This window comes from Chiloscyllium punctatum, chromosome 46 (assembly GCF_047496795.1).
Source record: "Chiloscyllium punctatum isolate Juve2018m chromosome 46, sChiPun1.3, whole genome shotgun sequence".
Classification (NCBI taxonomy): Eukaryota; Metazoa; Chordata; class Chondrichthyes; order Orectolobiformes; family Hemiscylliidae; genus Chiloscyllium; species Chiloscyllium punctatum.
Window position 1 is genome coordinate 12,770,997 of NC_092784.1, and position 72,089 is coordinate 12,843,085.

Sequence of the window (72,089 nt, forward strand, 5' to 3'; positions counted from 1 at the left end):
TTTACATTTATATGAGATTCCCCCTCAGTGTCATACACTCTAAAGTAAACAGTCCTAGCTTGCCCAACATCTCCCTTTCACTCAAACCATTGAACCCTTTGCAACAAACTTGTAAATTTCTTGTGCACTCTTTCCAGTTTAATAGCATCCTTCCTGCAGCAAAGCGAACAAAACTAAACATAATGCTACAAGTATGAGCTGAGCAGCGTCCTGTATAACTGCAACATGACTCCCCAACTTCGATATTCCATGCCCTGCCTGATGAAAGCCAGTGTGCCAAAAGCCTTCTTAACTACCCTTTATACCTCTGAATCAACTTGCAAAGACTCGTGCACCTGAATTCCAGGGTCACTCTTTTCTACTACACAACTTAAGGCCCAACCATTCACCATGACATTCCGACCTTGATTTGACTATCGAAAATGCAAGATCTCACATTTATCTATATTAAACTACATTTGCCATTTCTCGTCCCATGTGCCCAGCTGATCAAAAACCTGCTGCAATTTGTGATAACCTTCCTCACCATCCGCAATACCACATATTTTAGTGTCATCTACAATTTTACAAATCATGCCTTATACATTCTAATCGAGACCATTATGCATATAGCTAACAGTAATTGTCCCAACATCGACCCCTGAGGCACTCCACTAGTGACAGGCCTCCAGTCTGACAAGCATCCCAATATCAAGACAATTTTGAATCAAATTTGCAAGCTTCCCCTCATTTCCAGGCGATCTAACCTTCTCGAGCAGCATACCACATCGAACGTTACTGAGGGGGCCTTACTGAAATCCGCATAGACTACCTAAACCATCCTGCCTTCGTCAAAGCTGTGAGCCATGATCTCCCATGCACAAAGCCGTGCTGACTGCTCCGAATCAAAGCCTGTCTTTCTAAATGCATGTCTATCTTCTCTCTCAGAATCGTCTCAAGTGACTTACTTACCACTAGATTTTAGGTTTGTAGCACTTCTTAAGTAAGGGCACAGAATTTGCTACCCTCCTGTCCTCTGAGACCTCACCTGTGGCCAGCAATGATGCAAAAATATCAGCCAGGTCCCTTCCAATTTCTTCTCGGTCCTCCTGAAGTGTTCTTAGAGTTATCTGGTCAAGACCAGGAGATTTATAGAAACATTGAAAAATCCGTCTATTTCTTGAAGGTAAAAACACCAAGGAGTGAGAACGTGACTTAATGATGGTTAACATAATAAACTAAAGATTATATTAATCATAGGAAGTGACATCAGAAGAATTTCAGACATTGTGGAAACCAGAGAATTCTCAGAAATTGATGTTCCAGAATAGGAGGTCCATAAAAATGATGAGGAAATCAAAATGAGATCATGCATGCTAACAAACATGACCACGAAGACTGCACAAATCTACGATCTATATTTCAAAGGAAACAAAATAAAAGCAAGGTTAAATGTGGAAATTTGTCATGGGAAAGGAGAGTTTATTGTGGAGAATAGGGAAATGGCCAAGAGAAAAACCAGCGACATTGCATCTGTCTTCATGGAGGAAGATCCAGAAAATCTCTAAGAATACGAAGTGATAATATAGGGCTTGTGGCACTAAAGATAAAGTCAATTTATATCAGTAACAGGTAGATTTAAAGGTAGCTGGATTCAGCATTGCTAGGTCATCGAGTGATAGAGATGTACAGCATGGAAACAAACCCTTCAGTCCAACCCGTCCATGCCGAACAGATATCCCAACCTAATCTCGTCCCACCTTCCAGCACCAGGCCCGTATCCCTTCAAACCATTCCTATTCATATACCCATCAAAATGCCTCTTAAATGTTGCAATTGTAACAGCATCGAACTCTTACTCTGGCAATTCATTCCATATCCTTACCAGCCTCTGCGCGAAAATGTTGCCCCGTAGGTCTCTTTTATATCATTCCCCTCTGAACCTAAACCTATGCCCTCTAGTTCTGGACTCCCCCACACCAGGAAAAAGTCATTGCCCATTTACCCTATCCATGTTCCTCATAATTTTTTAAACGTCGACCTCCTACGCTCCAGGGAAAACAGCCCAAACCTGTTCATCCCCTCCCTATAACGCAAATCCTCCAAACATGGCAACATTCTTGTAAAACTTTTCTGAACGCTTTCAAGTTTCACAACATCCTTCCGATAGGAAGGAAACCAGAATTGCATGCAATATTCCAACAGTGGCATAACCAATGTCCTGTACAGCCGCAACATGACCTCCCAACTCCTGTCCTCAATACTCTGACCAATAAAGGAAAGCATACCAAATGCCGTCTTCACTATCCTATCTACCTGCGACTCAATTTTCAAGGAGCTATGAACCTGAACTCCAATGTCTCCTTGTTCAGCAACACTCACTTGGATCTTACCATTAAGTGGTATATGTCCAACTATGATTTGCTTTCTCAAAATGCAGCACCTCGCATTTATCTGAATTAAACTCGGTCTGCCACTTCTCAGCCCATTGGCCCATCTGGTCAAGATCCTGTTTTGATCTGATGTAACCCTCTTCGCTGTCCACTACAACACGAATTTTGATATCATCTGCAAACTTACTCACTGTACCTCTTATGCTCGCATCCAAATCATTTATGGAAATGACGAAAAGTAGCGGACCCAGCACCGATCCTTGTGTCACTCGACTGGTAACAGTCCTCCAGTCTGAAAAACAACCCTCCACCACCACCCTCTGTCCTCTACCTTTGAGCCAGTTCTGTATATCCAAATGGTAGGTTCTCCCTGTATTCCGTGAGATCTAACCTTGCAAGGCAATCTCCTTTTGGGAGGCTTGTCGAACGAAAACTGAAGTCCATAGAGATCACATCTACTGCTCTGCCCTCATCAATCCTCTTTGTTACTTCCTCAAAAAATTCAATCAAGCTTGTGAGACGCGATTTCCCACGCACAAAGCCATGTTGACTATCTCTAATCAGCCCTTGCCTTACGAAATATATGTGCATCCTGTCCCTCAGGATTTCCTCCAATAAAGTGCCCACCAACAACGTCAGGCTCACTGGTATATCGTTCCCTGGTTCTTCCTTGCCACACTTCTGAAACCGTGGCACCACATTAGGTAACCGCCAGTCTTTTGGCACCTCATCTGTGACTGTCAATGATACAGACATCTCAATAAGAGGCCCAGTAATCACTTCTCTAGTTTCCCACAGAGTTCTAGGGTACACCTGATCAGGTCCTGGGGATTTATCCACCTTTATGCGTTTCAAGACATACAGCACTTCCGCCTCTGTAATATGACATCCTGCAAGATGTCACCATCTATTTCCCGACAGTCTATATATTCCATATGCTTTTCCACGGTGTAAACTGATGCAAAATACTCATTAAGTATATCCACCATTTTCTGTGGCTCCACACAAAGGCTACTTTGCTGATATTTGAGGTGCTCTATTCTCTCTCTAGTTACCCTATTGTCCTTAATGTAATTGTAAAAACTCTTTGGATTCTTCTTAATTCTATTTGCCAAAGTTATCTCATGTCCCTATTTTCCCTCCAAATTTCCCTCTTAAGAATATTCCTACTTACTTTATACTCTTCCAATTATTCACTAGATATATCCTGTCTATACCTTATATATGCTTCCTTCTTTTTCGTAAGCAACCCTCAATTCCTTTAGTCATCCAGCATTCCCCATACCTACCAGACTTTCATTTCACGCTAACAGGAATATGCTTTCGCTCGATTCTTGTTATCTCATTTCTGAAGGTTCCAATTTTCTAGTCATCAGTTCACCTGCGAACATCTGCCCCCAATCAGCTTTCAAAAGTTTTTGCCTAATACTGTCAAAATTGGCCTTTCTCCAATTTAGAACTTAGCTTTTAGATCTGCTCTATCCTTTTCAATCATTATTTTAAATCGAGTAGAATTACGGTTGCTGGCCTCAGAGAGCTCTCTGACTGATACCTCAGTCATCTGCCCAGCCTTATTTCCCAAGTTGTTGTGGTTCTGTTCGCCGAGCTGGGAATTTGTGTTGCAGGCGTTTCATCCCCTGTCTAGGTGACATCCTCAGTGCTTGGGAGCCTCCTGTGAAGCGCTTCTGTGATCTTTTCTCCGGCATTTGTAGTGGTTTGAATCTGCTGCTTCCGGTTGTCAGTTCCACCTGTCCTTTGCAGCTGTCCACATCGATCTAGACCCAACATACCGACCACTGTAACGGACAGTTGGAACTGACAACCGGAAGTGCCAGATTCAAATCACTACAAATGCCGGAGGAAACATCACAGAAGCGTTTCATAGGAGTCTCCCAAGCACTGAGAATGTCACCGAGACAGGGGACGAAACGTCTGCAACACAAATTCCCAGCTCGGCGAACAGAACCACCACAACGAGCACCCGAGCTACAAATCTTCTCACAAACGTTTATTTCCCAAGTGTAGTTCAAGTTTTGCACTTTCTCAAGTAGGCCCATCCACATACTGAATCAGAAATTTGTCTTGCACACACTTAACAAATTCCTCTCCATCTAAACCCTTAACAGTATGGAAGTCCCAGTCTATGTTTGAAAAGTTAAAATCCCCTACCATAACCACCCTATTATTCTTACAGATAGCTGAGATCTATTTCCAAAAATGTTTCTCAATTTCCCTCTGACTATTAGGCGATTTATAATGCAATTCCATTAAGTTTATCATCCCTTTCTTATTTCTCAGTTCCACCCAAATAACTTCATTGGAATTATGACGAATGAAATGTAATTCATATCAAAATATCAGAAATAAACCAGCAGTAGAAGTATTAATTGCACTTAGTTTTATATTCCTGCACATTTTGTAGAGCCCGGAAGCCATTGCAGATAAAGGGAAGTTAGTAAACATGATTAAAGCATGGTTAATGAATGGCATAGATCCGTGCATCTACAAAGGGATGAAGAGATAGTGTGGAGAACTTCAGACCTATTAATTTGTCATCTGGAGGGAAACAATTGGAATCTACCACATAGGATGTGATACTGAATTTTTAGAAATTAACAGCCACATTGGAGAGACTCAGTCTTCACTTCTGAAAGCGAAATCATACTTGATAAACTTCAGAATTATTTGAAAGATATTTGGAGGAATATATGTAGGTGGAAACATAAAGTTTGTTTTGCCGGAGGATAGATGGAATGACATGTTGGAGCAATAGCACAGAATTTTGATGAGACTGTACCTGGAATATTGTGTACCGTTTTGGTGATCCAATCTGAGAAAGATTATACTGCCCACAGAAAAATTGCAATGGACATTCTCCAGATTCGTCCCTGAGATGGCGAGATTGCCTGCTTCAACCAATGAGAGGAGAACGCAATAAGGAGGAAATTATGCACGCGGAGGGGACTGACTAACGCAGGGGCATGGAAACCTCCTGGCAGGGCAAGATTAGAGAGAATCCTCAGATATTCTACACGTAAGTCAATTGCAACAGAATAACCAGGGAACAGGTAGGACCTGTTCGTGACTTGACAAGTTCCATCCGATTCAACTTAGTGTTAGGAGACAGAGGGCTGTGGTAGAAAGCTGACTGTGTGACTCGAGGCCAGTATTCAATGGTGAACTACAGAAATAAGTGCTGTGTCCCTTATTGTTTGTGATTCGGAGGTGCCGATATTGGACTGGGGTAGACAAAGTTAAAAATAACAGAACACTGCATTATGGTCGAACACATTTTGTCGGAGGCACGAGCTTTCAAAGAGCACAATCACCTGATGAAGAAGCAGCGCTTTGAAAGCTCGGGCCTCCGAATAAACCTGTTGGAGTATCATCTGGTGGTGCGTGATCTTTAACCTTATTATTTGTGGTTATCATAGATGATGCTATTGTGGATATGGAGGCGGGTGGAAAGAGAGTTATAAATTAGTTTGCGTTTGACAAAAAGATTGGCCGGTTGGTTGGCAGTGAGGAGGAAGGTCTTATGTTCCAGCAAGATACAGATGGAATGTTCAGATGGGTGGATCAATAGCAAATGGAATGTTACCCTGATTAATATGACGTGGTGCACTTTTGAAGAAGGAACCACATAGGAGTGGACTCAATGAATGACAGCACACTTGGCAGCTCAGAGAATGCTGCTCCACAGATCCTTGAATGTGACGAACCGGATTGATGCACTAGTTGAGAAAGCACAGGGGACCATTTACATAGCCTTTGTTCATTGAGGCACAGATTAAAATAGTTATGCAGAACTTTGGTTCGGCCAAGATGGAATACTGTGTACAGTTCTGGGAATCACATTGCATGAAGATTGTGATTGTACTGGAGGGGGTGCAGAGGAGATTCACAAGAACGTTCCCTGGGATAAGCACATGAGGTCGGGGTGTTTACTTTGGAGCAGAGAGGATGAAGGGGATTGGATTCAGAAGGATAAGATTATGAGGGGCATGGACAGGCTGGATAGACAGCAGCTGTTCCTTTTAGTCAATGAGGCACGAACAAGGGAGTACAATTTTAAAGTGAAGGGTTTCAGCTTTAGTGAGGATTTGAAGATTTGTTTTCCAAAGGGTGTTGGGTTCTCGAATGCACTTCCTGAAAAGGCTGTTGTCACGGGTAATCTCACAACCGTTAAGAAGTGCATTGCCGTGCACTTGAAGTGTCATAACATACATGGCTATGGCTCGTGTAGGGATGTGTGATTAATGTAGACTGTGCTGTTTTTAAGACAGTCCAGAGTCTATATCCCTGTGATTGTATGGCTGTGGAAGGTTAATCATTGAGCAGCTTAAGACAGGAATTGATGAGTTTCTGAAGAGTGTTTTAACAAAGGTTGCAACAGTGAAGTTGTAAAAGGTTCTAAAAGTATGTCAATGACAAAATTAAGGGGGAAAAGGTGCAGCATCCTTCCACTCTGAAACCAGAGAATGGAGAATGGAGAACAGGGAAATGGCAGAACTATGGAACAAATGCAAAAGTCATGTCTTCAGAGGAGAAAACAAAATGAAAAAGAAATCTTCCCATTGATATTAGGAAACTTTAGTCTGTTGAGAAAAATGGAATAAAATTAAAGTTGCAAATAAACAGTTTTAGAGAAAGTATTGGGATTTAATTTAATGGGCATAGAAAAAGTCAACATAGGTATATGAAATGGGAATCATATTTCAGAAAGTGACTTACAAAATTATGGAGAAGCAATCAATGAAATACGTTTGGGTATTCAGGAAGAGTACAGGTAAAGCTCCAAGGCTACTATACAAATTCTAATCTTATGGGACTGCGGCTAATATGTGGACATGGATTTTCTGAATGGGAGAGCTGACAAGAAGCAGTGAGAAGGAATACAACAATGTTTTTTTTCGATTGGAAGGCCTGGGTGATATAGCAGGAATGGGGTCTTGGCTCCCAGCTGGTCCCAATACTCACCACTCTTTTGGTTGAGGGAATCAATTTCCAAGTCTACTAATGGCACTAAGCCATGTCGGATCGTGAGTGGGTGCGGAGAATGTAAAAGTGCTCCAAGGTGATGGGACAAGTGGAATGAGTGGCCAAATATGTAACAGATGGAGAGCAATAGGGGTAGATGTGACATTGCGCACTATGGTAGGAAAAACAGAACAGTAGCTTACCATTTGAACAGTGGTTGGTTGAAAACATTTTCCTGTATTAAGGAATTTACACAGAAATTTTGTTTCCTTCTGTGCAGACCTCTGAGGTCCATGCAGGGCAGTAAGTTCTGAAACCAGAAGTCAATACTGGGAATGGCATTGGCACGCTGACCAGTGTGCACAAACTCAACAAGTGGGCAACTGTAACATTGAAAAGGATCTGGATCGCCCTGTACACCAGTCAAAGCAATACTTCAGGAACAGAAAAGAGTTTGGAAAGTAAAGGGTGTGTTGGCCTTCATTTCAAAGAGATTTACATCCAGCTGTTAGCGCGTCTTACTGCATGCGTACAGGGCCTTGGGGAGATCCCATCTCGAACATTGTGCAGTATTGCGTGCAGTTTTGGTCTCTGCACCTGATAAAGGACAAACCTAACATTGAGGCAGAGCAGTGAAGGATGACCAGACTGATCTCTTGGATTCAGGCTTGTTGTGGGAGCAGAGTTTGGATCGACTGGGTCTGTATTCCATGAGGTGTGGAGAAATGAGTGGAGATCTCAGTAAAATAAATGAAACACTGACAGGGTGAGAACATTTGGAAGCAGAAGGATAATTCCCCTGGCTGGGACGTCTAAAACAAAGAGCCACAGTATTAGCTACAGGCAGGCCACTCTGCATTCTGATCACAATAAATGCCTGCACACAGAGACTGGTGAACCTGGGGAATTCTCTTCCAGATCAGGCTGTGGATGTCGAGGCACTGAATGTAAATCAGGACTTCTACATACTGAAGGGATAGGGAGAGAGCAGGAGAATGGTGTGATGACAGAGGATCAGATGTTGTAGAACATTGTGCAACATTAATAATGGGGCCTATGGGAAAAAGAGCGTATGGGGCAAACCCCACGAAATATCAGTAAAAATCAAAAATTAAAGATAGTCTAACACGCACACCCATACAGTCTAATTAAATCTTTAAATTATATGATTTAATGAAATAGTATAGTAAACGTAACATTTTCAAACGACCGTCACTGACTACAGCAGTGTACCTTTCACCACGCTCTTTACCAGAAAGTGCGCGGGACTGACTGACCACGTGATGCCGACACGGGATTCCAGTTCTCCCCAAGATTCTTCCCCTGGTTTGAAATAAAGTTCCTTCTAAATTTAGACTACAGTTCAAAGGTTCAGGCTCAGGCTCATGACTTGCAGAACTGATTACATTCCCGTTTTAGCTGAACTTACTGAGGGTGCATTTTGGAGACAGAGGATCGTGAGGCTGAGTTTTGCTGTTCAGCTGGTGCCAGAGATGGAAGCACGTCACAGTGAACAGGAGCTGACGTTATGAAAAAAGCTGCATAATTCCCGAATTGCGTTGCAGTCAAATCGTGTTTAATAAATATGGATTTATCAGAGAACTGCCTGTATATTGAATGAAGGAGCAAAATTACTTGATTGAAGGTACGACAGCAGTTCTTATTTTATATGTCCCGGTGTTTAAACGGACTAAGGGACATGAAAACTGTGTGGGGAAACTGCATTGAGGATATTTTCTCTATGAACGAGAATGGGAAAGGCTCAATGTGTCTAATGGCCTACTCCTTTCCTGATCTTTCTGCGCAGTCTCTGGAAAAGCTCTGTAACTTGTTACAAGCACTCAAATATTAGGAAGGCAGCATCTGACTGACGACAAGACTGTGTTTCCGGTTCTCTTTCCCAAAATTAAGCTTGACGCCAGTTGTTCTATCTGGTTTTATCTTTTAAGACCTCGGAGCAGTTTGATATAATTGACTGCCTTGCTTGGCCATTTCAGAGAGCATTGAAGAGTTTATTACATGTCTGTGCTTCTGGAGACACTTTTAGGCCAGACGAGGAAAGCACGGGAGATTCACTTCCTGAAGGTACATTGGGGAAGGGAATTGATGTTTACAATCTACATTGCCTTCAAGGTCACTATTGTGACATCAGATTTTACATCTGGATGTGTTATTAACTGTTTTTAACTTCCACTAACTGCCAGAGTATTAGCCTGGTCTGGATTAGTAATAACATGATATTTCGACAACAGCATCATCTCCACATGGGGACCTATCGGAAACCACGCTAAGCTGGTTATTTCTGTGCTGCCTGCTAGCGCTGTCAAATAGAAATCCCGCTAATTTGACTATCGTGATGGCACTGAGGGCGTGGCAAATGGTCAGATTGTAATTATTCTCCTCGTTGGGAACTGCACAGATAAGAGTAATTTTCCACATTGCCAGGGAGATGTCAGAGTTGGAGCTGGAATGAAACTGCTTCCCCAGGAACACGGCTTTTTTTGCAGCACATGTCTTCAGTCCTATTGCAGGAATGGTATCAGGGCCCATTGCCTTTGTTGTATCTTCTGTGTTCAGCTGTTCCTCCATGTCAAGTTCAGGCAATCGAATTCGTTGAAGACTGCCCATCTGTGATTCTTTGGGCAACATGCCAAGGGTGAGGTGGATCATCGAATTAACACTTCTGGCTGAGGATGGTGCAGAGAATGCATACTTGTCTTTTACACTGATGTACAGGGCTATTCCGTTACTTAGGATGGGGATACTTTTGGAGTTCTCTCCTCCACTAAGTTGTTTACTGGTCCATCGACATTTATGTCTGAATGCGGCAGGACATCAGAGTTTAGATATGATCTGTTCGTTTTGCTATAAGATAGAACATAGAACATAGAAAAATACAGCGCAGTACAGGCCCTTTGGCCCTCGATGTTATAACGATCCAAGCCCACATAATCTACACTAGCCCACTATACTCCATATGCCTATCCAATGCCCGTTTAAATGCCCACAAAGAGGGAGAGTCCACCACTGCTACTGGCAGGCCATGAACTCACGACTCGCTGAGTAAAGAATCTACCCCTAACATCTGTCCTATACCTACCACCCCTTAATTTAAAGCTATGCCCCCTCGCAATAGCTGACTCCATACGTTGAAAAAGGTTCTCATGGTCAACCCTATCTAAAGCCCTAATCATCTTGTACACCTCTATCAAGTCACCCCAAACCTTCTTTTCTCCAATGAAAACAGCCCCAAGTGCCTCGGCCTTTCCTCATACGATCTCTCTCTTGATAAAATGTTAGTTCTGCTGTTTAGAAAGTAACTGGGCAAGTACCATAGCTTTAATGGGCTGTCATCAGGGATAGGTGCACATGGTTCTGACCCTGGCATGTTCACCCATACTCTTCACTGAACCATACATCAGCTTGATGGTAATGGTAGACTGATGGATTATTCCAGGGAAAAAAATTACAGGTTGTGTTTGAATACCACACAGCTTCTGTTGCTGCTGTGGTCTACAGCATCAGATTTTAACCCAGTCTGAGCTGTAAAATCTGCAGTTCAATTCTACTGACTGTCCCCCAGTTCATACCGAGACCCATTCATCTATCAGCCCTGTATTCAGTGACCTAACCTGCTTTCCGATGTGGTAACACTTCCATTTTCATACTCACATGCTGCTCAGGGTCTCTCCCGCATGCCACGCCTCCAATGTGTTGCATTACTCAAATAATTTAACATATTCACACGCCTTTGGAACTAGTTCAAAAACAGAAATTGTTGAAGAAACTTCGCAGGTATGACCGCATCTTGTGGAGTGAAAACAGAGTTAATCTTTCAGGTCCAGTGACCCTTCTACAAAGATCCCAGATTCTCCAGAAATTTTTTTTTAGATTAGATTACTTACAGTGTGGAAACCGGCCCTTCGGCCCAACAAGTCCACACTGCCCCGCCAAAGCGCAACCCACCCATACCCCTACATTTACTCCTTACTTAACACTACCGGCAATTTAGCATGGCCCATTCACCTGACCTGCACATCTTTGAGACTGTGGGAGGAAACCGGAGCACCCGGAGGAAACCCACGCAGACACGGGGAGAACGTGCAAACTTCACAGTCAGTCGCCTGAGGCGGGAATTGATCCCGGGTCTCTGGCGCTGTGAGGCAGCAGTGCTCACCACTGTGCCACCGCGCCACCCACATTTGCATTTTTATTTCCAATATCCACAGTTATTTGTTTAATTTAAAATTTGTTCTGTGCCTAATGATTTCTGGAGAAACTCAGCAGATCTCACAGCATCTGCAGAGACAGAGAAACAGTTAGCATTTCCTGTCCATTCTGACACTTCTTCAGAAATTAAAAGGATTCGAAATTTGACTTTTTAATCCCTAAACAGAGTTGGGGGATGGGTGAAACTGAGGACTGCAGATGCTGGAGATCAGAGCTGAAAAATGTGCTGCTGGAAAAGCGCAGCAGGTCAGGCAGCATCAAATGAGCAGGCGAATGGACGTTTCGGGCATTAGCCCTTCTTTAGGAATGAGGAGAATGTGCCAAGCAGGCTAAGATAAAAGGTAGGGAGGAGGTACTTGGGGGAGGGGCGTGGGGAATGCGATAGGTGTAAGGAGGTTAAGATGAGGGTGATAGGCCGGAGAGGGGGTGGGGGGCGGAGAGGTCGGGAAGAGGATTTTAGGTCAACAAGGAGGTACTGAGTCCGAGGGTTGGGACTAAGAAAAGGTGGGGTGAGGGGAAATGAGGAAGCTGGAGAAATCTGCATTCGTCCCTTGTGGTTGGAGGGTTTCTAGGCCTAGGATGAGACGTTCTTTCTCAGGCGTCGTGTTGCCTTGGTCTTGTGATGGAGGAGGCCAAGGACCTGCATGCCCTTGGCGGAGTGGGAGGGGGAGTTAAAGTGTTCAGCCACGGGGCGGTTGGGTTGGTCGGTGCGACTGTCCCAGAGGTGTTCTCTGAAACGTTCTGCAAGTAGACAGCCTGTCTCTCCAATGTAGAGGAGGCCACATTGGGTGCATCAGATGCAGTAAATGATGTGTTTGGAGTTGCAGGTGAATTTGTGGTGGATATGGAAGGATCCCTTGGGACCTTGGAGGGAAGTGAGGGGGGAGGTTGAGGCGCAAGTTTGCATTTCTTGCGGTTGCAAGGGAAGGTGCCGAGAGTCGAGGTTGGATTGGTTGGGGTTCTGGACCTGATGAGGGACTCACGGAGGGAGTGGTCTTTCTGAACGCTGATAGGGGAGGGGAGGGAAATATATCCTTGGTTGTGGCGTCTGTTTGGAGGTGGTAGAAATGATGAAGGATGATACGAACTATCTGGAGGTTGGTGGTGTGGTAGGTGAGGATGAGTGGGGTTCTGTCCTGGTGGCGATTGGAGGTGCGGGGTTCAAGGGCGGAGGAGCGGGAAGTGGAGGAGATGTGGTGGAGAGCATCGTCAACTACGTCAAAGGGGAAATTGTGGTCTTTGAAGAAGGAGACCATCTGGGTTGTTTGGTAATCGAATTGATCCTCCTGGGAGCAGATGTGGCGGAGGCGAAGGAATTGGGAATATGGGATGGCGTTTTTACAGGAGGCAGGGTGGGAGGAGTTGTAATCTAAGTAGCTGTGGGAATCAGTCGGTTTATATTAAATGTCTGTGTTGAGTCGGTCGTCCGAGATAGAAATGGAAAGGTCTAGAAAGTGGAGGGAGGAGTCTGACACGGTCCAGGTAAATTAGATTTCGGGGTGGAAGGTGTTAGTAAAGTGAATCAACTGTTCAACCTCCATGTGGGAGCAGGAGGTAGCGCCAGTACAGTCATCGATGTAGCGGAGGAAAAGGTAGGGTTTGGTGGTGCCAGTGAAGCTGCGGAAGATGGACTGTTCCACATATCCGACGAAGAGGCAGGCATAGCTGGGGCCCATGCGGGTGCCCATGGCTACTCCTTTGGTTTGGAGGAAGTGGGAGGATTGGAAAGAGAATTTGTTTAGGGTGAGGACCAGTTCAGTCAGTCGAAGGAGGGTGTCAGTGGAAGGGTACTGGTAGGCTCGACGGGAAAGGAAGAAGCAGAGAGCTTTGAGGCCTTCGTGATGGGGGACGAAGGTGTATAGGTTCTGGATGTCCATGGTGAAGATAAGGCGTTGGGGGCCGGGGAAGCGAAAATCACGGAGTAGGTGAAGGGCGTGGGTGGTGTCCTGAACGTAGGTGGGGAGTTCTTGGACTAAGGCGGACAGGATCGTGTCGAGGTATGCAGAGATGAGTTCAGTGGGGCAGGAAGCAGGCTGAGACAATGGTTCGTATGGGGCAGTCAGGGTTGTGGATTTTGGGCAGGAGGTAGAAATGGGCGGTGCGGGGTTCTGGGGCTATGAGGTTGGAGGCGGTGGATGGAAGATCCCCTGAGGTGATGAGGTTATGGATGGTGTGGGAGATGAAGGTTTGGTGGTGGGAGGTGGGGTCACGATCAAGGGGCAGTAGGAGGAGGAATTTGCGAGCTGGCATTTAGCCTCAGCAATGTAAAGATCGGTGCACCAAACCACCACCGTGCCTCCCTTGTATACTGGTTTGATGGTGAGGTTGGGCTTGGAGTGGAGAGAGTGGAGGGCTGCACGTTGCGAGGGTGAGAGTTTGGAGTGGGTGAGAGGGGTGGACAGGTTAAGGCGGTCAATGTCGCGGCGGCAGTTGACTATGAAGAGATCGAGGGTGGGTAAGAGGCCAGCACGAGGTGTCCAGGTGGATGGGGTGTGTTGGAGGCGGGAGAAGGGGTCGTCAGAGGGTCGGCGAAGGTGGGGGATGGGTGACAGGGAAAAGAGTGTGTGGCAAAAAGAAAACGGGCTGTTAGTAGTGTTGAACGAGAAGATGATGCAAAAAGGTTTGAAATTAAGCTGTGAATGGAGGAAAGGGCATCTCTCTATTGAGTGCAAGATAAAGAGGACACAACCATACAAGGTCATAGGGAGATCAGGAAGGAGAATGTTGACCATGTGATATTATATAGATCTGGAAAGTGATACATTTTCACTGTAGAGATCATCACCCCTTTAGACAAAGCAATTCAGTTGTTTGCCTTCTTATTGGCGCTCGTAAGACTTTCATGCTGTCTTAGTATTGTAACACGGAGAAAAATAAATAACCGTAGGTGTTCAAAGTTTGTAAGAAGATTTGTAGCTCGGGTCCTCGTTGTTGTGGTTCTGTTCGCCGAGTTGGGAATTCGTGTTGCAGTCGTTTCGTCCCCTGTCTAGGTGCCATCCTCAGTGCTTGGGAGCCTCCTGTGAAGCGCTTCTGTGATGTTTCCTCCGACATTTGTAGTGATTTGTATCTGCCGCTTCCGGTTGTCAGTTTCAGCTGTCCGCTGCAGTGGCCGGTATATTGGGTCCAGGTCGATGTGCTTATTGATTGAATCTGTGGATGAGTGCCATGCCTCTAGGAATTCCCTGGCTGTTTCCTGTTTGGCTTGGCTTTTCAATTAGTGTTGTCCCAGTCAAATTCATGTTGCTTGTCATCTGAGTGTGTGGCTACTAAGGATAGTAGCATTACGTGGCTAGTTGGTGTTCAGGAATGCGGATCGTTGGCTGTCTTCCTGTTGGTCGTATGTAGTGTTTTGTGAAGTCCTTGCATGGGATTTTGTACACTAAAGGAAGTGAAGACTGCAGAAACTGGAGATCAGAGCTGAAAATGTGTTGCTGGAAAAGCGCAGCAGGTCAGGCAGAATCCAAGGAGCAGGAGAGTCGTCGTTTCGGATATGAGCCCCTCTTCAGGAAATCAGGAAATTGTTTGTTCAGGAAATTTTGTAGACTACATTGGTTTTGCTCGTGCTGGGTATCGTGTCCTTCGTTCTGGTGCATTGTTGTCTGAGAGTGGCTGTTGGTTTGTGTGCTGCTATGAGTCCTAGTGGTCGCAGTAATCTGGCAGTCAGTTCAGAAATGTTTTTGATGTATTGTAGTGTGGCTAGTCCTTTGGGTTGCGGCATGTCCTCATTCCGCTGACTTTCCCTTCGGCATGTGTTGATGAAATTGCGGGGATGTCCGTTTTTTGCGAATACATTGTATAGGTGTTCTTTTTCCTCTTTTTGCAGTTCTGGTGTACTGCAGTGTGTTGTGGCCCTTTTGAATAGTGTCTTGATGCAACTTATTTTGTGTGTGTTGGGGTGGTTGTTTTCGTAGTTTAGGACTTGGTCTGTGTTTGTGGCGTTCCTGTAAACCTTTATGGTGAATTCTCCGTTCGGTGTTCTCTGTACCATCACGTCTAGGAATGGGAGTTGGTTGTCCTTTTCTTCCTCTCTAGTGAATCGGATTCCTGTGAGTGTGGCGTTGATGATCCGGTGTTTATTCTCTATTTCTGTGGTTTTAATGATTACAAAGGTGTTATCCACATATCTGACCCAGAGTTTGGGTTGAATTTGCGGTAAGACTGTTTGTTCTAACCTTTGCATTCCCGCTTCTGCTCTGAGTCCAGCGATGGGTGAGCCCATGGGTGTGCCGTTGATTTGTTCATATATTTGGTTGTTGAATGTGAAGTGTGTTGTGAGGCACAAGTCCAGTAGTTTGAGTATGCCGTCTTTGTTGATAGGTTCAACGTCCTGTTGTCTGTTCTGTTTGTCCAGCAGGTTGGCTATTGTTTCTCTGGCTAGGGTCTTGTCGATAGAGGTGAACAGTGCCATTACATCGAATGAGGCCATAGTTTCTACCTTGTCTATGTGTATATTTCTGATGATATCCAAGAATTCCTGTGTTGACTGTACAGAGTGTCTGGATCCGCTGATCAGGTGTTTCAGTTTCTGCTGTAGTTCTTTAGCCAGTTTGTGTCATGGTGTCCCTGGTAGTGATACTATGGGTCTGAGTGGGATGTCTAGTTTGTACACTTTAGGTAATACATAGAATCTGGGAATGTTGTTGCTTTCAGATTTCATTCTCTGTAGGTCAGACTTGGTTATCTGTCCGTTTTTTTTTGTAGGTTCCTCAGTTTTTTGTTTATCCTATGGTGAGCTGTGGGGTGGAGTCAAACTCACTCTTTTGGTAGATGTTGGTATCTGCAAGTAGTTGTTGCGAGTTTTGGATGTACTCTGCTTTGTCCAGGATGACCGTCATTCTGGCTTTGTCTGCTCGTAACATGATTATATCCTTATCGTTTCTTCGTGCTTCTAGTGCTTCCCTCTCCTTGGTGTTGAAGTCATGTGTTTGTCTTTTCCTTGTCATCAGGGGTACGATACTTTGTCTCACTGTTTGTTTTGTCTCTTGTCAGTCCATTCTTTCAGAGTGTGCATTCTAGTGCTGCTAGGAAGTCTGCTGTCTTGGCGTCCCTGTGCTTGCAGTTGAGACCCTTGGCCAGTATTGTTCTTTCCGTGTCTGAGAGCTGTCTGTAAAAAGGAAATGCAAAGGAATCCCAAAAAAAAGGAACAGTGTGAAGGGATTGGCGTGTTCCTGTGTGTGAAAGATAAAGTCAGTTTGCTGATGCAGCAAATGACTAGTTTGGTACATTCAGCAGGTTGCTGGGATGAAAGGGTTGAATTATTGAGAACATCTAAAATGGTGAGATGATGACCATTGTGGTTGAAAATAATGAGGGCGATTTTACTGAAATGTGCAAGATACAGAGGAGGCTTGACATTGGAGATGTTGAGAATATGGTTCCACACCAGGGCAGAGTCTCGAACTTGGGCACCTAGATACAGAATAATTAATATCGATTTCAAACTGAGATGCAAAGCAAGTCTTCTTTCAGAAAGTAGTGAATGGTTGGAATTCCCCAATCCAGAGAGTTATGCAAGCTGAGACACAGAATGTATTTATATACGGGGTGGATAGGTTTTTGACATATCAGCGAGTTGAGGGATACAATGGGTTATCAGGAAAGTGGAGTTCAGCCGTGGAGTAGATCAGCCATGTTCCTATTGAATGACAGGACAGACTTGAGGGGCCGAATAGCCTGCTCCTGATCCTATTTCTTATGTTCCTATGTTATTCCTTGGAAAAGTAACTGTTTGTTTTCCTGGAAGTTGTACTGTGCAATGTTGTATTCATGGAGAGCAGAGGATCTGTCTGATTTAACCCTGGATAGGATTTGGGGGCTGTATTCACAGTGAATCTGAGTCTGTAACATGATTCCCATCTGGATCAGAAGTTACAGAGAGGGAAAGACTGGAAAGAGGGATTGGGGGTGGGGTCACTTCCTGTCCGGACTGGATTTTCCAAGTACATTTCCGAAACTGCAGCTAACCATTGGAGTGGCCTCGATCTGCCCCTGTGTAACAGGTTCGAATGGCTGAACGGAACATCAGAACACAGGACTGAGGGACACGAGGGGGGCATTCGGCCCTTTGACACTACTCCCTCAGTAAATATGATCGTGGCTCGTGATCCCAGCTGCACATTTGTCTCCATGTACCATTATCCATGATTCACCTGGACGAAGTCAGGAGAAGTCAGCCTCGCCTAAATATAAACATTCATCCATCCCAAACCTCTGGGAAGAGAATTCCCACTTGAATAAAATCCCGCTTTGTGAATATCTCATCATTCCTGTTCTGACTGAGGTTGCAGGGTGTCACTGTTTCCTTTTCTCGGCCCATTGCTCCACTGCTCACACCAAATTTTAAACGTAGCCAGGTGGTTGAAAAGATCGATAATAAAGGTCTCAGTCAGAGTCAGATTCATTGATAGGAGCAAGTCAGGCAGATTTCTTTAGTCAGCCACACGTAACTAATAGAACTAACGGAGGAGCATGGTGTACATGTGGTTCATACTGCTGCCTCACATCACCAAGAAGCTGACTTCAGTTCCAACCTCACTCAACTCTTTTGTGGAGTTTGACCATTCTCCCCGTGTTTATGTGGGTGTCTTCCCCGTGTTCCAGTTTACTCCCAAAATCCAAAGATGAGCAGCATAGGGTGGATTGGGCAGCCTAGTTTGCCCATAGTGTCCAATTATGTGTGGGTCTGTCATTGAAAATATAAGATTACATGGATCCACCAAAAGGACTGTCCCAGCAGGTCCATTGTGTCAGCATGCTCCTGCCCCACTTAACTTATTTCTTCCTACATCCAGGATTCCTCTAATGCCCTGCGACACATTGATAGCTTTCAATTCGCATGCCCTAACCACCTTCTATTCACCATGGATGTGAAATCTCTTTCTACCACCATCCCACACCAAGACAGCTTGAAAACTCTTTGCTTCTTTCTCGAAAAGAGGCCTAAACAATTTCCATCCACCACCACTCTCCTTCGCCTGGCTGAAATTGTTTTCTCTCTCAACAACTTCTTCTTCAACTCATCCCATTTTCTGCAAATCAAAGGTGTAGCAATGGGTACCGCATGGGTCCCAGCTATGCCTGCCTTTTAATGGGGTATGTGGAACATTTCTTGTTCCAGGCCTACCCAGATCCCCTCCCATAACTGCTTTACCGGTTGACTATTTCGGTGTGGCTTCATGCTCTCGTCCTGACCTGTAAAAAAACATAAACTTCGCTTCCAGTTTCCATCCCTCCATCATATTCACCTGGTCCATCTCCGACACTTGCCTTACTTTCAGTGACCTTTCTGTCCCCATTTCCGTCAAGTCTATCCACTAATATCCATTCCAAGCCCACTGCTTCCCACAGCTAGCTGGACGACAGCTCTTCGCACCCGACATCCTGAAAAGATTCTATCCCTTTCTCTCAGCTCCTTCACTTCCGCCACATTTGTTCTAAATGAGGCCACTTTCCAAAGTGGTGCTCTTAATATGTGCTCGTTCTTCTCCAACCGTGGCTTCCCACCTATAGTTGTTGACAGGGCTATCGACAGTGTGCAGTCCATCTCCCCCTCCAGGATCACCACCCCCTCCCACGCCTCCCAGAACAGGGATAGGGTCCCTCTTGTTCTCACCTTTCACCCCACCAGCCTTCACATGCAAAGAATAATCCTCCAGCATTTTCGCCAAATTGAACACGACGTCACCAATAAACACATCTTACCTTCCCTTCCAGTCTGCATTCCACAAGAGATCATTCCCTCCGAGACAACCTAGCCCACTCCTCCATCACAAATAATACCTCTCCCATCACACACGACACATTCCCATGCAATCGGAGAAGGTGCAACACCTGCCACTTTGCCTCTTCCATGACCACCATCCAAGGCCCCAAACACTCATTCCAGATTAAGCAGCGTTACACTTGTACCTCTTTCAATTTGGTCTATTGCATTGTTGCTCCCAATGTGTCTCCTCTATTTTAGAGACACAAAACGCCGACTGGGTGACTGCTTTGCTGAGCACCTTAAGTCTGTATGCCCCAGACCTTCCTGCGGCTTGGCACTTCAAAACACAATCCTGCTCCCATGCCTACATGGCTGTCCTTGACCTGCTGCAATGTTCCAGTGAAGCTCAACGCAAAATGAAGGAACAGTATCTCATCTTCTGACGAGGCACGTTACAGCCTGCTGGTCGCAACATTGAATTCAACAACTTCAGATGATTATCCAATCGGGACCCCTCTGTCTTCATTCTGCTCCGTAATTTTATTTCATCTTTTAAAAATATTTTTAACTGTTCTGTACCTTTTATTTCTTGATTGTCTATCTTCCTCTCGCTCCCCACTCTCTCATCACCTTTGTCCTCTCCTCTTCTCCCTTTGCTACCCTTCTCCCTTGTTTTCCATTTTGTCTCTGCTTCACTCATCCCCCCATCCCCCACTATTTTATCACAATGTACTGGCTTCAGCCTTGGTCATCCACAGCTCCTAATCTCCCTATAATCTTTCCATGCACTGTCATTATCACCTCTGTATTGCTACCTTTGCTTCTGGAGCCATGACTCTTAGCCTTGTATAAAACCTCCCTATTTCTCCCTTTTTTAAGCTTTGACAAAGGGTGAGTTAGACTCGAAATGTCAGCTTTTTTCTCTCCTTACTAATGCTGCCAGACCTGTTGAGATTTTCCAGCATTATCTCTTTTGGTTTCTCTCCATTCCTGACTGTCTCCTGAAACAGTATCCAGGCAACTCTCTCCCTCCCTAATGTATCGCAATGTTTGAAGCTCAGACTCCAATCATTCAACTCTGACCTGGAGTTATTCCAGCAATCAACATTTCCTCCAGACATTATCACGAGGATCTACAACGGCATCTACCAGCTCCCACATGATGCAGACACAGCATATCACCTGACACGCCATCCTAACTTTATTTAGCTCGTTCTGATTTTTTTAAAAAGTTGACTGTTTTTCTATCTATGTTTATGCAAGTTGTAAACAATAGGGTTACAGAATCATCGAGATGTACAACATGGAAACAGACCCTTTGGTGCAACTCAACCATGCTGACCAGATATCCCAACCGAATCTTATAGCACCTGCCAGCACCCAGGAAATGTCCCTCATCACACTTGTACCAGACTCCATCACTTCCTCTGGCTGCTCATTCCATACACGTCCCACCCTCTGTATGAAAACTTTGCCCCTTAGGTCTCTTTTATATCTTTCCCCTCTCACCCTAAACCTACGCCCTCGAGTACTGGACTCCCCACCTCAGGGAAATGATTTTGTCTATTTATCCAATCCAACCCCCTCATAATTTTATTAACCTTTATAAGGTCACCCCTCAGTCTCCGATACCCCAGGGAAAACAGCCCGAACCTATTCAACCTCTCCTAATAGCTCAAATCCTCCAACCCTGGCAACATCCTTGTAAATCTTTTCTGAATCATTTCAAGTTTCACAACATCTTTCCGGTAAGAGGGAGTTCAGAATTGCATGCAATATTCCAACGGTGGCCTCACCAATATCCTGTGCAACCACAACATGACCTCCCAACTCCTATACATAATGTTCTGACAAATAAAGGAAGGCACACCAAACTCCATCTTCACTATCCTATCTACCCGTGACTCAATTTTCAAGGAGATATGAACCTGCACTCCAAGGTCCCTTTGTTCAGCAATACTCCCTGGAACCTTATCATTAACTAGATATGTCCTGCTAAGATTTGCTTTCCCAAAATGCAGCATCTCACATTTATCTAAGTTCAACCCCATCTACCACTTCTCAGCTCATTGGTTAATTTGATCAAGATCCTGTTGTAATCTGAGGTAACCCTCTTCCCTGTACACTACCTTTTGGTGTCATCAGCAAAATAACTAACTGTACTTATTTTGCTCACATCCAAATGGCTTAACAAAATTCAATTTAATGCAGATTGATATTTAGCAGAGTCCTTATTAGCGAATAAATCACACACCTCCCTGGTCAAACCTGCTCATTATCTTCTGAAAGATTTCTGACAGAAATGTAACGCAGGACCGCACCTTGATGAAACCATGCTGACTCAGCCTTATTTTAACATACACCTCCAACTAATCTACGATCACATTGTTGATAATGAACTCTAAACTCTACTAATGTCCGATGTCAGGCTAACTGGCCTATGATTTCGTGTCTTTTGCCTTCCTTCTTTCCTTGCACACAGATTTTATATTGTGCATTTTCCTGTTCTCTAGGACTCTCCCTGACGACAGTTATTTCTGACAATTCACCACCAGTGCCTCCACAACCTCCTACGCTATTTCCTTCAGAACGTTGGGTTATTATCCTGCCAACCTGTGTCATTTATCAATCTTTAAACATTGCAGCTGCCCCAGTACGTTGTCCTCAGCGTCGATCACTACACTCAACTTTCGCCCTTGACTCTCTTGAAAGTTTGGAATGCTCCTCGTGTCTATCATTGTGAGAATTGATACAAAGAACCTGTTCAGTTCATCCTCCATTTCTTTGTTCTCCATTTCTCTGTAGCCAGCCTCATTTTCTAGTTCTCGAACGTTCACTTTTGCCTCTGGTCCTTTTATATATCTTAACATATTTCCTTTTCTCGAGCGAGCGAGCTTACCTGTTTCAGTTCACAACTTTTTTTTTAATTTGTCCTCTGCTGCAATAAAGATTTCCCAATCTTACACAGACTGGGTGAGAGTATTACAGTGAATTGACTGATGAAAGTAAGCATGTAAATGAAATAAGCATATTTTCCATCTTTGGGTGGCACAGTGGCATAGCACGGCTGCCTCAGAGCGCCAGGGACCTGGGTACAATTCCAATTTGTGGGGTTTGTGCAATCTTCCCGTGTTTGCAGTGGAAGAATTAACTATTTTGCCATCAACAGTATTTTTTGCTTTTGTACAATTGAGAAATGCTGCAAATGCGATGTGGTTTGTTGTAAAAGTGGCTGTGATGCTCTGGCTCCCCTTGGTGTTTAGGAATCTTGCCCGGCTACATTTGTGAGTGAAGTGTCCCTGGATACCAATTCCATCTCTCTCAGTCCCTCAGTCCATCCTTGACTGCATGTAGCTTTTGCTGGTGCCACCCCTGGGACTCCCCAGCTCCCCTAGCTTGGTACTGGATGCTCCCTATGCAGGACTGTGCACACAAAGACATTAGGCACTTTCAGACCCACGAGGGATGCTGCGTAAAGATTCTGCTATTGAAGGGAACAGAAAAGCTAAAATCCTCTTGTCCAGCAAATCAGAGTAAAGAGGCTGAATTGCATCCATCAACTTTGACACTTTCTGATCTTTTGGACTAACTAATGTTTATCCCTGTTCATCTGCAAATAGATGGTCCATATGTATATGTGTCAAACAGGTTTGGTGGCGGTGATAGATATCAGATCCTGTGGTCATTGGGCTCATTCAGTGGACTCCACATTCCTGGTTAATGAGGTCACCTTTAAGTTTTTATTATCAAGTCTATCGATTTTAAAAGTGAAAAAAAGACTTGCCAGAGTTATGCTGAAGTATATTTGAATTTTGGAGAGACGAGGCTCTGCTACGTGCAAGTGAGGTTAGAAATAGGAAGGTAGTAAATTAAATACATTACCAAAGGACTGGTAGAGGAGGCAGCCCTTCCGAAATGTGGATCATTGGGAGTTCAGGCTCGGTAGGTAGTACACAAGAAGGACAAATGGACCTGAACTGGCAGCAATGTTCGATATGTGGAACATTGGGATTCCCGGGTCGGTATGACCTACACAAGAAGGAACGAATGGACCTGAACTGGCAGCAATCTCTTGACAGGAAGGTTTGCTCTTGTCACTCAGGAGTTTTTAAACTGGTGTGGTTGGGGTGGGGGGTGGGGATTTGGAGTCGGAACCAGAGAAGTACGTCCACAATACAGTAACTGAGGAGGAATTGGAGACTTATACCCAGTTCGGCTAAGACCAATAACAAACACGGAGAGGAGACTGAATACAATGGGACTAGCAATCTGAAGTGTGATTAGTTTAATGTGAGGAATCTGGCACGTAAGAACTTGGAACTTGGGTGAGTACATATAACTACAATGTAAATAAATCGGAGATTTCATTGAGAGAGGGACAAGAGAGCAGTCAATTCAATGGGTCTGGAGAGAGTTGCTGAATATGCAGTCAGTGGCATGAGACAATTGTTTCAAGTAAAATAGCTATTCAGCATTTTATCAAAATCGGTAAGTGTTTGATGCAATGCACAGATTAAAGTGACAAAGGAGTAAACTGGAATTGTCTGGTTACAATATTTTCTGCTTTACTGATAGTCTTTTGTAATCTCCTCTCACCGGAAAACAGAACCAGAAAATTTACATCAGGGAGAGTCATACCAGATACCAGGTCAGTATCTGATGCATTGATTTGAAGTGTGTTTATTTCAATGGAAGTATTATTATGGATAAACTGATGAATTTAGAGCCTGAATCTGTACATGGGACTACGATGTCGCAAATATTATAGGGACTTGGTTGAATGAGGGACAGGACTGGTTGCTCAACTTTCCAGGGTCTTACTGTTTTCGATGAGTTAGAGGGGAAGGTAAAAGAAGGGAAAAGTTGCATTACTAATCAGGGAGAATATTACATTTGAACTTAGACATGGGAGTACTGGGGACTCATCCACTGAGGCAACATGAATAGAGCTCAAAAATAAGATGGATGCAAGCACTGTTTTAGGATTATACTGGAGTCCCTCCAACAGCGACGAAAGATTGAGGAACAAATATGGAGACCGATTATGGAAACGTGTAATAAAAACAGAGTTGCCATAGTGAGTGACATTAACATCCCTGGTATTGACTGGGAGTCGTTAGAGCAAGAGGCTTAGACTGGGAAAATTTGTTAAGCACATCCAAGAAAGTTACTTGCAGCGTTATGTGGATAGTTCCATCGACAGGAGGGGCCATACTAGACATTGAATTATATATTGAGCCTGTCCAAGTGACTGACCTTTCAGTGGGACAGCATTTTACCCACAGTGATCACAACTCCTTCAGTATTAAGATAGCTCCCATCATGGAATAAGTAAGGATCTTGTGGAAGTTACGAAATTGGTGGAAGTCAAATTACATCAGCATCCGGCTGAAGTGAGGGATTGTTAACTGGGAGGAGCTGATGTCAGGCAAAGCCACATTTTGCATGGGGGAACTGTTTATTAAATAATGTTTGCAAGATCATCTGGTGAATGTCCTCGCTACTGATCGAATTTAAATCTATTTTGTTTGAACAGCTATTTCGAGGAAACTGCATATCAGATAACAGGAAGAGATAATGGATGATTGTGCACTGTGTCCTTCGGAGGAGCAGCTTGTCTCTCCAGGCTCCTAAAGTCTTTATTGTAGGTCAGAGAACTTCATAATTAATACAGCACAGATAGAGGCCATTCCGCCCATCGTATATCCATAAGCCCTCCAATTGCACTATCTCAAAGGAGTGAGTGTCTGGAGACAGAGTGTGTGTGTGTGTGTGAGAGCGAGAGAGAATGAAACAGAATGAAAGAATGTGAAGGGACCTAATAGATAGTGGATAGAAAGCGGAGCAGCAGACTGAATGAGAGGAGCGGGTGTTAGACGAGAGTGAAGTTGGATATATCAGAAGCAGCATGAGGAAAATAGACAGAAGATGGAAATTTTAGTTAGAAATTCCCCTGGAATGCAAGCCTTTTGTCTCATTCCTTATCCTGTGAGCACTGTGCTGATACTGGCTTTCATCCCAGATCATTTTTCTCCAAAAACATCACAGAGCTGATTATCAGACAGTTAAACAGAATTAAATAGACCAATAGATTGGTTCCAGGGAGAAGGTGGATTAATTGAAACAAACTGTACCATCAGTAGCAGGAACTGGTGAACCCACGAGACGCTGTGCCAGAGACTGGGCCAGAGAATCTCAGTAACGTGGATCACTGACAGAGCGGAAATCAGGATCTCAGCTGTGAGTCAAATAATGATTAATAAAGTTTGTACAGCACTTCCATGGTTTTGTAATTCACATTTCAATTTATATAGCTCCATGTCTCAATGTATTTTAACAATCTTATCACTTTGTACTTATTTAGGAATTTGCAAAAAGTCATTTTGTCCCTGTATTTTGTATTTAATAAAACATAACCAGGGAAGAAGGGACCTGTTCTGTTGGGACGATCTTCATCTGAACAATGCTGGAACCAGAGTCTTTACAAATCACATAACTAGGGCTGTGGACAGACCTTTCAAAATCTTTTTAGGTTTGGGGTGGGGTTTCATTTATAGGGAAAATTAGAAAACTCGAATTTAAGTGGGAGGTAAGAGTGCAGAACTCAGGAGAGTTTATTAAAATCTCCAGCACAGACAAAAATAGGACAGAATGGATTGAAAGTGTAAGCAATCAAACTTCTAGCACACTGGACAAACAAACGGCACTGAGAGGAGGGACGGATAATACAGGACTGAAAGGGTTACATCGGAATGCATGCTGTATAAGGAATACAGTAAATGGGTTTGTGGCGCAGATTGAAATTGGCAATTATGACGTAGTAAGCATCACAGAGACGTGACGACAAGGGGAGCAGGATTGACAGCTGAATATTCAATGATGTACATCCTATCTGAATGATAGGTGCAGGAGGGGCGGTTTGGGGGAAGCGATTGCCTTATTAGTAAGAATGAAAATAAATCAATCGTAAGAGTTCTGGTCTCCTTGCTATCAGAAAGATGTTGTGAAATGTGAAAGGATTCAGTAAAGGTTTATAATGATCTTCCCAGGATTGGCATATTTGAGCTACAGGGAGAAGCTGAATGGGCTGGGGCTGCTTTCCCAGGAGCGGTGGAGGCTGAGGGGGGACCCAGTAGCAGTTTAGGAAATCATGAGGGGCATGTATGGGATAATTAGACAAAGTCTTTTCCCTTGAGCGGAGGAGAACTTGAGAACTTAGGTTTAAGGTGAGAGGGGAATGATTCAAAAGGGGCAAGTTTTTTCACGTAGTGTTTGGTGCGTGTATGGAAACAGTTGTGAGAGGAATTAATGGACGCTTACCACATTTCAAATTTTAAGACATCTGGATGCATATATAAATAGGAGGGGTAGGAAGGATCTATGCCAAGTGCTGACAAATGGGAATAGATTAACTTGGGATATCTCGTCGACATGGACGAGTTGACCGGAGAGTCTGTTTCCATGCTGTACATCTCAATGACGCTATGACTTTCTGACTGTATGCCATGAAGTAGGATCCGTTGGCACAAAATTTGTGTGGGCAGAATTGAGAATCCGCAAAGATTGGAAAAAGAAACATTGATGGCGTTATGTACAAGCTTCCAAGGAGTAGTCAGGAGCTGGGGCACAATGTAATTTATGGAATATCTACAATGGAGCTTTTTTGAAGAGCTTGTTGTGGAAGCCACTTGGGAACAGTCAACACGGGATTTAGTGTTGTGCAAAGAGACAAACTATTTTAGGGATCTTAAGGTGAATGAACATGTAGGAAGCAGTGATCATAATATGACTGAATTTATTCTGCAATTTGAGAGGGAGAAGATAGAATCAGAGGTAACGGTATTACAGCTGAATAAATCCAACTGCAGAGGCATGAGGGAGGAGCTGAGTAGAATTGCCTGGGAGAGGGACCTAGAAGGAAAAACAGTCGAACAGCAATGGCAGGGGTTTCTGGAGGTAATTCAAGAGACACAACAGAGATTCCTCACGAGAAAAAAGAAGCATGCTAGAGGGAGGATGAAGCAACCATGGCTGACAAGGGAAGGCAGGGACAGCATAAGAGCAAAAGAGTAAGCGTATAATGTCACGAAGGGCAGAGGAAAACCAGACGATTTGGAAGCTCAGATAGACAAATGGAGGGCATCAAAATAATAAATATGGAGGGAGGAGATTAAGTATAAGGGTAAGCTTGCCAGTAAAATAAAGGAAAATTGTAATATTTTCTTTAGATATATAACAGACAAAGATGAGCGAAAGTGGATATTGGGCTGCTGGAAATGGCACAGGAGAGACAGTAGCAGGAAGCAAAGAAATGGCTGAGGACACGAATAATTTCCCAAAAATTCAACCGTGTGTCGGGGCAGAGCTGAGTATGTCACCCATCGCCAAGGCAAACGTGGTAGAAAAACACTGAATGGGCTGAAGGTGGATAAATCACCTGGACCAGAAGAACTATACCACAGAGTTCTATGGCAGAAAGCTAAGCGGTAGTGGGGGCATTAGTCATGGTCGTTCAAGAATCATGAGAATTAGGGAATATCCCAGAGGACTGGAAAAGGACTAACGTAAAATCTCTGCTTAAGAATGGAATAAATCAGAAGACAGAAAAGTACAGACCAATGAGCCTAATCTCAGTCGGTGGTAAGAACCTGGAATCGACCGGGAAGCCTGGTATTTCAGAATATTTGGAGGTTTATGGTAATATAGGGCAAACTGTGCATGGTTTCATCAAGGGAGTTCTTGCCTGACACATCTGTTAGAATTCTTTGAGGAAGTAACGAGCAGCTGAGACCAAAGAGAGCCAATGAATGTTTTCTACTTGGACCTTTGACAAATGCCACACAGGAAGCTATTGATTAAGATAAGGGTCCATAGTTTTAGAGGCAAGCTGCTAGCATGGATAGAACTTGGCTTTTTGGCAAAAAGCAGATAGTAGCGATAAAACTATCCTTCTCAGGATGGCAGCAGGTGACAAAATGTGTTGCAAAAGACTCAGTGTTGGGGCAACATTTCAGTCTACATTAATATTCCAGAGGGCATTCTGGCTAAGTTTGCAGACATTACAAAGATATGTCGAGAGACAGATAGCACTGAGGACGCAGACAAGCTGCAGAAGGATTTGGACAGCTTGGGGGATGGGAAAAGATGTTTCGGTTGGACTAAAACATGCACTACTATGAGGTTATGCATTTTGGTAGGAAGGATAGAGACGTGGGATATTTCCTAAATTGGAGAAAATTCAGAAGTCTGAAGTACAAAGAGACTTGTTGAGTTAATGCGAAGGAAAGCAAATACAATGAAGGGATATATTTCGAGAGGAATTGAATATAAAAGCAGTGATGTACTTCTAAGGCACTAAAACGCTCTGGTCAGGCCACAATTGGATTGTTGTGTGCAGTTTTGGAGCCTTGATCTCAGCAAGGGTGTACTGGTCCTGGACCCTGTTCAGAGGAGGTTTACAGAATGGTCATATGAATGAAAAGCTTAATATATGATGAATGCTTGAGGATTCTGACGTTTAGAAGGACGAGAAGGAATCTAAATGAAACTTACAGATTACTGAATGACCTGGACAGAGTGGATTTTGTGACAATTTGTCCTTTGGTAGGGATCCGAGGCACAGCCATGAATTACAGGGAAGATCTATTTAGATATAAGGAGAAGTTTCTTCCGCCAGACCATTGTAATTCTATGAATTTCACTGCCACAGAAGGCTATGGAGGCCAGGTCATTGAGTATATTTAAGCCTGTGTATGATAGGTTCTCGATTGTAAAGGGGATCAAGGGTTATGGGGACAATGGGGTTGAGAAACTGATCTGATCTGATTGAATGTTGGAGCAGATTCGATTGGCTGAATGGCCCGGTTTCTACTTCTATGTCTTCTGCTTGTATGGTCTCTACTCATATTGGCTATCCTCAGTCCTTATTGTAGATTTATACTTGAATCTGATCTTCATATGACTTATAAATAGGAACATTCCAATACGGATGACTGGGCAATATTATGTTAGCTCACCCTTGTCTCTTCAGCCATGCTCCGCAATTCTGTCTGTTTTCTGTCTCCTCCTCAATGTCATAACCATACTTTATTTGAGGTCCAGTAAGTGATACTTCATCACAGTTGATTGACATCAATAAGACCAACAGCATGACCCTCACCTGCTCTCTCTAATCCTGGAATAACAATCTCAATTGCATTTGTCAGGGACAATTGTCTGTTAAGATATCCATGCCATTAGTCTGATGGAACCCTATGTTACCTTAGGCACATTTTCCTCTCGGATTATCGACCATCAAAGTTCTCTCAATGTTTTACTGATATTGTAATGACTGCTCACGAGTTGCAGGCTGTATGTTTCTAATTATAAACTGAGAAACTTGTTTATGTTCTGACAATTTTCTGTCATTACTCCCATATACAAATCAGATTGAATGATAACACACAATCAATCTACCATCTCCACCATTCCTTCCTTCAGTAACCCTCATATATCCCATTCAGAATGTGTAAATTTCAAAAGTTATTTTCAAATTTAATAATAACAGTATTTCCTTGATAGGTGTTCGCTGGAGCTATTTACTCAGTGAATGTGAGTAATGTCCGTCTCCGTGTATTCTAAATGTCTCACTGGAGGATGAGCCTCTTCTTAAGTAAGGACTTGGTTCAATGTGTTATTCCATAGTATGTTGGGGAGCATCGCTAACAGCACTAACAGGGATCAGCAGCTGCAGACAGAGAAGGAGGAGAGACCAGAATCTGACAAAATTAAACTGGAATGTTCCCAGATTGCATCAAAAACTGAGAACATTTGACCAGAATGTTACAACAATGGATAAGAATCTGAGAAAATTCAACTGGAATGTTCGAATAATGGATCAGAATCTGTGAACAATAGACTGGAACATTCCAACAATGGACAGGAGTTTATTCTTGGGTCTTTATTATCTTTTCAGCCTTGGATATCAATAGCATCACGGATCGAAGATATCCTTTGGATTATACAAGGTGATTATTTTCCCATCCTCGTTATAGTTGGTGTGCCTATTAAATCATTATCTTTGTCTATTATACCGGGTTGAACTGTGTTTCTGCTCATCATAGCAAAATTTAGGAAAAGTGGAAGTCTTCACTGCCAACTAAAAATCCTTTACTGATGAATTCTATAAAGTAAATTACTATTTATAAATTACTCACTGATTTGCGAGAAGGAACCAGACTGTTCTCAAACACCATAATTCTAGCCCTGCACAGGTCTACATTTCCAGAAGTTTCCCACTCACAATCCTGCCCAGTACCACCATTATGATGTGTCAGTCTACTCGTCAGCCTCAGTGCAACTTCTGAATAAACTTCAGAATTTGGGCCCTTATGAAATCTGGATTAATCTGTTTCAAGTCCCTTCTAACAACATGTCCATTACAAGGTAATTGCACTTGAGATGTTTAACTTGTTCTCTCCATAAAATCTGTCAGACATGAAGATAGTGCACGGTGCACAAGTCTTTGACTCTTAATCTAGAGGCACCGAATAATAACCTGTTGGTTTCTCATGAAGAAGTTGATGGAATGTAAATCAAACTATCATCATTTGTAAAAAACAGAAGCCTATCTGCTTGCCTCGTGTTCTTCAGAGAAGGCAATGGGTCATCCTGCTCTAGTCAAGTCTGTGGGTGAATGCAAATCCACAGCAATGTATTTTACTCGTTACTGTCCTCTGCAACAGCTGAACCAGTCACTAAGTTCAAGGTCGGCATTTGGACAAACGTATGAACGGGAACTTTTTTGAGGCATATGGGCCAAGTGCAAGCAGATTAGACTAGTTTAGTTTGGAAGACTTGGTCAGCGTGGACAAGTTGGGCCAAATATTCTGTTTGTGTGCGAAATGACTGTATGTTGTGGTTCTGTCAACTAGATGGGAATATATGTTGCAGATGTTTCGTCCCCTGTCTAGGTGACATCCTCAGTGCTTGGGAGCCTCATGTGAAGCGCTTGTCTGATGTATCTTCCGGTTTTATAGTGATTTGTCTCAGCCGCTTCGGGTTGTCAGTTCCAGCTCTCCGCTGCAGTGGCCGGTAAATTGGGTCCAGGTCGATGTGAAAGTTGATAGAATCTGTGGATGAGTGCCATGCCTCTAGGAATTCCCTGGCTGTTCTCTGTTTGGCTTGTCCTATAATAGTAATGATGTCCCAGTCGACCTCATTTTGCTTGTCATCTGCGTGTGTGGCTACTGAGGATAGCTGTTCGTGTTGTTTCGTGGTTAGTTGGTGTTCACGGATACGGAACTTTAGCTGTCTTCCGGTTTGTCCTATGTAGTGTTTTGTGCAGTCCTTGCATGGGATTTTGTACACGCTGTTGGTTTTGCTCATGCTGGGTATCGGGCTGTTTGTCCTGGTGAGTTGTTTTCTGAGAGTGGCTGTTTTGTGTGCTGTTATGAGTCCTAGTTGTCGTAGTAATCAGGCTGTCAGTTCAGACATGTTCTTGATGTTTGGTAACGTGGCTAGTTCTTTGGGTTGTGGCATGTCCTCATTCCGCTGTCTTTCCCTTAGGCATCTGTTGATGAAATTGCAGGGGGTATCCATTTTTGGCGAATACGTTGTAGAAGTGTTCTTCTTCCTCTTTTTGCAGTTCTGGTGTGCTGCAAAGTGATGTGGACCTTTTGAATAGTGTCTTGATGCAACTTAGTTTTTGTGTGTTGGGGTGGTTGCTTTCGTCGTTCAGGACTTGGTCTCTGGATGTGATTTTGCTGCACACCTTTGTGGTGAATTCGCCGATCGGTTTTCTCTGTACCATCACGTCTAGGAATGAGAGGTTGTCCTTTTCTTCCTCTTTAGTGTATCGGATTCCTGTGAGTGTGGCGTTGATGATCCGGTGTGTGTTCTCCATTTCTGTGTTTTTAATGATTACAAAGGAGTCATCCACATATCTGACCCAGAGTTTGGATTGAATTTGTGGTAAGACGGTTTGTTCTATCCTTTGCATTGCAGCAAAAGGGCCACAATACACTGCAGTACACCAGAACTGCAAAAAGAGGAAGAATAACACCTATACAATGTATTCGCCAAAAATGGATACCCCCGCAATTTCATAAAGAGATGCCCAAGGGAAAGACAACGGAACGAGGACATGCTGCAACCCAAAGGACTAGCCACACTACCATACATCAAGAACATTTCGGAACTGACAGTCAGACTACTGCGACCACTAGGACTCATAACAGCGCACAAAGCAACAGCCAATCTCAGACAACAACTCACCAGGACGAAGGACCCGATACCCAGCATGAGCAAAACCAATGTAGTGTGCAAAGTTCTATGCAAGGACTGCACAAAATGCTACATAGGACAAACAGGAAGACAGCTAACGATCCGCATCCATGAACACTAATGAGCCACGAAATGACACGACCAGCTATCCTTAGTAGCCACAAACGCAGATGACAAGCAACATGAGTTCGACTGGGAAAACACTACTATTGTAGGACAAGCCAAACACAGAACAGCCAGGGAATTCCTAGAGGCATGGCACTCATCCACAGATTCAATCAACTTTCACTTTGACCTAGAGCCACTGCAGTGGACAGCTGGAACTGACAACCGGAAGCGGAAGAGACAAATCACTATAAATGCCGGAGAAAAGATCACAAAAGCGCTTCACAGGAGGCTCCCAAGCACTGAGGATGTCACGTAGGCAGGGACGAAACGTCTGCAACACAAAATCCCAGATCAGCGAACAGAACCACAACAACGAGCACCCGAGCTACACGTCTTCTCACAAAATATGACTGTATGAATCTAGAAAGTGAGGGAAAAGGAAGAAAAGAAATTTGGCAAGAAATATAAAACAAGTATCACGAGCTTTTCCATCCATATAAAAAAGAAATTTCAAGATGTGTCTGTGATCTTAGACAGAAATGAAGTCAGGAAAGCATATTGAGAACATTTGGAGAGGTTGAGTGCAGAATTGGCTGGAGGGAACAGGCAGATATTTTACGCCAGTATATGATGTTGTTCGTCACAGGGACGTTACTGTAAGTATTTCAATGACATAATCAAAATAGTCCTTGGAGGGAAGTTCATGACCTGTCTCAATCAAAATAAACCAGATTTTTAACAAACATATAAGACTACGGGTAGACTGATCATCAGTAATTCATGGTTTTAAAAGATATGTCTACAGAGAGACTGGTGGCACTGTGTGAAATATTCCATAACTCTCTGGATTACAGGAGTGTCCCAGCGAAACTGAAGACACTCCAATGTGGCGACTGTCTACAAGAAAGGAGTGAGACTGAAAGCAGGAACCATTTAGCCTACCAATTGTTGCTGGGTATCTGCTAGAGTCTATTATTATGGAAGGAATTACAGGGCATTTAGTAAAGCTTCACACAAGGGGATCTATGTTTTGCCTGTAAAATCATGCAAAGTTACATCCCTGAGAATGTAGTCGGCGAATTGATAAAGGGAGACAGGCAGACACGAGGCTTTCCAGAGATTTTCCACAAGGCATCACAACATAAAGGTTCTTACACAAGACAGATGACTTTTGCATGGAATGGCGATTGGTTAACACAGAGAGATGGAAGAATCAGGATTCATCGATCTTTATGATGAAGATGCATCGACTCGTGTACAAATATCAATCTGACAGCTTCAGTTATTTACAATCTATAGTGATAGCCTGACGGTGAGAGCTGAGCGCAATATACATCTGAATTTGTGGATGACATGGAGAATGAAAACGCAGGTTTTTACTTAATGAAGAGGTCTCCATAACTAAAGTGCAGTACAAAGGGATTGGCGTGTTCCTGTGTATGAAACATAACGTCAGCATGCTGATACAGCAAGCAGCTGAAAATGTGTTGCTGGAAAAGCGCAGCATCCAAGGAACAGGAGAATCGACGTTTCGGGCATAAGCCCTTCTTCAGGATGCAGCAAGCAACCAGGTTGATTCATTAAACAGATTCCTGGGATGAAAGGGTTGAACGGAAGACTCCCGCGCTTGTGGTAATCTTTTAAAGGCTCACATCAGTGACTCAGCGCTCTGGGCAGGCCCCTGGTGCAAGCTCCCGCCCTTCGAGTTGCTGCTGCCGTTGAAAAACAAAAAATATCAGAAGCGAGACATATCTGAACAGCTTCCAATGTCATTATATCGTTACTCAGATAAGGACACAGAAAATAATCTCAGATGATTTTAATGTTTGTTTTCTTAGAGTAATGAGTCTTTGTAAATCTCTTCACCAAAGAGTATTGGACGCAGAGATATTGAATATTTTTTTCAGGCACAGACTGAAGGCTCATAAATAACAATGAGGGAAGGATTATTACGCAGGAATGTGCAGTGTGGGGGTAATGCTGACAGGGGTACCAAATGACACTGATTCAAAACATCCAGAAATATAATGCAAAACAAAAATTATAACATAAGCAAAAATTTAAAATACAACAGTCGCAGAATACAGTTCCAAAGGACCATGGGGCTGCTCTGTCATTAGAGAGAGACCACTCATGGTGGTTTACTCTGAGGGTCACCACATTTCGGGTGATGGGTTGAGGTTGAGAGAGTGTTCCATCATGGTCGCCGCTGTCAGTGTGAGGGAATTGAAGCTTCGCTGTGGGCTTTTCTCTGCATCACAAACCAGCCGTTCAGCCAAGTGAGTGGGAGACAGTGTAACTGTTACAGCCAGAAACAGTCACAGGCAAAGGGCAAGAGAAACTTTCATAACAAGGAAAAAGGTATAATTCAGATAATGGCCAAAATAACGGCTCAGGGTAAAAACGTTCTCTGCTAGAAATTGAATTCTATAACGAGACAATTGTTAAAAAGATGTGTTTGTCTGGATACAATAAAGTGAGACACGTGAATTAGCCAGAATTATTAATTGTAATTTGGCATCGTTGACCATAAATAAGTGTGTATTTCTGATTGGCCTTTTGAAAATGTGCTTATCGTGACGTATAAATTAGAATCTGATGGAATATATTGTTTGGAGAGTGCATTCCCATGGGAAATGCCCTTGAACAGGCCCCCTGAAGATAACTGGGGTAAAAGTGCCTGAGTGTTGGCTGGTCAGTGACAGGAACCCAGGAGGTTGAATGACTGAAAATTCCTCTAACATGGAGATGAGAAAACCATCAGATCAGCTGCGATCTTGTTGAATGCTACAAAACATTTTAAGAGCTGAATGGCCTCATGATGGATTTGAAATGTATGTGATTTTTAAAAAGTACAAATCTACCCCTTCCCCTTAGGCGTTGCATACTGGGGCAATGACATTTTTTCCTGAAAAATGGAATTCTTTCGAACATTATCCAGAACATTCCATAATCACAATTCTCCAGAGTATTCTGTCGCCATGAGGGGATTTTAAAAAGGAGAGAGAGCTAGGGAAAGGGTGAGATGGAATATGCTGTATGTGATAGTGAGAGTTTTGGAGCATGAGCCTTGTTTGGGGAGTAGATGCTATAACAGATATGCAGTGAGTATGTAGGAGCAGAGAGAATACAATGAGGCATATCCCAACAGAGCGGAGAAGGTTATTAATGTTTGTCCTGTATTGCTGGATATTTCTTCAAACCGCAGATATTGCACTGAGCTGGGTGGTGAGCTCAGAACATGCTCGGTGGGTCTGGTTTTGTGGCCCCCTCTGGGAAGAGAATATCTTCTTCTTTACTACCTATCCACCTGCCCCTGTCGACAAATCGTGGTGTAATTGCCCCTTATCTGGCATTCTCAGGGTAAACTGTGCAGGGCAGCTACAAACAGAGAAAACTCAACTGTGTGCCCTTTGGACTTTTAAAGATGGCACAGTGCCAGTGTTTCCAGAATATCGGGGGACGTCTGGGCGATGTTGAGTACCTCCAACCATAATGGGTGGGAGAATAGGACTGGCATTGAATGAGAGGGACACTATTGGGTGGGGTGGGTAATTAATGAGGTGAGTTCGATAAGATAGCACCAGGAAACTACTTCAGCTTCGTGCAGACAATTCTTCTGTCATACTCAGTGAAAAATGCGCTGAGGCAAATTATTGTTAGATTCAGCCCAATGAGTCGAAGACTCTGCTGACCCCACTGCCAGTTTCAAAGCTGCAGAACAAATGCTCATCCAAAACTCCATCATCTGAATTCGCAGCGATATCCCATTCACCCATCATTCCTGGGAATACTGGCTAACGTTGCAAGATGCTTTTGAAATATCTTCACTTAAACATTCTGAAACCTGTGATCATCCATGAAATTGTCTCTGAATCTCCCTTTCTCGTTTTCCCAAAGTCCTTTTATTTTTTTGGTATTAAACTGATTTCCCTACCATCTATCTCTGGCAGGGATTTTTACACCCAGATCACCGCATTGTCATGGCACAATGGAGATATGGAAACGTAAATGAATAGGAGCTGCACATCCTGTCACTTCCAATATGAGTAGCAAGTTTCCCCACACTGGGCAGGGATCTAATACAGTGTCAGTGAACAACGTACTGGGGTGGGGTACACAGCAACACATGCTGGGAGAGTAACTGCTCCTGGTTCACAAATCAATGCTGTTGTTTGATGTACACAGCTCTCCCTGCTGGGATGGTAACATTCCTGGTTTCCAGATCGCTTCACTGATATTCACCATACAGCTCCCCATACTGAACAGATACCTTATCCACGTTTATCGAACAAGCCCACTTGTTTGCGCTGCACATCACTCCATGTTGGACTAGCCGTTTTGTCCAGATTTCTGAATCAATGCACTGGTGTGGTCTGGACTGCTCCACATGTTGGATCAATAGCTAATGGATTAGTCAGAGCTGCACAGTATTCCATCATGGGCAGATTGCTGGGTTGGACTGAGACTGGTCTGCAGTGCCATTGAGAGGCGCAGGTTATAACCTTAAAGGCATTGTTTCAAATACTTACGCGGCTAATGACAGAACTTAAATTTGAATGACAAAAAAATGGAATGAAATCTCATTTTACTAACGCCAACCATAAACCATCAGGATTTCTTTCATTATTTCACTTGTAGCGTTTGATAAAGAAACTAAGTGTGACTTCAGACCCACGACCACATGGTTGGTTCCATATTGTCTTGACAAATTACCTCACGGTCAAGGGCAGCTATTGATGGACAACAAATGCTGCTCTTGCCGGTGATGCTGTCATCCCGTGAAACAGAAGCATTAACGGTGAAATAAACCAATGAACTGTGGATGCTCGAGATTTGAAATAAAATTCTCCAGCGTCTGAACATGTTGGAGAATCTCAGCAAATATGGCAGCCTCTGTCACGAGAAGAAGAGATAAAGTTTCAAGTCTAGTGACCCTACAGCAACACTGACAGCAACCGAGAAATAATATTATTTATATCAGGCTGGATGAGTGAGGGGGAGATTAGTTGAATTGATGGAGAAGTGTCCAGCAAGAGAGAGAGCAAGAAATAAAAAGCACACAAAGGGACTACTGATGATGAAGTAGAAGGAAAATAAAAAGGGATTTTTTTCCAACATAACCCCTTTCCCCATATTCCTGAATATTACGTCAATCTAGATATGCCCCTGTATAAAGTGAGTTATATTCCCTCCATCGATCTTCTCTGAGAGTGGTAGTCAACTACATCGGTAATCCTGATGCTGCCGTTATTGTTGCTGAGATACAGAGAAACGTAATGTTACATTGTCAACTGCTTCTTTGGAGAAAGGAAATTTGACTGTGTGTCTGCCAGAGATGGAATGGATTTCACAGCCCGGAAGAGAAACATTTTCAACACGGATTGGATGCACTGTGTGTGTGAGGATTTGACTTGCACCTGACATTAGACAGTGAAGGCAGGTTCTGTGGATGCTTTTCTCGGGTGTGTATTATCAGCTGCTGCATCTACGCAGAGACACCAAGGTCTGGTGACCCCACTCTGGACACTACATTTATAGAGTGTTTCGGTCCATGGGAAGCAAATGGAGCCGAGACTACACAGTAGGAAATCTCTGTACATGGTGAGGGGCTGGACATTGTATTATCCTCACTGGGATTTCCAGGATTATTTTTTCTCAGCTGAACCAATTCCAAACATAAAATGTGAACCTTTCAAAAATAAGGTGATCACTGAGCTGTGTCCCCTCCATCAGTATAAACTGTAGCCTCACTCGAGGGACAGGACTGTGCTGACACTCACATTGAAATGAACAGGATTAATTCTTGAACTTTCCAGGCAGGGGTTGTTAACATATTCATCATCTCCAATGTGCAGTCCTCCGAAATATTCACTGGCTGTTAAAAGCCATCTGCCTGCTGAGAAGAATACATTGAGTCTATGTCCCTGAGGAAGGTACAGAAGCAAACTTCCAGATATGCGAGGGAACAGCGGGATTGGCGAAAATGAGGAACTGCACGAAACTAGAATTAATGAAGAGTTTGTTTTTGAAAATCAAAGCGAATTGAAGGTTGGTAAGGCGCTGCTTCTGCTGAGCTACATCCCAGAATATCGACGAGGTGGCAATAGAACTAGTTAAATAATTACTGATTATTCTTCAAAGCTGGTTCCATACAAGAAACGATCCTGCAGACTGGAAAGCAGCAATTGTGAAACTAAACGTTTAAAACAGGACGGAGAGGGCAAACAGAAAACTAAATAACTTGATCTCAGTTGTGAGAAAAACGTTGGGACCTTTTATAAGAATGTGGCAAGTGGGCACTTGGAAAATAATGGGATGATTTGATATATATGGCCTAGATTCAGTAAAGGGAAATGATCTTTGCTAAACCTGCTGAAGTTTGTGGAGTCTGTCCGTTGTGTCTTTGACAATTGAGAACCAGGCGAAGTGGAGTAATTGCATTTTCAGACGAAGTTTGACATTCTTGAGTGTAGGTTGGTGGAGACTGTTAGAGTCCATGGATAGGTAAGGGTGGAAAATGAAGAAAATAGTATATTTTTTTCTCTGGATGGAAGGCTTGTCGGGTATGAGAAGGATGAGTTCTTGTGCAATATCTGTGTGCACAAGGTATAAAAATGATTCAGAGGGAAACAAGAAACAGCATCGTTGACATTTAATTTTAGTAAATGGTGAGAAGTTGGGCAGGGCTGTTGTTAAAAAGGACCTGGATGTCTTTGGTCATAGGTCACTAACAGAATTCTTACAAGACAGGAAGTAATTATAACCGTAAAGGATATGTGGTCCGTCATGGAAATTTATTACATTCACAGAATAAATGTATCTTAATCTTTGGTAGTGTTTTGTTGAGCCAGTATTTAGGGTATTGCGTTCAGACAGGGTCTGCTTTATAAATAATGATCTCCATGTCACCAAGATAGTGCAAAGGAGTTTCACCACACTGAACCCTGGCATCATGTTACCATAAGGAGAGAGTGCAGTAACTATGTGTTTAATCTGAAGCGCGATGACAGAATAAGAATTTGAAGCTTGATGATTATGGACGGACCCTCATTATGTCTCAAGCAACCATTGATAAGGTAAGACATTCTATAATTTCTATAGGATGGTTGATTCCTGATAGGTTACATGCCAATGCAAAGACCTCATTTCGATTGACAGTGAGGTGCAGGCTCTAACTGAACTCTGAACATTTTCAAGCACCGTTATTGTGTGACTCTGCAATCAATGTTGAGTTGGACACAATCCTGTCAGAAGCTATAATATCATCATTCTGGAACAAATAGCCATTCCCCACCAGCTCCTGACTTCTAGAGAGAACATGGGTCTGCTTTCTCAGCGATAGAAGATGACTTTGAAACTGGTTAAAAAAAATTCTTCATTCCTACTCCCAGGAAACCATCTTAAAGCAACACATATGTACTATGAGTAATAAAGCCACGAGGAACAAAGTGGAGCAGGCTATCTGTTCAGTCCCTCTTCCATTTGTTTGTGATCTTGGACTATCTCTAAAACCTTCCTGTTCCTGGGTTAGTGACTTGAGAAGCTGAATGACCTCTTTCTGTTCCTTTGTAAATGACTCCGAGTGTGACATTGTCTCTTTCTGATCCTGTGTAAATGACGTGTAATGTTGGACAGACTGCTTGTCTTCCTGTGTAACAGGCAGGAGGGAGGAATGGGTTGTCTCTCTTTTTGCACAACAGTTTTGATGGGCTGAATGTCATTCCTACATTCTTGTGAAGCCAGATTGAGGTGCAGAGTGAACTCCTTCATTTACTGTCATAATGTGCAGTGTCTGGCAGCGCTGTTACAGAAATGTTAACGGTAGTTAAACAGCACAGGCTTGAATGCTGTCCAGGTCTTATTGCGCATGGACGCAGACCGATTTAGGACCTGAGGGATGGCGAAGTGTTCTGAATATTGTGCAACCGACAGTGAGTATCCCCACTTCTGATCGGTATTAACTCAATGGGCTGATTGGCCTGCGTCCACACTGCAGGGAACCTGGAGAGGCCTGGGCTGATGGAGCTACACTGAGGATCTCCTGCAGTGATGGCCCACAGCTGAGATGATTAATGCTTAATGATGATAAACAATTTCCCCTGTGCTGTGAATGACTCCAAACAGCAGAGAGTTTGCAACGGATTCTGAAGAAGTGCAATTTTGCTTCGGGTCCTTCATGTCATCCTCAGTTAAAAACTGCCCTGATACCAGGGCCAGTCGCACTTAGCTAAGCCCCTGCACTCACTTCGCTCACTCATATCAATAGATCATGGTGTATTAGCAGAACAATGGTTTCTTCAAACAGAGGGTAGTTCATGTCAGGAATTCTCCATTCGAGAGTCAGGGGATCTAGATCACTGAAAGATCTCTGAATGGTCTTCCCTGTTTCTGTGCACCAGGTGATACAGTAAGTGGCCTCCAACTGTTCCTGTCTCGCAGGTTGGAGGGGCTGAATGGAACAATGGAGCATCACACTCAAGAACAAGATTAGGTCGTTCGACACTATGAAACTACTCCACCAGGCACTAAGTTTGTGGAATATCAGGTTGTGGTCTCATTACCACTTTCCTGTCTGTATTCCATTATCCATGACTCAATCTCTGTCATATATTAATGAACTCAGTTTGAATAAATGTGAACAAAGAGGGACCACATACCTCTGGGGAAGGAAATTCCCACTCAAATGGCATTTTTAGAATTTCTGCTCATCTCTCTTACTGTGTCACACAGCAGGGAACCCTGTCCACATAAACCATGGATTCCAATCTGATCTCAACCCATTTGTCAGCATTCGGCCCATATCCCTGTCAATTCTTCCTATTAATATGCACAGCCAAATGCCTTTTTAATGTTGGATGAAAATTTGGACAAAATGAAATGAAATGAAATTCACAGTGTGTATGAAAATATTCTCCCATCGTTATCTTTCTCCTCTCACCTTATGCCTTTGTCCTATAGTTTTGGACTCCCCTATCCTGAGAAAAAGACCTTGGCTCTTCAGACTATCCATGCCTGTCATGATTTTGCAAACGTCCATAAACGTCGTTGGCCTCCGATGATCCAGAGCAAACAAGCCCCAGTCTGCCCAACCTCTTCCTGTAACTCAATGCCTCCATGCTAGGCAACATTCTTGTAAATCTTTTCTGCACCCTCTCAAGTTTAACAACATCCTTCCTGCAGCAGCGCGAACTGAATTAAACACAGTCTTCTAAATCTGGCCTCACCAATATCCTGCCCAGTCGAAACATGATCTCCAAACTGGCGTACTCAACGTACTGACCAATAAAGGCAAGCATACTAAACCCCACCTTCACCCCCCTATCTGCCTGCGACTCCACTATCAATGATCAATGAACCTGCACAGTTTTGTCCAACAATACTCCCCTGGGCCCCATCATTAATTGTGTATGACCTGCCCTATTTAACCTTATCAAAATGCAACACTTCACTTTTGCCTAAATTTAACTTTATCTGTCACTCCTTGGCCCATTAGCCATCTGATTGAGGTCCCATTGTACTCTGAGGTAAACCTTGCTGGCCACTGCAACACCAATTTTAGTGTTGTGTGTAAACATAATATAGAGTCAAATATTCACATTCAAACAATTTATATAAATAATGAAAAGCAGTGGATTCAGCACTGTCCTTGTGGCACATCACTGGTCATTGGCATCCAGTCTGAAAAGCTGTCCTCTACTACCCTCTGTCTCCTAACTTCTCTCTTATTTTATAGTCATTTGGCTACCTTATCTTGGATCTATTTAAGACCTAACCTTACTAACTTGTCTGTCATGAGGAATCCTGTTGAATGCATTGCTGAAGTCAATACGGACAGCGTCTACAACATTGCCATCACCAATTTTCTTTTTCAACTCTTCACAATATGCAATGAACTTTGTTAGAAATGATTTCCCATGCACAAAGCCCTGTTGACTATCTTTCATTAGGTGTTGCATTTGCAAATACATGTAAATCCTGCCCCTCCCAATGCTCTCCAACACCGTGGCCACCAATGACGACAGGCTCACTGATCTATCGTTCAGGTCACTATCCCCTTTCCTCATCCCACGCTTCCACTGCTCACTGCAAATGTTAATGTAATGGGGTTGGCGATATGATCAATAATATAGGTCTCAGACTGGGTCAGGGTTAGGAACAAGTCAGGCTGGATTCTTTAATCTGCTAAAATTAACAAGTTTATGACCCAAAAAAATTTACTCAAACTACGAAGGAAAGATAAATGACAGACAGCTTGGATATGGAAACTCTGTGCACCGATGTTTCCCTTTCGAAAAGTACTAACACATGCACGCATTCGATGACAAACTGAAAAATAAAATCCCTGCAGAGCGTTAACTTTAAAGAAATTGGCTCAAATATTAATTGAAGTCGCGATGATAGGAAACATGAGTGATTGTCCCAAACATCATTCAGCTTATGGAGCTCTTCTGCTCTTACAAGCTACTGGTAATGGGATCACTTCCTGGAGCAGGTGGGTTTAGCTGGATTGCCTTTACTTCAGGGCGATTCCAGTGAATCCTCGACAGGAATCCTCCATCAGTGGTAAAGACGACTGAGAAGTTTTCAGCTCACACACATTGCTGGAAGGAGGAACGCGAAGAGAGAGGAAGCAACAGGCTGTTCCTTCTCAGGAAGATTACTTTTTATCCCTCTCTGAGTTGAATCACACAATAACGTTATCCGGCCTCAAACTGGACCAACTGAGGTATGTTTGAACAGTGTTTGAACTGTACAACTCAACCACAGTCCCTGCTCCACGTTCGTACATCGTTGCTGCTGTTGGACAACTCGCCAATTCTTTCGGAACAAAAAGCGCCACTAGATTTGAAGATGTGTTTCTATGTTCTAGTATACTTTTAAAATGCAACTTGTAATATCTTCACAATGTCAGCATTTCAATGAATGCATCTTATACTTACGTTGCTTTCCCAGCCTTATTCTCCCGTAGAAGATACCATATTCATCAGGTATTCATAAGCTCAAAATCTTATATGGTCAAGAAGAACATTTCTCATTCTCAGGGCTAAACTTCGAATCATACATAACATAATGCCTTCATCGCACAAACGAGCAAAGAGAAACATCTTCGAAAAGTTTGAAAAGCAATTTGTTTTTCACTTCAGTGTAACTACAGCCACACACAGTGAATCAGATGCCGTCTCAACAAATTCCCTTATAGATGCAGTAATACATCCTAAAGATCGGACCCAATACCCTTTGCAAGAAAAAGTATCATTGCATTCAATTTTCAAATCACGTGCTGTCTGTACAGACTAACTTGACGCGATTTATGGACCAGGACACACGAATCACTTTGTACCACTGAATTCTGCAGCCTGCCTCCAGTTATATAATTTATGTTTGTTTTATGCTTCCTCCAAAACACAAACTTCCTACCACCCACAGTACATGGCCTTTTATTTGCCGAAGGTTTACTCACTGCCCTCCCCTGTCCGTATCCTATTGCAGACGGTCTTCGCTCCCCCTGTCCTTATCTCATTGGAGACGCTTTGTCTCCATTTGACATCTTATTGATTGTCTATCCTGATGTATGAGCAAACTGAGCTGTATCCCCTTCATACAATCCATTGGTGTGGATTGTAATTTGTTTATGACCTCACATAGATCCCTGAAGAATTCCACTAGTTACAGCTTTCCAAACGCAAAATGAGTAATGATCTCTTCTCTGTATTTCCTGGCAGCCACCCAAGGCGCCCCTGCTCCTGCGTAACAACCTGGGATGGTTATATGGCATCCTCCTGTGCTGTGTAATTCTCTGAAATGACTTGAAAGCTTCATTCTATTCCTGTATAACCACATGGAGGTGCATTATGACTTGCCCCTGCTGTATTGTCACGATGCTGACTGGCTCAATGGGATCTTTCTCTCCCTCTGTAACAGCCTCGGGGGTGAATTGACAGAACGACGGGTGAGGGACGAGCAGTAGTTGGCCATTTGTCCCCTCCAACTTGCTCTCAGTTTAGAAACATCATGGCTGGTCTGATTGTAGCTGAATACTCCTTTCCTGTCGGTTCCCAATAAACATTGACTCCCCTGTCCATCAACTGTCAATCAAGGTCAGCCTTGAATATCCTCAATGACCCAGACTTCACTGTTCCCAGGGGATGAGAACGTGAGAGATCACATAATCCAAAGGAGAAAGGAACAACTTTATCTCAAATGGAAATGGGAGACCCCTTTTATATTAAAGCATGTTAACCTCACAGCACGTCATCTCCTCTTTTCAGGAACAAGGGTACAGCAAATAGGAACAAACATAGACCATTCAACCCCTCAAACGTATCCCACAGTCCCATTGACTGTTCAGTCAGGTATTTCACAAACGTAGCTTCCACTGCACCCTTGGAAAATAATCCTGATACCTGAAGGCCACAGAGCATAGGAAATTGGAAGTAGGCCATTTGGCCCATCATGTCTACATTCCTATTTGATCCTCTCGGCTGTGTTTCTCAACACAACTTTCCCGCCTTCTCATTGTAACTCTTGATCGTTGTTTTAAACTAACCTTTGTCTTCAACACATAGTTGCTTCAGAGTCTCTGTCTGTGTGTGTGACTGCGTGTGTGTTTCTGTGTATATCTGTTTCGTGGCAGGAGACAGGGTGGTGGTGGATGGTTGTTTTTTGAACTGGAAGCCTGTGGACAGCGATGATTAAGAGGCAAAATTGTTGGGTCCGCTTTTGTTTGTCATTTATATAGATGATTTAGTTGAGAGTTATAGAAGGCATATTTCGCAAATTTGCAGATGACATCAAGTTTTGGTGTACAGTGGACAGTGTTTGTATAATGGTGAACAACTGAAGATTAAGTTCAAAATCTCAAAACACCAGGTTATAGTCCAACAGGTTTAATTGGAAGCACACTAGCTTTCGGAGCGACGCTCCTTCATCAGGTGATAGTGGAGGGCTCGATCGTAACACAGAATTTATAGCAAAAAATTACAGTGTGATGAAACTGTAATTATACTTGAAAAAATTATTGTCTGTTATGCCTTTCATCTGTTAGAATACAGTGATAGTTTCACTTCTTTCATCTGTAAATCACAAAAGCTTTTTTTTAAAGTTGCTTTCTCAGGTTTGCTGTTAACAATGGTGATAGATAGACAATATGTTGAAGGTGTTAGCCCCCATAGTTCTCTGTCTATGACTTGATGTTGAGATTGATTCTAATCTAAAAAGTGAGATAACAGAGTTTGACATACATTCATGCAGTTTTTGAGCTCAGTGTTCTACATGAATACATGCAGTTTTTGAGCAAAGTACAATGTAACTCTGCAAGTCAAAATTCACCCCACAAAATATATGTGTGCATGTGGGTCTTTGTCTGTGTGTGAGTGTCTGTCTGGAGTAGGGGTTGTAAGTGTGAGAAAGTGTGTTTGTGTGTGTCTGTGTATGTGCAGTGAGTGCAAAGTGTCTCAAGTCTGTGAGGGCGTGCATGTGTGAATGTGGGAGTGTGTGTGTCGATAAGGGTGTGTGTGGGACTCTGTGTGCGTGTCTGTGTCTACCTGTGTCCGTGTGTATGTGAGAGTGTGTCTGTGTAGGACTATCTGTGCGTGCGTGTGCAGTGCAATGATGATCATCTGTAATGTGACATGAATCCAAGGTCCCGGTTGAGGCCCTCCCTATGGGTACCGAACTTACCTATCTGCCTCTGCTCGGCCACTTTTCTCTGCTTCCTGTCCTGAAATCCACCTTGGAGGATGGTCACCCGAAGGTCCGAGGCTGAATGTCCTGGACCACTGAAGTGTTCCCCAACTGGGAGGGAACCCTCCTGCCTGTTGATTGTTGCGTGATGCCAATTCATCCATTGTTGTAGCCTTTGCTCTGTTTCTCCAATGTACTATGCCTCCGGGCATCCTTGCGTGCACCATATAAGATAGACAACGTTGGCTGAGTCAAATGAGTACCTGCCAAAACTAAGATTGCAAAGAGACCTTCATTAATTAAATCAATGGTTCATAGAGATTTGCAACAGGGAAACAGACCCTTCAACTCGTTCATGCCATCCGATTATTCGAAATTAATCCACTCCCATTTGCAAGCATTTGGCCCATATACCACTAATCATAAAGCCACCCAGTTGCCTTTTAAATGCTGTAATTGGTCCAGCCTCCAACAGTTTCTCTGGCAGCTTATTCCATACAAGCACCATCCTCTGCAGGAAAAAAAAGTTGTTCTTCATTGTCTTTCAAATATTTCTCTTCCCACCTTCAACCTAGGCCTCCTAGTTTTAGGCTCTCCTAACTTGGGGCGAAGGAAACCTTGACTATTCACCCTATCCATGCCCTTCATAATTTTATAAAACTCTAGAAATGTAACTATGACTCCAATCAAGACGATTGGCTGAACTTTCAGTCATCCTGGGTCTATAGTCTCAAATTCTGTATTCGTACCTCTTCCTTCTCCATCAAGGCACGTTTCCAAAAATTTTTCATCAACGTTTTCAGACACATTATGAAACAGCTCTGTGGGATGTGAAACTAGAATTTTCGACGCAATGATAGGGACAGTACCATCATTCTGCATTTGACCCTTAAGCTGCAACATGATGCTCCTGTGTGTTTGTTCATCAGCCTGTTGCAACATGCTGTGACACACATCCACAGGACATGAATACACACCACCTTCTCCAGAGATAGGGGCACTATCAAACAGTCATGGCCCGGAATCGAATCCAGAGCTCCGGCTCAGAAAGGTGGGCACCATTCATGAAACAAGGCCGAAATCATGCCCAGATTTCGGGTCATACTTGAAGTGTATAGATTTATTAAATTCTGGTTAACATTACCAAATTATACAGGGGACATTTCTAATTGAAAAAAAAGTACAAATTATTAGCCTCAACTAAAGGATGTTGGGTGCATTCGCTGTACCATTGAGATAACCAATGAACATCTTCAATTGTTGGCTATGATTTCTGGTTTAAATGGCTATTACCAGTAGTCTGCTATATTAAGGAAAGAAATACTGCATACACACTCGGCACTACGAAGGATCTCGAGTAGACATCAATACTGAACACCTGAGACGAGGAAGGAGCATAATTCTGGGGCCAAAACACCGGCCACTATTTCGAATCTCCAGCATGTGGCTTCCTTCATCCTAAAATCATTAATTGATATAAGGCAACTGTTTCCTTGCCAGCTTCTCCTTACTAACTCCTCCCTCTGCCTGCACAAGGCAAATCAAAATCTGGGTCTTTGGGAAAATCAAGGCTGGTGTTTGTAGGCCTTCTGGAGAGGGGATTGTCGGTTTAATCCGAAGGGGGAGTTTGAGGGGGCAGTAATATCATTCACTGGGCTGAGGTGTGGCAGATGGGGTTTAACATGTATACATGTGAGGTATTGCATTTTGGTAAATCAAACAAGGGGAGGGCTGACACAATTAATGCTGGGCTTGGGAAGTAATGTAGATAAGAGGGACCCGAGGTGCAGGTATAAATCTTTGAAGTTTCTGGCGCACGATGTTTAAGGTTAGTTCCCCAGACCTTTGGGTTTCGAAGCTAGGCCGCATGCTGACATTATGCATGACATTGATAAAGACGCTTTTGTAGTTCTGTGTGCAGTTCTGTTACAGAAATTAGATTATCAAGCTGGAGAGGGTACAGAAAAGATTTACCAGGATGTTACCAGTAACATCTCATTTTCTGCCTCGGGAGCCAACAAACACACGGCATGAACATTGGATTCACGGGTTTACAAATCTCCCCTCGTCAACCGAGATCCCCCCCAACTCACATATGCCCTCCTGAGGAGACCTAATGTCCATCTTCCTTCCCACCGCTCCGTTCCACACTCCTCACCGATCTATCACTATCACCTCCTACCTTCGCTCACCTGTCACTTACCTTTCGCCCAGCCTCACCCCATCACCCATTTTCTCTTAGCCCAGTTTCCCCTCGCCAATCCTGAAGAAGGGTCCAGCCTAAAACGTCGACTCTCTTGCTCCTCGGATGTTGCCTGACTTACTGTGCCTTTTCCACCGCCATGCTTTACCTACAATGTGTTATAAAACAGTTGCAGTCCCCATTGTCTGTGAGGCACAATTAACTGCTAACATAACCATTTCGTTGTCTGTTATAACCGCACGAAGTCTTAGGGATATTTTCTTCTCAGATCATGGACGATAAAAGTTCTCTCAACGTTTTACTGATATTGTAATGCCTGATCCGTAGTTAAAGAACATACGTTTCAATTCATAAACAGAGAAGCATGCTCATGTTCTAATAAACTTCTGGCATTGCTTCCATATCCAAGGCAGATTGAATGCTTACACATGATTGATCTACCACCTCTAACATTTGTTCCCTCTGTCAGGTCCACATATCCCATCCAGAATGTGTAAAGTCTAATCATACGTTTTCTAAAAAATTTAACAAAAAGTGTTGAATTGAAATGGGTGAACTGGATTGATGTCAGTCTCAGTGGATCCTAAATGTGTCACTGCAGGGCTTTTCATTTGTATTAATTAGGGTCTCGGTTCAATGTGTTATCCCATAGTATCAGCGGGAGCATCACCGACAGCACTAACAGGGATCAGCAGACCCAGAGAGAGGGGGAGGATAATCAGAATCTGAGTCCATTAGGCTGAAATGTTCCAACAATGGATCAGAATCTGAGAATATTATATTCCAAAAATGGACTCGAGTGTATCCGAGGATATTTACTGGGTTTCTCAACCTCATATCTCATTAGTTTTGCGAATCTATGATGTATTGATGGTTATTCAAGCTGGTTATTGTCCTATTCTTGCTGTAGTTGGCGTTCCTGAAAACTCATTCTATCTGTTCATAAAGCCAGGTTAGGCTGAATTGCGGCTCGTATTGTTTAAAATTTAGAAAGCTGGACATCAATATTTTCAACTCCAATGAAATATTTAATTCCTCTCAAATTATAACGAGCAAATTACTCATGAGAAATTGCTCACCAATATGCGAAGATGAACCAGATTGTCCTTAAACTCCATAATCCTTCTAGCCCTGAACAGATCTACATTTCTATATCCTCCCCACTCACTAATCCTGTCCAATACCACCATCATGATATCCTCATCTTCTCCTCAGCCTAAGTGCATCTTCTGAATAAACCATCAATTGTGCCTTTGTTAAATCTGGATACAACTTCTCAAGTCCCTTCTAACCACATGTTCGTTGCAGAATAATTGCTCTTGAGTAAGTAACTTGTTCACTGCACAGAACCTGTCTGACGGGCAGACACTGCATGCTGCCTAAATCATTGACGCATAATCTAGAGGCACAGAATAATAATCAGCTGATATCTCATGAAGGAAATTGATGTAATTAAAGTGAAACTATAATTATTTGTGAGAAAAAAGTCACATCTGCTTGCATCATGTCCTTCAGAAAAGTCAATGGGTTATTCTTCCCCAGTCATGTCTGTGAAAACCCACAGCAATGTGTTTTACTCTTTATTGTCCTGTGGAACAGCCGAACCAGTCACTCAGTTCAAGATCCATATAACATGTTGGCCTTGTCAGGACTGCACACCTCTTCTGAGGGAAGAACAAAAGTAAAGGTAGCTCCCTTCCTCTGCCTGTTTTCCTTATTCCTACACTTCATTTCCATTCAGGTAGGTGACCAGTCGTTATTTCAAGTGCAATCTTTCTGACTGAATCTCTCCCCAAGAGTGATGTTCATCTCCACAGGCACCTCTGGTGCTGACTTTACTGATGCTGAAATACAGACGCAAGGCACTTTTAAATTCCACATCGATGGCAGTGCATATAAAAGGAATGGGTTTTATGTCATAATAAAGATACGGCGACCGTTAAGTGAGGGAAAGGAATTATTGTGATCATCACTGAGAGTGTTGTTGAGGCTGTATTTGCGGTATTATGGACAGATTTGTTATCCATTAAAACGAATGATCTCATTGCAATATAGACAGTGTAAATGAATTTCACCAGACAAATCCCTGGGCCGATGGTAAAAGAGGAGTGAGTGAAGGTTAATCTGTAGCACAGTCAGAGAATAAGAGGTCATTGCATTGAAACTTGATGGTGACAGACAATCACACGTTATGTTCTACAGACACTGAGAAGGAGATAAATTCCATGGCTTGTATTTTATATTTATTCTCGGGATGTGTGATTCTGGGTATTTAAGTGCCTCTGAGGATAAAATCTTCAGTCAATTCCTGCCTTGATATCGAGGTCAACCCCTCTGACCTGAGCAGGTCAGTTAACCAGTATTGTTAGTGTTAATACGTAATGGCATCTGTGTGGAGAGTGTTTTCTTCTCATAAAGGGTAGTGAATGTCAGGAATTCTCAGGTGTAGAAACGTAGGGGAGGTAGATCACTGCAAATATTTAAAGAGGAGATAGATAGATTTTGACCCGTCAGAGAGCTGATGCTTGGGAAGAATTGGGCATTAAATAGAAGTCAATGCCAACAGTAGATCAGCCATGATCACATACAATGGCGTGAGCATCCGTATTACCTACTCCTGTTTCTTCTGTTCTCATATTCTGTCATTGGAAAGTGAATGGTTGCAATTGACTAGAAGTGCTGATTTTGGATGTTGAGGGCAGTGAGAGAAAAGTATCTGGTGAGCCATCTCTGGGCAAGATATGGGTCCGATATTCACAGTGAATCTGGGACCACAATATGACCAACAAATGAAACACCAGTTGCAGCGAGGAGACACACTGTTAAGAGGGGACAGGCCTCTTTTGTATCCAGCCTGGATTTCCCATCACATTTTTCAAACCACACCAAATCACACAGTGTTGAGTGACTGAATGATATCCTGTAATACTGTGGACCAGGTATTTGGAGCAAGTGGTCTCTATCTGCTCCTGTCCAGGTAGTTTTAAGGACTGAATGGAACATAGGAACATAGGACTGATGACCAGTTGTGGGTCATTAGACACTTTGTCATTGCTCAACCAGACAGTAAGATAGAACATAGAACATAGAACATAGAAGAATACAGCGCAGTACAGGCCCTTCAGCCCTCAATGTTGCGCCGATCAAAGCCCACCTAACCTACACTAACCCACTATCCTCCATATACCTATCCAATGCCCGCTTAAATACCCATAAAGAGGGAGAGTCCACTACTGCTGCTGGCAGGGCATTCCATGAACTTACGACTCGCTGAGTGAAGAACCTACCCCTAACATCAGTCCTATATCTACCCCCCTTAATTTAAAGCTATGCCCCCTTGTAATAGCTGACTCCATACGTGGAAAAAGGTTCTCACTGTCAACCCTATCTAACCCCCTAATCATCTTGTACACCTCTATCAAATCACCCCTAAACCTTCTTTTCTCCAATGAAAACAACCCCAAGTGCCTCAGCCTTTCCTCATAGGATTTTCCTACCATACCAGGCAACATCCTGGTAAACTTCCTCTGCACCCGTTCCAGTGCCTCCACATCCTTCCTGTAGTATGGCGACCAAAACTGCACACAATATTCCAGATGCGGCCGCACCAGAGTCTTATACAACTGCAGCATGACCTCAGGACTCCGGAACTCAATTCCTCGACCAATAAAAGCCAGTACGCCATATGCCTTCTTCACTGCACTATTTACCTGGGTGGCAACTTTCAGAGATCTGTGTACATGGACACCAAGATCCCTCTGCTCTTCCACACGAACAAGTAGTCTACCATTTGCCCAGTAATCCATCTTTTTATTACTCTTACCAAAGTGAATCACTTCACACTTAGCTACATTGAACTCCATTTGCCACCTTTCTGCCCAGCTCTGCAGCTTCTCTATATCCCGCTGTAACCTGCCATATCCTTCCTCACTGTCTATAACTCCTCCGACTTTCGTATCATCCGCAAACTTGCTCACCCAACCTTCTAACCCTTCCTCCAGGTCATTTATAAAAATGACAAACAGCAATGGTCCCAAAACAGATCCTTGCGGAACACCGCTAGTGACGGCACTCCAAGATGAACCTTTGCCATCAACTACTACCCTCTGTCTTCTTCCAGAGAGCCAATTCCTAATCCAAACCTCCAACTCACCCTCAATGCGATATCTCTGTATTTTCTGCAGTAGCCTACCATGGGGGACCTTATCAAACGCCTTACTAAAATCCATATATACCACATCTACCGCTTTCCCCTCATCTACCTCTTTAGTCACCTTCTCAAAGAATTCAATAAGGTTTGTGAGGCACGACCTGCCCTTCACAAAACCATGCTGACTATCCTTGATCACATTATTCTTATCCAGATGTGCATAAATCCTATCCCTTACAATTCTCTCTAAGACTTTGCCCACAACAGAAGTGAGACTCACTGGCCTATCGTTACTAGGATTATCCCTACTCCCCTTCTTGAACAAGGGAACCACGTTTGCTAGCCTCCAGTCCTCTGGCACTACTCCTGTCGACAAAGAGGACACAAAAATCAAGGCCAATGGCTCTGCAATCTCCTCCCTTGCTTCCCAGAGAATCCTAGGATAAATGCCATCAGGCCCAGGGGACTTATCTATTTTCACCCTTGCCAGAATTTCCAACACATCTTCTCTACATATCTCAAAGCCATCCATTCTACTTATTCGTGCCTCAGTATTCATATCGACAACAATGTCCTGTTCCTGAGTGAATACTGACGAAAAGTATTCATTCAGCGCCTCCCCAATCTCTTCAGCCTCCACACGCAACTTCCCATTACTATCCTTGATTGGACCTATTCCTTCCCTAGTCATTCTTTTATTCCTAACATACCTATAGAAAGCCTTAGGGTTTTCCCTAATCCTACCAACTAAGGACCTTTCATGTCCCCTCCTTGCTGCTCTTAGCTCTCTCTTCAGGTCCTTCCGGGCTACCTTATAACTCTCAATTGCCCCTATTGAACCTTCACGCCTCATCTTTACAAAGGCCGCCCTCTTCCATTTAACAAGGGATTCCAACTCCTTATTAAACCACGGCTCCCTCAGACGACCCTTTCCTCCCTGCCTGATAGGTACGTACTTATCAAGGACATTCAATAGTTGCTCCTTGAACAAGTTCCACATATCAATTACGCTCTTGCCTTGGAATCTACTTTTCCAATCCACACATCCTAAGTCATGCCTCAACGCATCATAATTTCCCTGCCCCCAGCTATAACTCTTGCCCTGTAGTACACACTTATCCCTCTCCATCACTAGAGTAAAAATCACCGAATTGTGGTCACTGTCCCCAAAGTGCTCACCTACCTCTAGTTCTAATACCTGGCCTGGTTCGTTACCCAGAACCAAATCCAGTATGGCCTCACCTCTTGTTGCTTATCCACATATTGTGTCAGGAAACTTTCCTGCACACATTGCACAAACACTGACCCATCTAACGAACTTGAGCTATAGCTTTCCCAATCAATATCAGGAAAGTTAAAGTCTCCCATAACAATCACCCTATTACTGTCACTCTTCTCCTGAATCATCTTCGCAATCCTTTCTTCAACGATTCTAGGACTATTAGGAGGCCTGTAAAAGACTCCTAACAGGGTGACCTCACCTCTCCTATTCCTAACCTCAACCCAAACTACCTCAGATGGCAAATCTTCGTCCATCTTCCTTTCCACCGCTGTAATACTATCTTTGACAAGCAAAGCCACACACCCCCCGCTTTTGCCTCCACCTCTGTCCCTACTAAAACATTTAAACCCTGGAACCTGCAACAGCCAATCCTGTCCCTGATCTAGCCATGTCTCCGTAATAGCCACAACATCGAAGTCCCAGGTACCAACCCACGCTGCGAGTTCACCTACCTTATTTCGTATACTTCTGGCATTAAACTATACACACTTCAAGCCACTCTTCTGTTTACAGGCACCCTCCTTTAAGATTGATGCTATATTCCTAACCTCCCTACACTCCAGGTCCTGCACCCTTAAGCTACAGTCTGGGTTCCCATGCCCCTGCAGAGTTAGTTTAAACCCCCCCCAAGAGCACTAGCAAACCTCCCCCCAAGGATACTGGTGCCCCTCAGGTTCAGGTGCAGACCATCCTGTTTAAAGAGGTCCCACCTTCCCCAGAAAGAACCCCAGTTATCCAAGTACCGAAATCCCTCCCTCCTGCACCATCCCTGTAGCCACGCATTTAACTGTTCTCTCTCCCTATTCCTCGACTCTCTATCACGTGGCACGGGTAACAAACCAGAGACAACAACTCTGTTCGTTCTAACTCTGAGCTTCCAACCAAGCTCCCTAAAAGCCTGTCTAACATCCTCAGCACTCCTCCTACCTATGTCATTGGTGCCAATATGGACCACGACTTCAGGCTGCTCCCCCTCCCCCTTAAGGACCCGGAAAACACGATCAGAGACATCACGTACCCTTGCACCTGGGAGGCAACATACCAAACGTGAGTCTCTCTCGTTCCCACAAAACCGCCTATCTGTGCCCCGAACTATCGAGTCCCCAATTATTATTGCTTTGCTCTTCTCCACCCTTCCCTTCTGAGTAGCGGGGACAGGCTCCGTGCCAGAGGCCTGAGCCCCGTTACTTACCCCTGGTAAGTCGTCCCCCCCACAAGTATCCAAAACGGTATACTTGTTCTTGAGGGGAACGACCACAGGGGGTCCCTGCACTGGCTGCTTCCTCCCAGTCCCCCTCACTGTCACCCATCTATCTGCCATCTTTGGAGTTACTACTTCCCTATAGCTCCGATCTATGACCCCCTCTGCCTCCCGAATGATCCGAAGTTCATCCAACTCCAGCTCCAGTTCCCTAACACGGTCTTGGAGGAGCTGGAGATGGGTGCACTTCCTGCAAGTGTAATCAGCAGGGACGTCCATGGCATCCCTCACCTCATACATGTTGCAGGAAGAACATTGCACTGCCTTCACTGCCATCTCTCTAAAGCTAACCTTTATTTTAAACAAAAAAAAACTGGGTCTAAAGAATACAACAAGCAAAATTCGGCACTTACCTCCTTACCACAACGGATCTTATTATTAGGTTAGAGGAGGAGGGCGGGTGGGAGGCACTACCTCCGTAGTGCCTCGGGTTCTTCAGCTGCGCGCTTTTAAAGGGGAAACAAACCTACCCAGGTAAGCTTACGCTCTACATGCTTCCGGGTCTCGGCTGCCTCTCTGGTCGTCGTCACTTCCCCCTGCTGCTCCCGCTCTTTCTGTGAAGAGAGTGAAAAAAAAACACCGCTGCCCGCTACCGGTAAGTACTTTTAAAACAAACAGTCTTACCTTAGCTGCTGCTCGCAATCAAAATCATGGCTGATCTGAGTGTGGTCTCAGCAGCACTTTTCTGTCTGTCCACAATTTTCCTCCAAGACTGTTAAATGTTGAACAGACACAAATTTGAATAAATGCAAGCATCCAGGCACAATACTAGGGAACTGCACAAAGTCAAACTACACAGGCAGCACAATTTTGGAAGGCACCAGGCAGTGGTCTAACACTCTTTTTCCCATCCAATTAATTCTGCTCTAGTTCATCATGTTTTATTTATTCATGGAATGTGGGTGTTGTTGATAGGCCAACATTTATGCGCCATGTTTAATTACGCTGGAAGTAGTGGTGTTGAGCTGCATCTTGGGAATAAACATCTGGGGAAGAGAATTCCCATTTTAACAGTCCCGTGAGAATTTCTCATTTCTGCTATGATCAATGTTGGAGGGTCACTGTGTCCTTTTCCAGCCCCACGACTCCACTGGCTACAACAAATTTGAAGTGTAACCTAGGTCATTTTCTCGAAAAATGTGAGACACAGAGTCACACACGTACAGACACATACACAAACGCACATGTCTGAAGACGATAACGAATAAGGAATGGTTTCCAGAGTTTCATACTATTTTTACTCATACCAAATGGAAAAGAGATAATGTGTCCCAACTGCTATTCTGTCTCCGACATTATTCTACTCAAACAAGCTGCTTGCGTGAGAGTTCTTCCTGGAACAGTTCGATTTGGCAGAATTTCCTTTCCTTTAAGCAGTGGAGCGATTCCCATAAATCCTCAATAGGAATCCTCCACGTTTGTTAAAGATGACTGAGGGATTTTTTAATCTCACGCTTTGCTGTCAGGCGGGACAAAGTAAGAGAACGGGAGCATCAGACTGCAGCTTACGACCATAAGATCATCGAACATAGGAACAGAAATGAGGCCATTGAGCCCATCGAGTCTGATCTGCCATTCAATTATGCTGACGAGTTTCTCAACCCCATTCTCCTGCTTTCTCCCTGTAATCCTTGATCCCTTTGATACTCCAGAAGGAAGCTATCTCTATCTTAAATATACTCAATGATCTGACCTCCACTGCCTTCTGTGAAAATGAATTCCATAAGTTCTCCACTCTCTGGCTGAAGACATGTCCCCTTACCTCCGTTCTAAAAGGATTTCCCTTTACTCTAAGTTTGTATCCTTGGATCCTAGAGTCTCCTACCAAAGAAAGTCTTCTCAACATCCACACTGTGCAGGTCATTCAGTATTCTGTATGTTTCAATTAGATCCACCCACATCCCTCTGAACTCCGTCAAGAACAGACCCAGAGTCTTCAAACATTCTCATATATTAAGCTTTTTATTCCTGGGATCATTCCTGTGTACCTACTCTGAACCCATTCCAAGGTCATCACATCCTTCCTGAGACATGGGGCTCAAAATAGCGCATAATACTCCACATATGGTCTCTCCAGAGCCTTATAGGGCCTCAGAAGTACATCCCTGCTTTTACATTCAAATCCTTCCAAAATAAATTCCATCACTGCATTTGCCTTCCTAACTACAGACTCAACCTGCAAGATTACATTGAGAGAGCCCTGGACTTGGATTCCCAAGTCTCTTTGTACTTCAGACATCTAAATTTTTTCGGTAGTCCATGTTTTTAATCTTCCTACCAAAGGGCATGTTCTGATAATTTCCCAGTTTGTACTCCATCTTCCACTTCTTTGCCCATTATCCTAACCTATTCACATCCTTTTGAGCCTCCATGCCTCTTCGACTTTACCTGTCCCTATACCTATCTTTGTATCATCTTTAAACATAACCAGAATGCCTTCAGTTCCTTCATCTGGATCGTTAATGTATAAAGTGAAACGTTATGTTCCCGACACTGAGCCTAATGGAACACCACTTGTCACTAGCTGTCACCCTGAGAAGGGCACTTTTATCGACACTCTTTGATTCCTGCCAGACAGCCAAATTTCTATCCATGCTAGCACCTTGCATCTTATAAAATTGGCCCTTGCCTTATTCAGTAGCCATTGTGAAAGACCTTCTGGAAGTCCAGGTGGTTAACATCTATTGGCTCTCCTTGTTCTAAGCTGCTCGTTGCCTCCTCAAGGTTATCTAACAGATTTTCCAGGCATGACCTCCCTTGCATGAAACCATGCTAACTTTGTCCCATTTTACCATCCACATCCAACTATTCAGAAATCTCATCTTCACAATGCATTCCAGGATCTTACCCAGTGCCAAGTTTAGATTAGACAATCTGTGATTTTCCGTTTTTTGCTTTACTTTTTTATACAGGGGTCACGTTAGCGATTTTCCCGTCCCTGATTCGAGAGATACCTGAAAGATCACCACCACTGCCTCCCCCGTCTCATCAGCTATCTGCCTTAGAAATCTGGAGTGGAGTCCATCTGGTTCAGTTGATTTACTTACATTCAGGTCTTTCAGATTTTCCAGCACCTTCTCCGAGGCGATGGGCACCTTACCCAGGTCTGTCCACTAAGTCTTTTCAATGTTTGGGATATTACTCGTGTTTTCAACCGTGAAGACTGACACGAAGTAATTTTTCAGCTCCTCAGCCATTTCATTGTTGCACATTACTATCGCTCCTTTGTCAATTTCGAGCGATCAGATGCCCATTTTTCCTGTCATTTGCCCTTTCCATACCGAAAGAAGCTCTTACCATCTTTCTTTATATTTAATCTTCTCACTCCGTACTTCTGTTTTTTTTTGCTCTCTGTTGGTCTTTACAAATGTTACGACATGGTGGTGAACGCCTCTACTAATTAAACCAAACACCCAGGAAAGCTCAACTCACCTCGGAATCTATTAGAATATGAATGAGAGAGAACTCCCAATTTCCACTATTTAAAGAAAATAATGCCAATTTATTTTTAACTGTAAAAGTGAACTTTAAGCCACAACTATTTACAACTTTAAACAACCCTCCCGCCCCACCACACATCTGCCCCAAACTGTATAGCAATATGGTGTTTCAATTAGACACTTATGAAGATTACATCAACTTAATTTCAAAACCACACAGCCACTGCCGTCCTCTGTGATGTTACTCTTCGGGCTGCTGAATTCCCTCTCTCGTCGTATTTCTGTTTACTGTGAATATGTTTCATATGAAAAAATATCTATGATAGTGAGTATTTCCTAATTTCTTGCAGAGCAAAATGGTTGATCCCCAGGCTTCTTCCATCTCGATGGCATCTGCTCTCTCCCAAATTTTAAAAATATTCGCATTTTTATATCCCCAGCATCAAATTGTCTCACTGGTTCAATGTTGGCAAAAAAATAAATTCAATCTTGATTTGCATTCAGTAACAGAGAGAGTGAAGGAAAGAGAGAGTTGCATGCAACAGTGTGACTGGTGGAGCAAGACCCTTGTTCGGGGGCAGGTGCTGTTCTAGATATACAGAGAGTGTGAGGGAGTAGAGAGAACAGGGAGACATTTGTCCTGCCCTAGTGGGGAAGGTTATTGTTGCTTGTCCTGTATCGATGTGCCTTTCTTCAGATCATCTCAGCATCAGGGTGAGCCTCCCCAATCTCTTCTCCACGTCTATCACAAAAACACCACAGAGCACATTCCTCAGCTTCTTCAGAATGAATTTGTATGGATCTTGCAAACAAAAACTAGGAACAAACATTGGTGCCTTACATATCTAATCCAAAACTGTTGTGCATCCGATTCTCTGGCAATTAGATTTGTAAGTATCGTGGGTGCTGCAGTCATACTGGATGATCTAAAATTGCATCTAAACAGCGTTAACTGAATGATTGCTAATGCTGTGAAAACTACATTTCATGTGTATATGAGGTAGGTTAAAGAGTATGTTGTGAACCAAAATAGAGAGCAGGTTATTTCGGGCGTGGTGTTGTGTGGTCAGAAGGACTAATTACTTACCGTGCTTTGAGGAAGCTATCGTGATATTAATATATTGCATTTTGCATGGCGCCTGCAAGCAATATAAAATCAACAAGGTTAAAAACAATGACTGCAGATGCTGAAAACCAAATACTGGATGAGTGGTGCTGGAAGAGCACAGCAGTTCAGGCAGCATCCAACGAGCAGCGAAATCGACGTTTCGGGCAAAAGCCCTTCCTCCTGATGAAGGGCTTTTGCCTGAAACGTCGACTTCGCTGCTCGTTGGATGCTGCCTGAACTGCTGTGCTCTTCCAGCACCACTAATCCAGCAATGTAGAATGCTTGAACATTACTCTCAAACATCATGGAAACCCGAAAGTTAGAGGGTCAAGTGAATTTGAAAATTACAATATGACATTTAGTGTGAGAAAAACAATGGTTGTCAGTTATAGAAATACTGTAAAGTCTGAAAAATACGTACATATCACTAAGTTACAAACACCAAAGAAAGGGAAGGGGACTCATTGATGGTTTACGTAATAAATTAATGATTGCATTAAATCTAGGGAAGCAGCTTCAGAAGAATTTCAGATAATGTGCAAACCTGAACATTCTGAGAAATTTACTTTTCTGAAAATAAGCACGAAGAAAGTGTTCAGGAAATCAAAAAGAAACAGAATACAAACAAACAGGAAACACAAAGGCTGTTCAAATCTACGATCCATGTACCAAAGAAAACGAAAGTATTCCAAATGTGGAAATTTGTAAGGTATAGGAGAATTCATTGTGGGGAACAAGGAAATGGCAGAGAAACTAACCAGCTACTTTGCATCTGTCTTCATGGGGAAAGCTCCAGAAAATCTCTGTGTAAAGCAAGTAAGCACTTGGGACTTGTGGAACTAAAGACATAAAGTCAATTCATATAAGCAACAAGGTAGAACTTGAAAATGGTGCTAGATTGATCATTGCTCAATCTGATGGGCTGGATATACTTCATATCAAAATGTCAGAAATAAAACAGCGTATTAATTGAACTGTTGGTGACTGTGTTTTATTTTACTGTATATTCTGCAAAGACCATAAGCCCTTGTAGATAACTGAAAGGTCGTAAACATGATCCATCCATGTACACAGGGAAGAAGAAATAATGTGGAGAACTGCAGACCAACTAATTTGCCATATGTAGGGAAACAGTTAGAATCCATTATATAAGAAGTGAGATTGGGTATTTAGAAATGAACAGCAAAATTGCAGAGAATCACCATGCATTTCTGACAGAGAAATCATGTCTGACAAACTTCGGAATTCGGAGTTATTTCTTGCAGCATAGACCACGAACAACCAGTGAAAGGAGTGTATTTGGATTTTCAGAAGTCTGGGCGGGAAGAATTTCTGGCTACAACAGCTGTTCCTTTTTTTGAGGTATATTAGGTGTTGAAGGTGATTTCCTCGAATTCCAAGAGCAGCAATTACACTTTTGTATGATGTTGCATTGTTTTGGAACTTTGGGGAAAAAAAGTCAAAGCAACAGCAGTTTTAAGAGGGAAAGGAACAGTCTAAGGAAGCACATGGTGAGGGGAAAAGACTGGCAGGACAGTGTACCTGCGCAGTTACTGCCTTTGCAGTTTGAATTCATGTATCGCTGGATATTGGAGTGCATCTAGTAAAATTAACAAACAGTGAAATTTACAACTGGTTTGGAGGAACTGTTTGGGCAATGTCCCCAGCCAGATAAGTGAATTGTTTTAACTGTGTCCTACAGAAAGTCTGCAGAAGTCGTAGTGTGGGTTCTTCCTTAATTATATGTTATTGAGATATATCTCTTGATTAATTTAAAGTATAAGCCATAAATATTAATTTAACCTGGGGCAGTGTTTTGTAGAGGAATAAGACAGTTTTGTTTTTCTGGGTCTGTAGATTGTGAAGGAGCACAAATGGCCTTAGTAGAATCATATGCGCTTCTTGTCAGGTGTGGGAGTTTAAAGAGAATTTAAGGGTTTATGCGGAATATATCTGCAACAAATGCTTCTAGTTGCGATTCCTATCAGATCGAATGGATTGGTTGGAGAGACAGTTTGAGGCAATGAAGAATTTGTAGCAGCAACAGTATGTGACGGATGACAGTTATAGGAAGGGGGGAAGTCTCAGATACAGTTACATAGATGGGTTAACTCCACTAAAACGTAAGTGAGGTAGGCAGCGAGTGCAGGAGTCAACTGGGGATGTCCCCATTTCAAATAAATATGCTGTTATGGAAAATGTCGGGGGGGGGATTGGATTCACAGGGGAACATAGCACGAACAGGCAAGTTTCTGGTATTGAGACTGGGTCTAATGCAACAATGGGTACGTCGGATTCCACGAGGTCAATTGTGTTAGGGGTCTCCCTCGTCTGAGGTACAGACGGATGTTTCTGTGGCCAGCAGAGAAAAAGCAGAATGGTTTGTTGCTTCCCTGGTGCCAGGATCAAGGATGTCTCAGAAAGGGTGCAGAATATTCTCACGGGGGAGAGGGGCCAGCAAGAGGTCATTGTCCACATTGGAACCAACGACATCGGAAGGGAAAAGATTGAGATTCTGGATGGAGATTGCAGGGTGTCAGGCAGAAATTTAAAAAGCAGGCTCTCGAGAGTAGTAATATCTGGATTACTCCCGGCGCTACGAGCTACTGAGAGCAGGCTTACGAGGATAGAGCAGATGAATGCATGGCGGTGGAGCTGGTGTATGAGGGAAGGATTCACATTTTTGGATCATTGGAATCTCTTTTGGGGTAGAAGTGAACTTACCAGAAGGACAGATTGCCCCTAAATTAGAAGGGGACGAATATACTGGCAGGGAGATTTGCTAGAGCTGCTCTGGAGGGCTTTAGCTAGTAAGGGGGGAGGGGGCCAGGGAGAAAATGAGGAAATAGATCAATCGGAGATTGGTACAACTGAGAACAGAAACGAGTCGAACAGTCAGGGCAGGCAGGGACAAGGTAGGACGAATAAAGTAAACAGCATTATTTCAATGCAAGGGCCTAACAGGGAGGGCAGATGAACTCAGGGCATGGTTAGGAACATGGGACTGGGATATCAAAGCAATTACAAAAACATGGCTCAGGGATGGGCAGGACTGGCAGCTAAATGTTCCAGGATACAAGTGCTACAGGAAAATAGAAAGGGAGGCAGTAGAGGGGGGAATAGCATTTTTGATTAGGGATAGCAATACAGTTGTACTGAGGGAGGATATTCCTGGAAATACATCCAGGGAATTTATTTGGGTAGAAATGAGAAATAAGAACGGGATGATTACCTTATTGGGATTGTATTATAGACCCCCTAATAATCAGAGGGAAATTGAGAACCAAACTTGTAACGTGATCTCAGCTATCTGTAAGAAAGTAGGGTGATTATGGTCGGAGAGTTTACCTTTCCAAACATAGACTGGGCCTGCCATAGCGTTAAGGGTCTCGGTGGAGATCAATTTGTTTCGTGTGTACAGTAAAATTTTCTGATTCAGTATGTGGATGAATGTACTAGAGAAGGTGGAAAACCTCACCCACCCGCGGGAAATAAGGCAGGGCAAGTGACTGAGGTGTCAGTGGAGGTGCACTTTGGGGCCAGCGACCATAATTGTGTTGGATTTAAAATAATTATGGAAAATGATAGACCAGATCTAAAAGTTGAAGTTCTAAATTGGAGAAAGGCCAATGTTGAAGGTATTAGGCAAGAACTTTCAAAATCTGATGGGGGCAGATATTCACAAGTAAACGGACAGCTGGAAAATGGGAAGCCTTCAGAAATGAGATAACAAGAATTCAGAGAAAGTAAATTCCTGTTAGGATGAAAGGAAATGCTGGTAGGAGTAGGAAATGCTGGATGACTAAAGGATTTGGTTAATAAAAACAAGGAAGCATATGTCAGGTATAGACAAGATAGATCGAGCGAATCCTTAGAAGAGTATAAAGGCAGTAGGAGGGAAATCAGGAGGGCACAAAAGGGACATGAGATAGCTTTAGCAAGTAGAATTAAGGAGACTCCAAAGGGTTTTTACAAATACATTAATGACAAAATCATAACTAGGTAGAGAATATAGCCCCTCAAAGATCAGCAAGGCGGCCTTTGTGTGGAGCCGCAGAAAATGGGGGAGATACTAAAGGAGTATTTTCCATCAGTATTTACTTTGGAAACAAATATCGACGATTTAGAATATCAAAAAATAGATGGTTACCCGTTCAAAACTGTCCATATTTCAGGGGAGGAAGTGCTGCATATCTTGAAACGGACAAAGGTGGATAAATCCCCAGGCCCTGAACAGGTGTACCCTCGAACAACAGTGGTAAGCTCGAGAAGTGATTGTTGGGTTTCTTGCAGAGACATTTATACCGTTGACAGTCACAGGACAGGTGCCAGAAGATTGGAGTTTGGCAAACATGGTGCCACTGTTTAAGAAGGGTGGCACGGACAAGCCAGGGAACTATAGGCCAGTGAGCCTGACGTCGATGGTGGGCAAGTTGTTGGAGGGAATCCTGAAGGACAGGATGTACATGTATTTGGAAAGACAAAGACTAATTAGGGATAGTCAATATGGCTTTGTTCGTGGGAAATCATATCTCACAATCTTGATTGAGTTTTTGGAAGACGTAACGAAGAGGATGGATGAGGGAAGAGTAGTAGATGTGATCTATGTGGACTTCAGTAACGCATTCGACAAGATTCTCCATGGGAGACTGATTAGCAAGTTTAGATCTCACGGAAAACATGGACAACTAGCCAATTGGATACAGAACTGGCTCAAAGTTTGAAGACAGAGGGTTTAGGTGGAGGGTTGTTTTTCAGACTGGAGGCCTGTAACAAGTGGAGTACCCAAGGATCAGTGCTGGGTCCTCTTTTTTGTAATTTACATAAATGATTTGGATGCGAGCGTAAGAGGTACAGTTAGTAAGTTTGCAGATGACACCAAACTTGGAGATGTAGTGGACAGCGAAGAGGGTTACCTCAGATTACAACAGGATCTTGACCAGATGGGCCAATGGGCTGAGACGTGGCAGATGGAATTTAATTCCGATAAATGCGAGATGCTGCATTTTGGGAAAGCAAATTTTTGCAGGACTTATACCATTTAATGGTAAGATCCAAGCGAGTGTTGCTGAACAAAGAGACCTTGGAGTGCAGGTTCATAGCTCCTTGAAAGTGGAGTCTCAGGTAGATAGGATAGTGAAGAAGGCGTTTGGTATGCTTTCCTTTATTGATCAGAGTATTGTGTATTGGAGTTGTGAGGTCATGTTGCAGCTGTACGGGACACTGGTTAGGTCACTGTTGGAATATTGCGTGCAATTCTGGTTTCCTTCCATTCGGAAATATGGCGTAAAACTTGAACGGGTTCAGGAAATATTTACAAGAATGTTGCCAGGATGGGAGGATTTGAGCTACAGGGACAGGCTGTACAGACTGGGACTGGTTTCCCTGGAGCGGAGGCTGAGGGGTGACGTTATAGAGATGTACAAAATTATGAGGGGCATGGACAGGGTAAATAGGCAAAGTTTTTTCCCTGGGTTCAGGGAGTCCAGAACTAAAGGGCATAGGTTTAAGTTGAGAGGAGAAAGATGTTGGGCGGCATGATGGCACAATGATTCGCACTGCTGCCTCACAATTCCCACCACAGGCGACTGTCTGTGTGGAGTTTGCACATTTTCCCCGTGTCTTCGTGGGTTTCCTCCCACAATCCAAAAATGTGCAGGTTAGGTAAATTGGCTATGCTAATTTGCCCATAGTGTTAGGGGAAGGGGAATTTGTCTGGGTGGGTTGCGCTTCAGCGGATCGGTGTGGATTTGTTTCCACACTGTAAGTAATCTGATCTAAATGTAAAAGAGACATAAGGGGCAACATTTTCACTCAGACAGTGTTACGTGGATGGAATGAGCTGCCAGAGGATGTGGTGGAGTCTGGTACAATTTCTGTATTTAAAAGGCATTTGGATGGTTATATGAATAGGAAGGGTTTGGGGGATATATGCCGGGTGTGGGCAGGTGGGACTAGATTGGGTTGGGATATCTTCCAGACATGGACGGATTGGTCTAAAATGTCATTTTCCATACTGTACATCTCTCTGACTCTATAACTCACACAGTGAGTTCATAAATGCAATTAGTTTGAATAGTAATTGGAGGAATTTGGAAAGTCAGAATTAGGTTGGATTTTGTTTAGGGGAATAGGAATATAGAGGCAAAGACATCATGAAGCAGTTTCATTGAGTGTTGGTGGGAGTGTACCTGAGTTATTGAGTGCAGTGTTGGTGACCTAATCTAGAAAGAGTAAAGTGATCATAGAGGACCTCCAATTCTCTCGATTAATTCCTCAGATGACAAGATTTTCTGATGGGGAGATTTGTCTTGCGATCTCTCCAGTTTCAAAGCATGAGAGGTGATCGCAGTGAAATTTCAAAAAGCTATGATACATGTGATGTGGTGGAAATGTTTAGGATATTTCTCTAGCCATCTACTCTATATTTAAGGCAAATAATGACAGGATAAGGGATATGCCATTTAAGACCGTAATAAGGAGAAAATTCTTCCCTCGGAGGGGACTGACTAACACAGGGGCATTGAAGCCTGTTGGCAGGGCAAGATTAAGGAAAATCCCAGATATTCTTCACGTATATCAAGTGGAACAGAACAACAAGGGAACATGTAGGGTCTATTAGTGAATTGCCAAGTTGGATCCAAACTCAACTTCATGGTAGAAGGGTGTTTGTGTGACTGGAGCCCAATTTCCCCTGGTGTACCGCAGAGAACAGTTCTGTGCCCATTATTGTTTGTTGCATTCATAAGAGATGTGAATGTGAAGTGGGTAGGGGGAGTTTGATAAGTAAGATTGTGTTTGACACAAAGATTGGCCGGGTGGTTGGCAGTGAGGACGAAGGTCTTATGTTACAAGAATATACAGATGGAATGGTCAGATGGTCAGATCAATGGCAGATGGAATGTAACCCTGATAAATATGAGGTGATACACTTTGGAAGAAGGAACCAGACAGAGGAATACTCAAAGAATAGCACCACACAAGGAAGCTCAGAGAGTGCCTTTCCACACATTTCTGAATGTGACTGGATATGATAATTGATAAGTTCAGCATGACTGTAGATAAAGCCTTAATTCATTGACCCAAAGATTATAGGAATTTTATATGGCACTTTGGTTAGGCATAATGAAATATTGTGTGCTGTTCTGGGAGTCACACTACAGGTAGGATGTGATTGCACTGGATGAGGTGCAGATCAGATTCACCAGGATCTTCCCTGGGATGGGACATATGATCTGTGGAGAGAGGCTGGGTATGCTCGAGTTATTTATTTTGGAGCAGAGGAAGTTAAGTGGGTAAGTAATTCAGTAATTAATATTACAAGGGGCATGGACAGGGTGAATAGACAACAGCTGTTCCTTTTAGTCAAAATTTCAGCTTCCTTACAGTCTGAAAACAGAAATGGAGAATGGAAAACAGAGAAAGATGACACAACTACTTCACTTCTGCCTTCACAGTAAAATACATAAACAAAGCCTTCCCAGCAATAGGAGAAAACCTGAGTCTGAGGAGAACATGATATTGAATGAAATTAGTAAATAAATTAATTTGGTGAAATTATTGGAATTCAAAATAATGGGCATAGAAAAAATCAACACACATTGATGAAATGGGAAACATATTTGAGAAACTGACTGGTAGAGTAATTACAGAATAAAACAATAGAGGCACTGAACATGGATTTTCAGCAAGAATTGCAATAGAGTCCGAAGCCTAGTGTGCAAAGTAAAGCACTTGGTATGGGGGGTAATATATGAACATGATGTTAAACTGGGAGTATTGACAGGAAACATTGAGTAGGAATATGATATGGTTTTCAGTTTGGAAGGTTCATGAGGCATCGCAATGATTGGTGCTTGGGCGCCAGATATTCACAATACATCTCAAACATCTCGTTGAGGGAATCAAATGCAAAGTTTCCCAGTCTGCTGATAGAACTAGGATTTTGAAAAGTGAGGAGGATGTGAAAAAGACTTCAAGGTGATTGAAACAAATGGAATGAATGAGTAAATATGTGACAGATGAAGAGCTGTGTGGATTTATATGATGTTGTCTACTTTGTTGGGAAATACTAAAATACCAGCCAACCATTGGAGAAGGGAATGGTTGAGAAATGTCGATCTAGAAAGGGAACTGCAGATTTCTTCTGTTATTGTTTGGACAGACATCTGAGTTCCATGCAGGGCAGTGAGTTCTGAAGCCAGAAGCCAATGCTGTGAATACATTGGCGCGCTGACCAGTTTATGCAGACCCACCAAGTGGGGAGCTGTAACATTGAAAAGGATTTGGGTATCCCTGTACACCAGTCACTAAAAACAATATTGCAGGAGCAGAAAGCGGTCAGGAAGATAAATGGGATGTTAACCATCATTTCAGGGGGACTTGAGTCAAGGAGTAAGGGTGTCTCAGTGAAGCTGTACAGGCTTTTGGTGAGACCTCAACTTGAACATTGTTGCAGTGTTGTGTGCAGTTTTGGTCTCCATTCCTAATAAAGTACCAACTACAAATTGAGAGAGTGCAGCGAAGGATGCCCAGACTGATCTCTGGGATGACAGACTTTTTGTGGGAGCAGAGTTTGGGGCGACTCAGCCTGTATACCATGGGGTTTAGGAAAAGAGTGGCGATCTCAGAGGAATATATAAAACTCTGACAGGGTTAGATAGATTGGAAGCAGTGATGATAATACCCCTGGCTGGGACATCTAAAACAAGAGGCCACAGTATTATGTACAGACAGGCCACATTGCATTCAGATAAGAACAGTTGTCTGCACTCAAAGACTGGTGAACCTGGGAAATCTCTCACACATAAGGCTGTGGAAGACAAGGCACTAAACACTAATAAGGATGTCCAGACACCGAAAGGATTGGGGAGAGAGCAGGAGTATGGTTTAAAAATAAAAGGTCAGCTATCATTATATTGAATTGGATAGCAAACTCGACAGACCAAAAGGACTACCGCAGTTCCTATTTTATAGCTTCACAAGGTTAATCACATTAAGGGATGTGTACAGCGTGTGGGGAAAGTGCATTGAGGAGATGTTCAGATATTAACTAGAATGGGGCAGGCTCAATGTGCTGTATGGCCTATTCCATTCCCGATGTTTCTGTGCGGTCTGTGGGAAAGCTCTGTAAATGTTGTCAAAATGTTGTCGCAGATGTTAGGAAGGAGGTCTCTGCCGGCTCAACATGACAGTGTTTCCCGTTCCCTTTTCCATACTGAGGCTGGGGTTGGTTGTTCTGTCCAGTTTTATCCTTTAAGACCTCGGAGCAGTTTGATATAATAGACTGTCTTGCTTGGCCTTTTCAGAGACCATGGAAGAGTTTATCACATGTCTGTGTGTCTAGTGTAACATTTAGGCCAGATCAGGAAAGCACGGGTGATTCACTTCCTGAAAGTACATTGGAAAAGCAAATTGTTGTTTACAATCGACATTGACTTCAAGGTCACTGTTACTGACAACAGGTTTGAGATCTCGATATTTTATTAATTGCTTTTAACTTCCACCAGCTGCCAGAGCATTAGCCTGGTCTGGATTATTAATCCAGTGACTTTTCCAAAACAGCATCATCTCCAAATGGGGACTTATTGGAAACCACACTGAGCAAGTTATGTCTGTGCTCCTTTACAGCTCTGTCAAAAAGAACTCCCAATTTGACGATCGTGATGAGATTGAGGGGGTTGTAATTGGTCAGAATGTAATTATTCCCCGCTTAGGAACTGGACATAGCTGAGGAATTTTCCACATTGTCAGGGAGATGTCAGAGTTAGAGCTGGAAGGAAACAGCTTCCCCAGTGACACGGCTTGTTGTGTAACACAGGTCTTCAGTCCTATTGCAGGAATGGGATCAGGGCTCATTGCCTTTGTCGTATCTACTGTGTTCAGTTGTTTCTTCATGTCAGGTGCAACAAATCGAATTGGTTGAAGACTGGCATTTGTGATTCTGTGGGCATCATGATGACGGTGAGTTGAATCATTGAGTCAACACCCCTGGCTATGATGGCACAGATGCTATTTCCTTGTTTTTTACACTGATGTGCAGAGCTGATCCATTGATAGAATGGGAATAATTGTGGAGCCCACTCCACCAGTTAGTTGTTTAATCGTCTATCACGATTTTTCGCCGGATGTGGGAGACTGCAGAGGTTTCATCGGGTGTATTAACCTTGTGACAATTTCTCTCTCTCCATCATATGATTAGGTTTCATTTGATTTGATAGGATTTATTGTCGCATGTATCTAAGTAGAGTGAGATTCTGTTTAGTCTGGAACATCTGGCAGATCATAGTGAGAGTTGGAACTGCCTTTTTAAAGAGACATGCAGTGGCCGAAATTTAAAAGTCTACTTCACCTGTCTGTTTTTGAAGAGCCACGAACTAGCCAGACATTAAAATAGATTGCTTCAGCATTAGTGAAAAAAAGTACGTTTGAGAAGGAAATAATTCCAAGGCCAAAGAAAGGATAATCTGATTCACAAGATTCTGAAACATGCCAACCTAGTGATAAAGTAAAAAGTTCTTGTTTTGAAAAATTGATGATTTGTAACAGAACACAGATGAAATAATGAAATTGTAGCACAAAACCTTTGAACAGTCACCACAAAAGGTAACTTATTCTGATCTCAGGAAGGATTTTTTTCATCCACAAAAACAGCTACTCAAGTTATCTTTCAGAAGCGAGTTGCGTCTTTGAAGCTGTTTACAATAGTAATAAGTTCTAGTTAAATATTTGGTAAATAATCATGGACACAGATTTCAACGTAATTATAAACCTTAAAGAGATGCCTGGCATGTCTTGTCTAATTCGCGAAGTAAAAGGTTAACAGTAGAAATAATAATGATATTTCAAATTTTGTATCAAAATCAACTTTTTAATGTAAAATGTGATAATGGAGTTTGATAAGAGACAGCCTGTCCAATGGAGAATAGAATTCATGCAATCCTTCAAAATAAACAATGAGGGGTATGACTAAAAAGAGCAAAGCCACGAACTTTGGAATGCATTACAGAAAAATCCCAAGGACTAGAGATAACAACAATCGTTAAACATCCGAAACAAATAAGAACCTCGGGCTGTCCCTGGGAGTGTCCATCATTGATCAGTTGTTTTACAAGATTGGTTCTGCAGAAGGGGAGTGGAGGGTACACTGACAAGGTTGTGTTCGATCATTGCAACACAGAACGTAAAAAAATACTGTCTTTTTACTGTATAATCGAAGTGTGTCATTGATTTGCCTTCTGATCTGAGCTAAATATTAAGGAAACGATTGTCTTCTCGTGTCAAAGCCAGTTTCGAGGAAGATCCTTTGGTATTCTCCCAGCATTAACCAGGTTTTGCTTGAATTAAAGTCCATTCCGTGCCTGTGTCCTGTCTGCCTCCAGAGTCTTTGTCCCTAGCTGGGGAATCTCGCTTCTTCAATAAGCAAGGACATACAGATCATAGGGCAAAGGAAAAACTTAGACTGAGGCATACAGGCTACACCAAAAGGGCATGCAATAGGTAACATCAATGTGAGCAAGATCAGCATTATTTGAAGTGAGAGAGTCCATTCCTCAGTTTAATAATGGCTGGGAAGATGCTGTTCACGAGCCGCTGGTTTGTGTGTTCAAACTTCTGTATTGTCTGCATGATGGAAGAGATTGTAGGAGATCCAGGGTGCGATGGGTCTTTGATAATGTTCTCAGCCTTTCCGCAGCAGTGAGCTGTGGAAATGGAGACAATGATGGGACGTTGGTTTCCGTGATGACATGGACTGTGCACACAACCGTCAGTCATTTCTCTTACTGCCCTGGACAGGGCTGTGGCCACACCAGGCCATTATGCACACAGATAGTTTGCTCTCAGTGGTGCATTTGTAGACAATGGTGTGGGTCCTTGAGGATATGTCAAATGTCCTGAGCTGCCAGAGAAAGAAGAGGCGTTGTTGTGCCATCTCGACTGCCACATCTACATGGGACGTCGGTTATCTTCACTCCAAGCTACTTAATGCTTTCCACCCTTTCAACTTCAGTTCCATTGATGCAGATGAGGGCATGTTCTCCTCCTTTCTTTCTGAAGTCATTGATCAGTTGGTTAGTGCTGCCGATGTTGAAAGAGAGGTTGGTCTCAGTGCAGCACATCACCAAGTCCTCTATTTCCATTCTGTATTTTGACTTGCCATCATTGCATACCTGTCCTAAAATGATGGTGTCATCAGTGAACATGTAGATGGCATTCGTTCAAAATTGGCACCGCAGTCGTGGATGTACAGGGAGTATAGTAGGGGTCGGAGGACACATCCTTTGGGATTTCAGTGCTGAAT